Here is a 70,662-nt window from a genome sequence, read left to right as displayed (position 1 = left end):
GAATGTTCTAGTACTTGAGTAATTGAGTTTGCTTTAAGTCACATCGTCCATTAATGCAAGTCTTTTACAAATCTACTTTTTTTTTGGGTCTTATTCTTTCTTTTTATACTCTTAGGTCGCGCTACAGTGCAACCTCCTCGTGACCGCAGTAGATGATTGCTTGACGTGGCAATTAAAAAAAAAAAATGCAAGGAAACAGAATCGACATCGATATTCCTTGAACGCCTCAGCTAAAATGAGCGAGCCAACATTCCAAAACCCTTTCACCCTCCCATCTCGCCCTTTCACCCTACAGTCGCCGTGTCCTTCCTCGTTGTCCCTGTGGCCTTGCTCGCTGTCCCCGTGGCCATCCCATCGAAGAACACCGTCACGAGTGGTTTAGTCACCGACCACCAGTTCCCTCCTCCACGAGATCAGGCACGCAGCACAGATCTTCTACCCTCCTCCCCAAGAGCCTTCCGTCACGGCAGTAGAGCTTCCCTCCTCCACAAGTGCGTTCCGTCGCCGAACATTGGCTCCCTCTTCACCAAAAACTCTTCATTTTTGGTTTGTTTATGGTAACATCCACCAATTTCTCCCTTTCGATGCTACAGATCTTCTCTTCACAAATAGACGCTTCTCTTCACAGATATGCTAAATTTATGTTTTTTCACTTCTTAGGGCTTTCGGTTTGTTCAAAATATTTGAGTCTAGAATTAGCTTGTGACTGTGACTTGTAGTATTTTTTGTGAGATTTCTATGTTCTTTTCATTTGTAGGTATTGAATTGCATCCATAGGGTTTCTAATAAGAAATATGCATCGTCCATTTCCATTCATACCATTCAAACGATTTCTGAGTTCCTTAAGTATATTGATTGGTCCTTATCATAATTTACATTCGGAAAAAATATTGAGAGTTACCTATGATTATTGTAACCGAATGGGCATGTTTATCGTTATTCTTGTGGGAATTTGTAAACAATCTGGGTTATAAATTTTTTTCTTCGTATGATTAAGCTTATTTGCTGAAGTTCATCAATTGGAGTCGTCCGAGTCATTGGTTCTTCTGCATTATTATTGTGAGTTTAGCTAGTTATTATTACCAAATGGGCCATTGTATTTCTGTAAGTAATTTTTGCTATCAAAAGAAAAATAAAAGAAACGGCTTAGGCAAACTTGACTGAGTGAATACTTATATTTTTTGAGATTTCAAAGAACCAAAATTCATATCTTTTTAGTGACTTCTATATTCCTTAAGGTGTCTATGAAGCTATGTTGATTTAATTCAATAGGATTTGACACATCTAAATCATCTTTTGATTCTATGTATGTGACTTAAAGTGCCTGAGCAGGTTGTAAATTCTACTTTCTTGGGTTACTTCCTAAAGGCTTTTTTTTTTTCAATACTCTACTCCTTTGGACTACTTGTATAGACTTTAAGGTGTTGAAATTACATGATTATCTTTTATCTTATCCTCATTCTAGTTATGGTATCTCTCTTGTATACGACCTGTCTACTTGTAATATGCAATTTGAGGTTTTTAATGATTGTGGTTACTTATCAATCAAGAAAAAATCCAGGTCGACTTCATTTACCTTAATTCTTTATTTTATTTTATTTTTTTATGTTTCCAAGAACTGTTGTTATACCTATTTACTTCATAAGGTCTTATGGATGCAGTCAATTATCTCATCTCTTTGTATATGAGCAGTAATGTCTGAGTCACATAGTGGAAATAGTTATCTATCCAAAGGAAAGTCAATAATTGAGTACCCAATTTGTTACTGTGGAATTAAAGTTTGTCAAAGAACTGAACATACGAAAGAAAATGATGGGCGGCGGTTTTTTGGATGTCAAAACTATATGGTGAAATTTTCTCTTCTCGCCCTCTCATCTCATTCTCGTTTGATAGTCTTTTGGCAATATGCTGGAATTTCAGGGTCATCCCAGCAGAAGTATCCACAAGACTTTCCAAACTGCAAAAACCAATTCTCAGTTAAATTATGGCAAACTTTTCAATACTCTACTCTTTTGGACTACTTGTATAGACTTTAAGGTGCTGAAGTTACATGATTATCTTTTATCTTATCCTCATTCTAGTTGTGGTATCTCTCTTGTATACGACCTGTTCTACTTGGAATATGCAGTTTGAGGTTTTTAATGATTGTGGTTACTTATCAATCAGGAAAAAATCTAAGTTGACTTCATTTATCTTAATTTTTTTTTTTTCTGTTTCCAAGAGCTGTTGTTATGCCTATTTACTTCATAAGGTCTTATGGATGCAGTCAATTATCTCATCTCTTTGTATATGAACAGTAATGTCTGAGTCACATAGTAGAAATAGTGATCTGTCCAAAGGAAAGTCAGTAATTGAGTACCCAATTTGTTACTGTGGAATTAAATATTGTCAAAGAACTGTGCATACGGAGGAAAATGATGGGCGGTGGTCTTTTGGATGTCAAAACTATATGGTGAAATTTTCTCCTATTGCCCTCGTATCTCATTCTCGTTGATAGTCTTATTTGTCATAATTTAACTGAGAATTGGTTTTTGCAGTTTGGAAAGTCTTGTGGATACTTCTGCTGGGATGACCCTGAAATTCTAGCATATTGCCAAAAGACTATCAAACGATTATAACACTCAATTGATAAATAAAAAGTTGAAGTTGAAAAGATTCAAGCATAAAGGAATATCCAAACCTTGAATCATCAACTAGAAATAGAGGCCGAGAGGCGTAAGAGGCAACTAGAGAAGGCTACCTACGTTCTAATAATTTCATTGTCATATTTATTCTTTTTTTGGGTTACTTATATCCAATTGTGGTTGGTTGAAAAGAAAATGTTAATATAGTTTTAGAAGTTAGCAACTAAGAAAGTCTATGTACCTTTGTGAAAACTGTTTGTGGCAATGTAACTATTTGTGGCAGCTGTTTGTATTTTTTGGCAGCACTTTATACCTTTGTGAAAACTGTTTGTATTTGTAGAGACCTTGAATATTCTCAAGGTATGTAGAAGCTTTGTGTACTTTGGTGTAACTCTTTGTATACATATTTACCCAACATCATGTATCTTTTAGAAGGACTCAGGTTCAACCTCTTTGTATACATAAAAATGCATAACAGTTTCTTACAAAAATGCATCAAGATCAACCTCTTACAAAATGCAAGCTGAAAAATTTCAGTTTCTTAGATTAATACAACCTGATCAAGATCAACCCCCCAACTGAAAACTTTCACTTACTTAACAAAATACAAGCTGAAAAATTACAAGTTGCTTTGATTAATACAACCTGATCAAGATCAACCCCCAAACTGAAAACTTTCACTTACTTAACAAAATACAAGCTGAAAAGTTGAAAGTTGCTTAGATTAATACAACTTGCTCAAGATCAACCCCCCAACTGAAAACTTTCACTTAACAAAATACAAGTTGAAAAATTGCAAGTTGCTTAGATTAATACAATCTGATCAAGATCAACCCCCCAACTAAAAATTTTCACTTACTTAACAAATACATGCTGAAAAATTTTAGTTTCTTAGATTAATACAACCAGCTCAAGATCAACCCCCAACTGAAAACTTTCACTTAACAAAATGCATGCTGAAAAATTTCAATTTCTTACATACATGCAACCTGATCAAGATCAACTTATATCCAACTGAAAACTTTCAGTTACTTACAAAAATACAACCTGAAAAATTTCAGTTTCTTAGAATAATACAACCTGATCAAAAAAACTTATATCCAACTAAAAACTTTCTGTTACTTACAAAAATACAAGCTAAAAAATTTCAGTTTTTTAGAATAATACAACCTGATCAAAATAACTTATATCCAACTGAAAACTTTCAGTTACTTACAAAAATACAAGCTAAAAATTTTCAGTTTCTTAGAATAATACAACTTGATCAAAAAAACTTATATCCAACTGAAAACTTTCAATTACTTACAAAAATACAAGCTGAAAAATTTCAGTTTCTTAGAATAATACAACAAGATCAAAAAAACTTATATCCAACTAAAAACTTTCAGTTACTTACAAAAATACAAGTTGAATAATTTCAGTTTGTTACAAAAAGAGATCACCATCATGGCTGCCACCATCTAGGCTCGTATAGATCATCCTGATCCGATAGATTCAATCGCCGAAATTGCACTTCTACTGAAGGTGGAGGAGCAGTCGAGAGAGTACAAAAAAATTATGGCGCATGTGTCCAAACTTGACTTCCTTGATCATATAGATAAGATACCTTGAAAAATTATCAAATATCAATTTTAAGATTCTATACATAAAGGAAAGAAAAGAATACAAATAAAAATAAACAACACTTGACTTTTTAAGTAGACCTGGGTTTGTGAAATCACTTCATTTTGTTGGTATGACACACTATACACAGGTCTATCTTCTTTTCATAACTGACTACTCCTCTATGCATACCAACATAAAGAGAACCATAATCTATTAATATGGTACTTAATACCAACAAAGTTAATGGTATCATACAAACAACCACTGAAGACTTAACATATGGAAATTCTAACTCGACTCAAACAACTATATGATTTTGAACTTCTAAAAATACTAATATTTTCTTTTTAAGTGTTGTACATATGTTCAAAAAATAATGGTGAAATATACAACCTCAGTTGTGGGCAATCTCCTTCTGGTACTCGATTTCTTGATAGTCTTCTCAACGGGGTGCGTTTTTCTCTTACTTGGTGGTCTCCCTTTACTCCGAACCACCAATGGACTAAGAACTTTGCCTCTCGTGCCATCCATGGGCATAGCTGGACCAGGTGTGGAAGTAGATTTATGAGTCATCATCCGGGTACTCTTGCTTTAATTGTTCTGGCTAACCAATCAATTTCACACAGTTTCTCTCTGTCTTTGTGGCATTGGAACACAATGAATAGAAGCAATTTTGGATCCGATCAAACATTTTTCTCACAGGGTTGCTTGTCCCCTCATAACTACTTTTTACATTCAAATAATCTCTCTTTATATCCTTCATCCAACGAGCCAAAATGTATTTAGTGGTATTTTAGTCTTGCCTAACTGTACCAGAATACGAAGAGCATATCTGCATAATATTCTCCTAAACTCAAACAATTTGCAACTGCATGTAATATTTAGGGGATCTTTTTCATCTACACTTACATTGTAGTTTACATGTTTAATGAATCCATCACTAACTTCAATCTCATCTGCGACAACGTATGTATATTTTGCACCATTGCCCCCTAAATACGAGTGACTTAAATATAAAAACCTTTATAATTCTTCTTGGACTTCCTTAAACTTGGCAATTGCGTATGTTTTTTGAAATTGCTTCTCGATAAGATAGCGGGGGACGCAAGGAATCTCAGTGTTAAATGAACTGAAGTCAACAATTGCTTCATTCTCTGCCTTCCTCATAAGGGCCGAATCATACTGCTCAACAAATTGTTTCAATGTGGTCCTAGAGTGAATGTAGTCATAAAAAAATGCATTCATGCATTCACTATGTTATGTAGTTGATATTCCAGTCCAAAACGTGTTTTTAACATACGCCGGCACCCAAAACCGCCTATCAAGATAAAGAGATCCCAACCAAGCATTATCGCGTAGATCATAGGTGTCAAGCATTTCGCACCATCGTTTTTCAAACTCATTCTCACTTAACGAGTCATACACACATTTGTGTAGACTACTCTTGATCTCATCATATCGAGAATGTGACTCAAATTTCTCTAGAAACTTGTTCATGATATGCCACAAACAAAAGCGATGCCTAGACGATGGGAACACCCTCACAATTGCAAGTTGCATCGTCTTATCTTGGTCGGTAATGATTGCATTTGGTGGTTGGTCATTTATACATTTTAACTATGACTCAAACAACCACTTAAAAGTATGTGCATCCTCATTAGATATTAATCCACACCCGAATAGGATTGACTGATCATGATGGTTGACACCCACAAATGGTGCAAAAGGCATTTCATACGCATTGGTAAGGTATGTTGTATCAAAAGTGATCACATCTTTAAATGATTGATACGCAGCTCTACTTTGGGCATCTTCCTAAAAGACATTCTTTAACCTCATGTCAGCGCTCACATTGATCACATAATAAAAGTCAAGATTTTTTTTTTTTTGCATATCCTGGAAGTAGTTCATTAGAGCTTCAACGCCTTCTTGAAACATCTAAAGTGTCTCGATTTCCCCGGACTACATACATGTGTGTGATCCAATATGACACTGGACAAGGTGTATTCGCCGTCCTCATTCAAAATTGAATTAACTTTTGCTTTGCACCCTACCCTCTCTGTTTGTCTTGGCCTGAGGACATTGGAAGCCCGACTCTTTGTTATGCCTTGCCACGCACATACTAATGTAAACCATCTAACCTTCCTGTCATCGCTTTGTCTAGAATTCTTTCTACGCACCCCAAACTCTTTTTGCTTAGCATACTTCATATAGTAAGACTGAACTTCTTCCTCACTAGAAAATATCATTCCAATCTTGGGTTCTTCAACACCATCATCAACCTCGGGTTCTTCGCCACCATCATCATTAATAGGACTATCATCAACCACTATTTTGTCATATTCATTATACGATAACTCTACTAAGGAAGCTATATCAACTCAACCTTGAAGAACCTACAAGTAGTATCCGATAATTGAATTAGAATATAATTTTATTTTACATTAAAAGATACAACAATGTTCAGGCATGCCATAAATTTCCTGTTAAAATGATTGTTAAATTTATAAATCCAACACACTAGCTAAAATGAAATTAAATAAAAACTGTATCTATTTCTTACATAAAGTTTCACCTTATAGACCAATGACAAACTATTTAAAATCTTAGTTTTAGAAGTCAGAACTAATCATAGCATTACTTGAACTTACAAACTATTTTTTTGAACTTACAAACTTAGTAACCATATGCCATTGAAGTTACACATTAAAAAAAAAAATATATTGTCGAACTGCACATGACAATTAGTCTTGAAACATAGATTGAGCTTCTATGATTGGATGTAGATAGAGTTACCTCTTTGACAGACGCTGAAATTGAATTATCTAGAGCATAAATAACCATGTTTTCCCATCTTCGATTCAAATGGTTTAACTTGGTAAGTGACTGAAAGTTGTGATTTATTGTAGTGGCTTTATATGTTTTGCAAAAGTTTTGAAATTTAAGCATGTAGTTATAAGCTGTTCCTAACTAAATCAAAAGTTTCTTAGTGCTGACATATATAAGCAATCTTATTCAGTCGTATGCTATAATCTGTTCATTAGCATGTATTAGATTAAGGCAAGACAAATTCAATGATCAAGGAGCTGGATGATCTAATAAATGTAAATGCCAAGAAAGAAAAAAGTTGGATTCGAAATCATCTTTACCTTGAGCCAGTGTGGGCGTCGAGCTTGTGGAGTCAATTAGTGGTGGAATTTTTGTGTGGACCTAGAAGTCACCGAAGATGGGGCTGAGTAAGGTGGTGGTTGCCGTCGTGATGATGGGTGCAGGGGCAGGTGGATGGATGGGTTTCTCGAGTCACATGGCGTCGTAGATGGATGGATCTGAATCTGTCGTGACTCCATAGATGGGGGGCCCAGTACGGTGGTGGTCGGAGTCGTTACGGTGGGGGCAGGTAGGGCAGAGCGGAGGCAATGGGGTCATTGTTTTCTGCACGAATAGCTGAAATGCTGGAAGGGAATCTTCAGATCCTTCTGTCAGCAGAGTCGTTACGATGGGGTGGGGTGGTCGGAGTCGTTATGGTGGTGGCCGGAGTGGTTACGGTGGGCCAGGTGGGGTAGATGGATGGACGAACGGATTGGTTCTCTTTATGCGGGAAGGGAATTTTGTCTGTCCCTTTCACTTCACATGCCACATCACATTACATGTGTATGCCACCTCAAGCGGTCATCCAAAGCGAGCAAAGGGAGGCGGCACAACAACATTTTCCTTATAATTTCTCTTTCAGGTGGGTTATTGCAGGATCTTAAGAAGGTCTTTCATGTATGTGTGATTGAAGTCCCCCTCAAGTCTCGTCAACTCCAACAGCATATCTCATCCTTTCCCTCTCTATATATAAATATACATAGCTAAGACTGATAACGCTAGCCATGGTAGAAACTAGTCTTATCATCTACAAGGCCTTTCTGTGCTTCTTCTTTGGCTTTGTAGTTCTCACCTACTCCGCCCCATAGACTACTCTTCACCAAAATTCTCCCTTCTAAACACTACAAGATGAGTTCGGAGAACAAGATCTGGAATCCAAATAAAGTCTAACCTATTGTTTGCTTCTCTTTTCTTCAATGTCATTGATAATTGCTTCTTTATCTTCGTGTTGGCAGAGAACATGATCTTGGAATCTGTCTAATACCACCATCAAACATGGAGCATCCTCTCTAAGACCACAAGGCATTCGGGGTCCCTTGTTTCTTTCTTTCTCTTTGAATCTAGAATTACCTCTTTCTTTCTCTTTGAATGAATTTGGTTTGGGATCCCTTCCCGAGTACAATACCCAAATGATAAATCATAGACAAAGAAGACAATGGGGAAAAAGGAAATTGGTTAATAACCCAATTCCGAACCCTTTTTTTGGAACGGTCATGGAAGATTTCGAATTCCAAAAATTGTTTTAGGATCGGTTTATTGAGGTTGGGTCGGGTCGAATTTTCAGTGAAAATTGGTTGCCGGTTATTTTGTTTACCCATGTAATAAACATCATATGCTCTCTATATCATCTTCACTACATCCTTCGCATCACCTTCTAAAATCATTATGTTGAAATCCAGTTTCAAATAAAAAGAAATAGCTATGAAAGCTCCATAAGATTCGACAATTTGTGGCGTATAATTGCCATCCTTTGGTATTTGCTTAAAAATTAATGATTAGTTTAGGTACTAGAATATTTTAAAAATATTTTATTATTATTAATCATTTTATCATTATTTTTTATTAATTATTATTATTTAATTTATTATTATTATTATTATTTATAGAATATTTAAGATTACTCACCTCCAAATACGGCTAAAATATTTGATAAATTGTGTTAAAAAAAAAGATAAATAACTAAAGCAAATTGAATATGTATTATTATCTATCTAAATTTGTCAAATAGTATTAAATATTAAAAATACCATACTCCATTCAGTGTTCACATGTCTATGTTCACGCGGCTCGGAAAACAGCCACATTGGCTCCTAAAGGGAACGTGCAGGTGGAGAAATACGTCATATCAATGAACAGAAGGCAAATCATGCGTTGGCCTTCGGTGGAAACAAAATCTTGGCTTGTTTGACCTGTCCACTTTGACCTTTGGAGCGGCTGCAGCAGCATTTGGTGTATGTATACTTTTTACTCCATCTAATTAAGAGATGGCACGTAAGAGTTTTTTAAAAAGTAAAATAGATTTGGTTCGATGAATTGAAATAGATTTTTGGCAGGCCTTTTCTTTCCAGATTTCTTTCTCCCTTGTCCTTAAGCCATTTCGCCGCATCCCCCGGCCGGGGGGGTTCGAGTATGTAGCATCTCCTTTGCAACTATTTTACCAGATCTTAGGTGGTAAAAATAAAAAAACACAGCTTTAAAAGCATCACTTTTACATTTTGATCTCTTTTTTTCTTTCAATCACTCATGATTGTATGGATGAACAATATGTGTATATATATTTTTTAATATCTGGAGTATGTTATGTTGGCTTAGTTACAGTAAATTAATACTGTACGTGACATTCAATTGTTGCAATCTTAAAAAAAAACATCAGTTTTTGGTGGTTAATTTATATATCCTCTAGGCTCTATTCTCTGCCATAAAACACCATTAGTTTTAGGCTGGACGGATTTGAGAAAGATTAATTTGTTTTTCCAATCCCTAAAAAGCAATAAATCAATAATCATATTGTGTTCCATAAACATTTAAAATTAACCAGCAAGACTGATCAAAATTAACCAACAATGTTAATTAGGGAGATGGGTTCCAAATCGACTTTCCTGTTGAGAAGAAGGTTGAGATCAACCCACATTTGACGATTTCTATTTCAAATAGTAAACAAGAAACAAAGACTAGGAATGGTTCGTCTTGAAAAGTCACTCCTATTTCATCTGTAGGTGACATTTGACTTGCGACCTGTTGAGAAGAGAATCTGCAGGTGAGAAAAGTCTATTTCATTTGCCGTTGCTTCCGTTGGATAGAAAGAGGGAGAGAGTGCAAGAGAGAGATTGTGGTGATGAGAGAGAGATTGAAAGGGAAATCGAGAATGAGAAAGAAATGCTCTCAGCGTGCACTCATGGTAAATTAAATTACGTCTCCCTTTTTTATTGGCCCGTGTAAATTAAAAGTTTACACCATTTCAATTCGAAGCTTTTCTATTTTTTGTAATTTTGCTATTTATTATCCTTACATATTAGAGAAGTGTTATATATATAAAAAGATTATATAAAAATAAATTTAAAAATTGATGTGATTTTATGTGATCTGTTAAATTTATTTTATAATAAAAATAAATTCATAATATGACATATTGCATCATCATACTGCATCAGTTCGTGAATTTATTTTTATATAATATTTTTGTAGCTAAAATATTTCTCTACATATTATACACCATATTTATTTTTATTTCTTTTAAACTAATTAAATTATTCTACTTATCATCCATATTCTATACGTTTAATAAGAAAAAAATGTGACGTATGGTGTGTAGGATTACAAATAGAATTCTTCTTTCTTTTCTTGTGCAGATTTTGTTATTTTAAAAAAATTTATATAAATAACTTATTTTCTTAATAGTAAATTCTACTCTTTTTAAAAGAAATATGTGAGATTTGTAAAGTTTAAAACTATATATAATATTACTAATTTGTTTGCTTTTTGATCTCTCACGAGATTTTCTTATGCAACGGTGGTATTATATTCTTTTAAAAATCTTTAGTTTCATATTAAATAGGGTCATTTTTGTTGCTTGTGCTTGAATTCTAAGATTAGAGCGGAAGACATATTTTAGTAAAATATCTTATACAATCAGAGCGAATAATCCGGAAAATTAAATATATGATTTACTTTATATATATATATATATATATCTATTTTTTCATCATCTTCAATAGTAAATTTAAGACAATAACTCTAAACAATTCAATCTTAAAATTATGTTATTTAGTAATTCTACGTATAATCGTAAATTGTATAACCACTGTATAATTATTTGAAAAAGAATATCGTTTATTATTAAAAAGTTAATTTTTTTTATATAAATCACATATTTTATTTACTTTTTTAAAAATAATTACGTGACAGTTACATAATTTATAATTATAAATATCTTTTCTTTTATATTGAATCAAATACTATGTCAAATGAATGGGCAAGAAACCAAGAGATGAATCAATGAGATAAATCGGAATTGTCTTTGATATCCTTTGGTACTTAAAATCAATGGAGATTTAGATTTAATTATAATAATCAATACATAGGTTTCATATGTTTACTCACCATTCGAACTTTTCTCTAATATTTAGAATTAGAAATCAGATTGAAACTAAGAACCAACTAGAGTTCGTCGTAATAAATGTAAAGATCGGTCTTTCTTTGGAGCGTTACCAGATATAAAGACGACATCGACGATCCCCACTACAATAATATCGTCGGTAAAAGTCAGAGTTTTAGTACGCTGAATTTTCAGCTCAACGTCACGGCATGCGGACCAAAGACACAGAATCCAAAACAAAACATAGCCACGAACGCGTTTCCAGTTCAAGGCTTCAATTCAAGCACCAAACTTTGGACCCTCTACGATGCTTCGACCGCTGTCTCTACTTCTATTGTTGTTGTTAAGCTCCGCTTTGATCGTACGGGTCAACTCGCACCAAGAATCGGGCGAGTGGAGCTGCGAGTCCGACTCGGAGAGCCGAATCGAGTCCGAGTTCCGGCCAGGCCTCATCACCCTCGACGGCCACGCCGACGATTGGAAGGACATTGATGGCTTCGAGTTCCCTCTCCTCCCCGCTCTCGACCCACATGAAGATCACGAATACAAAGGAGGAAAAATAACCGTTAAGGTACTTCCTTGATTCAAATCTTGATTTCAATTTCGTCGGGAATCATGGGTGGTTTATTATGAATTTTGCTCCTTTAATTCCTTTCTTTCTAATTTGATGTTATATGTTTGGTTATATTGCAGGCCTTGCATGATGGTCATGACGTTTTCTTTATGTTACAAGTAGATGGGGACTATGTGTACTCTAAAGGGTAAGTTTTGATTTTGAGAATGGAATGTTGTATTATGTTTGTGATTAGATTATAACTATTTTCTCGATCTTTTTAATCTTTTGGCAACATTTTATGTTCGCAACATAGCCTTTTACATTCACTCCTAGCAATTAGATATGAATCAATGTTCATACAATTCGTCCAGAAATGGTTAAAAAAAATAGGTTGCTGTTCTAATCTGATTTCTATTTTCTTCAAGCTTCCCCCCATCTTATTACATTGTATCATGGTGTTTAAAGTTTTTTGGAAGGCAAACAAACTATATGGGTTTAGATTCTTTCAGTCAATTTTGGTGTGCTGGCCATGAAATTCTATTTCACCCAGCTGTGCATTCTCCGATATGCTATATAAGTGGATATACTTTGTTGAAATGAATGCCTAATCAGCTTAAAGCCTAGACTCCTTGACATGAAAAGCTCCCGTTGAATTGTTTTGCTGTCCCTGATGCAGCAATAGCAAGAAATGTCCTTCTATCGCTCTTATGTTCCAAATTGGAGAAGGTGCCTCATACCATGATGTAAGTTAATCCATCTAATTTTTTCCCACTGAATTTTTTTGTAGTTTATCTTGCTTTTCATTTTGTCTACTTTATAATTCAAACTGAGAAGATCTGTGTTGTTAGATGGGTGGGTGTACCGAAGGGAAAGACACGTGCACCAACAAGACGTGCAAAGGGCATGAAGTTGATATTATGCACTTCTCAATTGGAAATGCTATTCCGGGACGGCTGTATGGTGGCAACCCAATAGACAACAGGGATGGATATGGTGGTGACAGGTAATGTAGTACAATCCTCACCTTTTGGCCTTGACTGCAATGTAGTACAATTCCACATTTGAGCATCCGTGTAGTACAAAGTCATGATAATTTAGTAAAATCCCCTTCTTAATATATTCTTTATTACTAGTCATCACTTTTTTTGTGAATAGGTTTGGTCATTTGGTTGATCTTTATGCTTGGACCCCACACTGTAGATATCTAGATGGAACTGGCCCTTCAGGTACGTTGGGCATTAATATTATTATTCAATTAGTTACTTCAAGGATTAATATAATATCCTGTTGCTATTTTTTTAATGAAAATTGAAATATATTGATGGGCTTAGAAGGAGAGCAATGAAATTTTTTGAGTAAAGGAAAGCAAAGAGCGATAAGGATCCAAAAGAAAAACCTACTAAAGTGGCATTGAACTTCTGGCTCTTTCATCAACACAATTCACCATCTGTGGTCTAGCTCATTGCGTACTTTGCACAACTTGGAACTCACCTAGAAGAGTTATTCAAATATTGGTTTATCTTTAGTTCTCTTGTTGAACAATGAATATCAGCAACGCCTTGACAATTAATTTTCATTAACGTATTAAGATATTATCTCAAAAACAATGTTCATCTTCTCTTATGCCTGCTAAAACAACTCAACATCCTCCTCCTTATCCTCTAAATTTTTGCTACTACGTTTTCTAACAGCTTTTATTCTTGTTCTTTTAGCCTTCTTATCTTTCTTTGACATCTTCAGTATTGAGAAAATCACCCATTATAGTGGCAATCACTTCTCTATTTACTTTTTCAAATTCTGGTGTTGCCATACCTTTGACTTTATTTCATTCTTTTTCTTTTGCCCCCAATTTTTGTAATCCTTTTTCCCCATCTACAACTCATCTCCTCTAAGGCTGAATTTCTCAAGACAATATTCATCTTCACCCACATCCTCTAATTTGTAACATTGGACTTACTTTTGGTTTCCACATCTAAAGTTCCTTTGTTGTATTGCTTTATTTCACCTTTGCTAATATTGGCTTCTGCATAAATATAAATCTATCCTAGCTTTGAATGCTAAATGCACCCTCAAATTGTAAGTTTGCCTAATGAATTATGCGAATATCATATATCTGATTATTTAGAACAGGAACAGTGCCACCCCTTGAGAGCAGACGGTAACTAGATCAGACAACAGTTGATGATAGGCACTTTGGGGTGTTTGAATGACACGTGTAGCAATATCTCCCAATTAACCCAAAAAAGGCATTTTAAGAATGCAACAATACATGGATTTTATTGGTCAAAGGAGAGCTGTCAAATATTAGTATCTTTTTAAGTTGACATGATGTTTCTATCCCCTTGACATATATGCTTATTATTTTTATTGAAGAACCTTGTGTTGCGTATAACATGAAATGAGTTCTGAGTTTTGATTTGCAGCTAAAAAATAAATATAAATAAATAAAAGAGGAAAGAAAAATGTCTTTTTGCCTCCTTGTTTATCTTTTTTAGTAATCCCTCCCAAAGACATGTAACAATTTGATGTTTAGATTGGGATACTTAAATTCTTTATTCTTTGTTATTTTTCTTTTTGATAAGTACGAAAATTTATTGATCCTCAAAATTAGGCATAGTCCAAGTACACAGGTGGTATACAAGAGAGAAATACCTAATTACGTCCTGCATGCAGAAAAAGAAGCATAAAAGTTATTGACATTAACCCCCTCTAATACAATAGCCTTAGCCCAAAGTAACAAAGACTGGAAAAAAAAAGTCTCTAATGCCCCCAATGAGCGTACTCTATTTTCAAAACATCTTCTATTCCTCTCATTCCATGTACACCACATGAGACATAGGGGCACCATCTTCCAAGCAGCTGCTACTTGACAATTTCCCCGTGTTTTCCACACCAACAGGCCAAAAGATCCGCCACCTTCTTATTCTTTGCTAGTTATGAATTTCGGTGAAGTTTCTTTGGAATTTTGTATACTGGATTATTGCAACTTCTTTCTTGGTTTGTGCTTTGTATTCACTAGTCTATGACAGAACATAGATGCAGAATTCTTGATGGATATTTTACTGTCAAGATCAGACAATTTATCATGCCATTGCTTTTCAAAAAAAGATTCTCCTTGTATCTGAAATTTTTATTTCTCCTTTGAGATGCATACCTCATCAAGGTTCTCCCAAAATTTCTCTTTGATTATTGTTTTATCTCTTCCCTTTTATGCCGATGGTCTTTTGACCAAATGGCATCTACTCTCCTCCTAAGTAAGAGATTGAGGGTGTGGTTGCAGGTTGATTCCTATTAAAGAGCATGAATTTCATATACCTAAAAGGAAACTATAATTTTCGCCTTATTCTTCCTTCTTCCTTCCCCTTCTCTAGGTTTTACTTGGTGTTTCTTTTTTGGTCCACAATAAAATTGTAGTGACCAAAGCATGAATGATTTTGTCTATTTTATTGTCAGGAAATGATACTAGTGCACAGAACGAATGGAAAGGTGCATGGTGGCACAGCAGCTTTTCTGTTCACTCAGGTAATTAACTATCTATTGTTAAGGGTTTGATATTTAAATATTAGTTGTACTCATAAGTAGTGTATTGTGATTATCAACTTACACAGAACTATCGCTTGGCCATGCCAGAGACCTAAAATGGCAAGTGTAAACATTTAGAAAATGGATACATAATGTTATGGAAGATCCATCTATTGAATTCTCAACATAAGCATCCATATAACTTAAACTGTTCTATTAATATGTTAACCTATTTTCTTAAAAAAAAAAAAAAAAAAAGAATCCACTGGTGCTTAGGTAGGTTTAAGACCCCTGAGCCTCCTGTGTGACTAAACTATAGTAATTTAAAATAGAAAAGATAAACAACTTCATTTTGTTCCTTATGAACATTTTGGTGAAAGGGTCCTTCCTTATGACTGTTTTGGCTTCTGCTACATCACCCTTTTCATGTGGTTGTTTGTTTTTTAAGTTTTTCCATATATTTTCCATATGTGGCCATATATTTCACCTTTATTTGTACTATCATCTTATAAATTACCTAATGTTGCACCATTTTAGGCTGAATATTAATATTTTAGTTGCCTATTACAGGTTTTGTGGAGGAAGATAGTCCATATGCATCAGGTGGTCAAAAAGGCACATATTATTTTGAATTCTCTAGGCCTCTGAGAACAATGGATCGTCTTCAACAGGTAATGTTATCTGCTTCATTGAGAAACGGTGTTTGCTTAAATATTTTAATTCTTAGTGTGTAATTTGCTTCACTGGTTCTTCAAATGTTAATTAACAGGGATAATGAAATGCTGACTAACCCCAAGGGGTTGACCCAAGTGGTGAAAGCCTTGGTCTTGGGGTATCAGTTCCTTCAAGGTCCAAGGTTCAACACCTCATGGGTGCAAACAATCATTAGGGGCCACACCCTCTGGTGAAAAGCCAGCAATTTAACCGGTTCTGTGTAGGGAAAATTCCATGGATGCGGTGAACAAAACCGGGATTTATTCTGTAGGGGCAAGTCCGAAGGGCCCTGCCTTGGAGAGGTTCCCTGACATAAAAAAAGAGAAAAAAGAAAGAAAGAAATGCAGACCAAGACTAAACACACTCAATCAATTGAAAATCATCCTTAAAAATGCGAACACAATTGCCTCCACTATTTGATTGCATAACTTTATGATATTAGTCAAATGAGCTTGATGGGCCGATGGCCATTTATGTTTGTTTCAAATAGGCCCTTTTTTAAAAAAAATCTAAATTTCACTATATTTGATAGAAGTTCTGTTATTTTACTTATAAAAAAAAACTATATTTGATAGAAGTTCATTTTTCAAATGGAAACCAGAGTACAACTTTAGGAAACTCTTTTCTGGATAATTTCTGTTTATTCTTTTGAAATTCTCTCAATTATTGTTATTATTATTATTATTTCTGTTGACTTTTTTAAACCCTTGTTCTCTTGTTTGAAGAGAATTCAACGTCTCACATGGATGACATTGATTCATTGACACCTTTGTGTTATCTATACATTCAATGTTACAAATTTACCATGTTGCAACAGAATCTTAGTTTGTTAATATTTTACCTGGTGCCTGCAGGATGCTCAGTTTACACTTGGTGGATCCAGTAAGATGTCAGTGGCATTCTGGTATCCACTTGATGGACAACCATGGCATGGTTCCGGGCACTATTCCATCAACTGTGATTGGGTTCCCTTAGATATCTCTTCCGGCATTTCGAAAATGTCTGTACGAGGTGGCTCCGGGAATGTTTCCAGTGCCTTTGCCCTTCTGTTATCAGTGGTATCCCTATGCGCGTCTGCTTTTGTGGGGTACCGGCTTTTCAAACCCAATCATGCACCCTTTACACCAATGGAGAATCTTTAGGATAGCAGTGTGATTGGAACTGTACCCTCCACTTAGATTGTACTTCTTAGTTAGTACTCTTGGTACTTCCACTTCCACTCACATTTTTAATTAAAAGGTGTTACTTTATTCTTACACACCTTTGTGGGTGTTGTCACTTTTTAATGTATGATTAATTTATTTAGGTCCTTATCTTAAATATGATGATGGCCTTTTGTTTAGCTCCATTTTTCTTTTTGCTTTTGGTGTTAATTAGAATCAACTTCATTACTGCAAAGTCTTGTGCTTTTATTGATGAGAAATGATGTCAAGAGCCATGCAATGTTTTTGAAAAAAAAAAGAGTAAATATGAGGTTACAAGAAAAAACTAATTATTTAATAGTAAAAATTATTTTTTTAATAATAGACTATTCTTTTTTAAAATAATTATATTGATTGGTTTTCGATTTAACATTTCTTTTAAGGTTCCCTTGTTATGTTATTGTCACCTTAGTGGGCTTTTCGGCCTTTTGGTTCCTAACTCGCTTGCTACCTATGGGTTGGACCAAGACATATTCCTTGATAGGATGGTTGAAAACTTACTGATGTACAAAAGCTGTGGTATGGACACTTGGATTAGAAGTGGCACTAAGTGTATTAATTTTATTTAAAAAAAAAAAGAGAGATTCAAAAGGAAAATGTCTTAGATTGCAATTTGCACTCTTATCTTATTTCTCTTCTAAAGTGATGATTTGGTATTATTTTTCAAATTTTGAAAATATCACGATAGTGCATAACGAAGAAAGTGAGATGAAAAAATGATGTATATCTTGACTCGTTACTCATTAGTATCTTTGCTAAGCATTACTCGTTAACATATTGGCACCCAAAAAATAAAATGAAATACTAGTATAAAAGATTGAATCGTAATTGGTTCCTACAAAATAATAGAAATAATTTATAAATCCATACCTAATATTCTTGGTGAGTGAGTTTGGAATATACTGCTTAAAAAAAGACTCTATTGCGGCGATCTTTGTCGCTCAGTATTCAAAGGCTTCGAGCCTTGGCCTCAGGAAAATAATTAGTAACGGCGCTGATAACTTCGTTACAAAAACCTTATGACGACAAATTGGACCGGCTAAAAAACGAATTTTACGAGTTAAGTTAGAAATTTAAATAAAATATTATTTTTTATATTATTATTATTTTAAAATTTGAGAAAGTGAAATTATTTATTATATCTTAGAATATTAGATGACTGGCATTTGGAGAGCGAACGACGTCAGTTCCATTTTGGTGAGCGATTTTCCGAAGGGATCGAATAGGAACTCCAAGGATACCCAAACTTCGGACTTCGGAGAGAGACTCTCAGAATCTCAGGTACTTTCCTGTAATTCTCAGCGTTTTCCGAGAGAAGTTTCCCTTTTTGTCTGGTTTTCTCCTGGTTGTCACCTGATATTACTAAATCGGTTTACATCTGCGGAGTTTAGGTTTAACTTGTATGCATGTGTTTGAATTTTGCAAGATCTTAGTTTTAAACCACTCGTCAAATTTATTTTAACTATATGATTGGATTTAAATGAAGTTCGAACTTTGATTCAAGCTGGCAAGCTTTCGCTTTTTAGCCATGAGGAAGCTCTTGATTAATTGATTTTTGGAAGTTCTTGGTGGTTGGTTTACATTTGGTGATTCATTTTAATTTGAATCATAAAACGTTGAAGGCTTTGAATCTCCGATCCACACAGCTGAAGGCGCTCTCTGTAAGCTATACACCAAAGAACTGAGTTCCATTCGTTTCAAATCCACGAGAACAAGTTCTAGAGTTTAAGGAACGGAATTCGATTATAATTGAAGCAGACCTGGCGTTTTTCATGTTCTGGTCTATAATATCGTCCATGGACAAGCTTTTTAATAAGTAATTTATGCGTAGCTTGTCTCGTGATGAATTGCTATTTTATGTTCTTTTTAGTGTCTTAATTGGCCTCGGTAACCGAGTATGATCCTTCTATTTGAACGTTTAGGTTTTGTGCCTATTGTGGAATTGGTTACGCTTTGAAGCCCGAATCCTGAACCTTAATGGCGAGGATCAAACCTCAAGCTCTGCTACAACAAAGCAAAAAGAAGAAGGGGCCTACTCGAATAAGTGTCACTACCATCATATTGTGCAATTTGGTTGTTGTGTTGATCGTGTTTTTCCTGTTTTCTACATACAGGCACTGGAGTCAAAGGTTTGTGTGGTTTATCGATTGTGCTTATACTCACATAGATTTTTTCATGATAAAGGGGGATTCTTTGTTAGAAAATGATGTTTAGTTTTTTTTAACCTGTAAAAAGATTATATCCAGGCACAATATGGAACCTGTAGGAATGTATGAAAATATTTGGAAATATTAAGGAAAATTCTATATGGGCCAGGGTTTGAAAAGTAATGCTGGGATGCATGATGAAAAAGGGGTAAATTTTGAGATATGGACCTACCAAGTTGATTGAACAAGGAACTTTCTGATCGTTATGTTGATTTAACTTTGTGGTCAAGTTGAGTGAAATCTTATCAGTGTTTACAATGCCCGGAGTTTTATTAATCATATAATTAATCTTAATTTCAGAATTTTATGTTTGACATGCGTGAATATTTCACATGATTTATGGATCATTGACATTATCTCTGATTTAAATTATGGCTTTTGAATAATATAAATTATATAGGATATTCTCACTAATATTTTTTTATAAGGGATATTCTCACTAATATAATTAATGAAGAAGTCCGGAATTGGAAGTTAGCAAATGATTCAGAAGTTTTTGTTTCAGTGAGTTCTGTTTTGTCTGTGTATATCATTGCAAATATTTGAGATATCTGTTGGATAGTAACCTTTACTTGCTGACTTGTATATAGGTCAAGATTCCAAACAGATAATCAGTTCTCAGCTTCTGAGGTATGTCTTATCGACGAGCCTTTTATTAATTCTATAATGGCATTGACAGTTCTTTTTTTTTTTGATCGGTAATCAAGAAGTTTTATTAATCATAAATGGCAAATCCCAAGTACACAGGGCATATACTTGAAAGATACCTATCTAGTTACAACCGAAACAAGAAAGTCATGGACATTTAGTCCATTACATACAATGGCTCCCACCCAAGAAAACAGAGTTATGAAGAAAAAAATTTTCAGCTCCCCCAATGTTCTCTCATGGTCTTCAAAACTTCTATCATTTCTCTCTTGCCATATGCACCAACACATGCATATGGGTACCATTTTCCATATTGCTGCCACCCTTGAATCTCCTCGAAGTCCTCTCCAGCAGGCTAGAAAATCCACCAATCTACGGGGCATGACCCATGCTACTCCAAGACCCGTAAAGAAATCTGCCCACATGGTCCTAGCCACCTCACAATGTAGAAACAGATGATCAACTGATTCCCCATCTTTCTTGCACATACAACACCAATCCATTACCATTACCCAACATCTTCTTAGGTTATCTGTAGTGAGAATTTTACCTAGTGCTGCAGTCCACACAAAGAATGCTGCTTTTGAAGGAGCTTTCGTCTGCCAAATGCTTTTCCAAGGGAAATTGAGCATGCCTGGGCTGGATAAAACTTTGTGAAACGATCTGACCGTAAATTTACCTTTCTTTGAGGGACTCCACAATATCCTATCTATGGAGCCCTCTGTCATGCGTGTTGAATATAGTGTTGCATATAATTCAGTGATAACCTCCAACTCCCAATCTTGTGCTGCCCTAGAAAATTCCACATTCCAATGAGGGACGCCATTAGAGAAAACCAGCAAGTCCGCTACCGCTGCATCCTTAACTCGTGCTAGCTCAAATATGGCGGGGAAGTTGTCTTTGAGGCTCCGTTCACCACACCATTTGTCATGCCAGAATCTAACTCTCGATCCATCCCCCACTACAATATGAGTATGTCTCCTGAAGGTCTCCCAACCGTTTGTTCTTCCACAAACCCACCCCATGTGGTCCACGAACCTCATTTGAACACCAACCACCCCATGCCTCCCCAACACGTTCTTGACAGTTCTTGAGTTATTTTCTTTCTGAATTCTAGTTATTATGGATTAGAAATGTAACTGGCTAAATTGTAGATGTTGCTTAAAGTGCCTGATTTATCTGGTATTTTTATGTGCATCCATTTGTTATAGGATTTCAATGCTAAGAACAAGCTCAAGCATTTATAATAACTTTTTATACATAGAATAAAATAATGCCTCTGTTTCTGAATCTGTTCTTTAATTTGCTGTAGGATGGGAACGCCTTTATGGATGCAAAAAAAGCTGATGTCCCTGGATATGCTGTAGGTTCTCCATTTTGTCTCTGAAATCTACCCTTTGATATGTTGTTGCAATTTAGATATGACCGACAAGAAGCCATTGCTTTATCAAAAGTCAAATATTGCATTGGTTAACTTCTGAATAAAAAAGGCAAATATTTTCATTCATAACATAAGTTGTATTTTTTTTTTTTTCCCCAATAGGTTTTGAATACCTCAAAAGGGTTTGTAACTGTGGAACTTTTCAAGGAAAGTTCTCCTGAAGTTGTTGATGAGTTCATTGACTTATGGTGAGTAATCAATTCACCACTGCACAAGCTTGGGTTGCTACATTTTTCATAAATCTCCTTTCACATCCTCTGTTCGTATCATTAACTAGCACATTAGTCAGACATTATGCATATGCACAATATCATTAAAGTAGGCAGAAGTGCTATCATAGTCATTACGCAATAATGATGGTTGTGGAGGTCTCTTCCCTATTTCTGGTTTTTTGGGTGGGTCTTTGAGATGAAAATGAGAGTGGTGTATGGATAGAAAACTATCACCATAGAATAATACTGAAAAGTCATTGAGTTATTGGAAGTTCCATGTATCAAACAGTTCATCAGAACCATGTACGTGGTAGTTGAAAGCTGTTAGTTGGATCGATTACCAATGAATTGGGTTCACATAGGGTTCAAATGGAGGCACTATGGTACAATCTGGGAGAAACATCTATGATAATTTCCTAGACATAATTATTAAATAATCTTTTCATGTCAAATTTGTAAGTGTCTAAAATGTTGTTAACATAATCTTCTCGTACAGAAAGTGTTTTATCTTGCTTATGCTTCATGCACATGTATGCTATGCTACCTCCAGCAGGCATTTGCTGAGGCATGATACATGTTCATGACAAGTTTTACTGAATCTGAACGAAATTGGTTTTGCAGTCAAAAAGGGCACTTCAAGGGGGTGCTTTTTAACCGTGTTATAAAACACTATGTCATTCAAGCAGGGACTGCTCAAGGGTTAGGAGCTACTGAAGATTGGACTCTGAGGGGAAAGCATTACAATCAGCTCGACATGAGGTTGACAGCTATTTGTGAGAAGAAAAAAGAAAGGATTTGATGCTTTTATACTATGTCGTATTTTGGCCACATCTGATATGTGATGATTGTAATGTTTATAAACAGTTTGAATTTGAAACATGAGGCATTCATGCTTGGAACTTCCAAGGGTAAGCGCAATGACAAAGGATTTGAGCTTTTCATCACAACTGCACCGATCCCAAATTTAAACGAGCAACTTATTGTATTTGGGCAGGTCGTCAAGGGAGAGGAAGTTGTTCAGGTAACAAACAACTTTGGTTTCTTCTAATAGTTAGTGTCTTGTTTGTTCTGTAGTTAGTTAGATGCTAGTGATTAGCATTGCCAATTAGGACTTCTTCTAGACGTGAGTTAAGAACATATTTTGATACCTTAATATATATATATATATATAGATATACTGACCTTTTGGACATACTACACTATTGCCACACTACACTGCACCATCTGGTCCATGTTTTCAGACGTGGCATGGATGAATGCTGTTTGACTTGGTAATTTTCTTCATGGTAATATTGCAGAAGTGCCTTCAGTAGCTGTGTCACTTCATATTCTATTTAAAGTCTTTGTTCTTGAAATTGTAAAGATCATGAGCCATCTCATTTATCGTTTTTACTTATTTCCATTGGCACCCACAGTTCTTACGGTTACAATTATAATAACTTTCGGTTGCTTCACACATTGTTGTACCCAGGAAATTGAGGAGGTGGATACAGATGAAAACTATCGACCTAAATCTTCTATCGGCATCATCAATGTGAGTCTGAGACAGAAAATATGAAAAAAGTTTCCCTACTCATTAAAGAGCATTTAGCTCTGCTCCCTGAAGGAATTCTCCACTCCGGGTCATCACTGAAGATTTAAACCATGATGCTGCTCTTTAAAAGTAACTTGCTTTGAAGGGTTGATAGATATACACTATTCAGCTCTGTATTAGAAGTTGGGTGTAATTTTTTTACTCGGGTGAATGAGATTAGAGTAGCTTTCTGTGATTTTCAGAATGATGTATAGCGGAGTGTTTCTCCTTGTTTGTTTGTTTGTTTTTATTTTAAAGAAATTTGTCTTATTTTTGGGATTGGTGATTTGATTATACTTGTATTTTTTTTAAAGTTAAATCATACTTGTATTTTTTTAAGACCCTTTGTAAGAAAGATTTGTTTAGTTGGCTGGCAGAAACTGAACAGCTTAGCAATATTCTCAATGTAGAGTAGCTCTTCATTGAAGTATAGGAAATCAAAGATAATGAATGATACTCTCTTCCATTTACATTTTTCTGTGGTCCAAATATCTGCGATGGAAGCACATTGCTGCTATGCTTCTACCGGTGGAACCAGAAGCCTGGAACTGGAACTTATTATATATACAAGCAGAGACACATTATTATAGTTATTGTTACAAAAATGTGGATAATGAATTGAAGAGCAGACGGTTTTGGCTTGAGATTTCCTATAATTCTAGGACCCAAACATTTTCTACAACTCTCTTTTCTTTATATTTTTTACAATTTGAATAGACATATTATGTGGATCTCATTATATTCTGTATAACTCATTTTATTCAATACAGATGCCAACATAAAATATAATAAGATTTAGTTGCTGCATCTATTTCTTGAAGTGGGAGGTATTTCGGGTAGAAAATTGTAAGAAATCCTTATTCAGTTTCAAAACCCAAGTCTGGGAACCATCAAGGTCGTAATCCAGTTAGTATGAGTTAGTATTTCATGGTTTTGAAGTCAAAGAGTTTAAGTTGAGACAGTATGAGTTAGTATTTCATGATTTTGAAGTCAAAGAGTTTAAGTTGAGACATAAGTTAAAATTATTTGTAATAGTAAAATCTGATTTTTGAGTCATGAGATAAGCTTTGGAATAGCTCTATACTTAAAAATTGCAGTGGTGACGAGCTTGTCCTTGGGGCATTAGCTATGACTCGAGCTTGATATTTAACAATGAAGAGTAACTCCTATAGTTACGTTCAAGGAATGTTACTATGCTGATAGCTTCCCCCTCCACTTTTTTTATTGAGGAAAAAGAAAAAAACCAAGTCCGGGAGAAAGATGGAGCAAGATTTATAATCGCACGTGCTCAAATTTTGAACCCATCTTTCAAAGTTGGACTGGGCCTATCATTGTTTTAACCCTGGAAATACGGGGTTTTTTTAAAGGAAAGAAATGCCGGGTTCTGGTTAATTACTTGACCCAATAAATAAATAAATGGGTCCTTCTATATATTTGTTAATCTTGTTCGCCGTTCTCTTGGTTCATTAACTTGAGTTCTAGGTCTACACTATTGCAACAGACGGAGAGGGCAAAGGTGGGGAAGAGAGAGAAGTAGCAGATGATGATGGGAAAAAGTTCATATGCAACTCCCGCTTCTGCTTTTCGTCTTCATGGAACGGTTAGCGTTACTAAAACTACTACTTTTCTTGCTGATCTGAGGGTTTTATTTCATGTTCGAACTTGTTTTGCTACTCGTACTTGGTCCATTTTTACTTGTGGGAGTAGTTTCGATTCGGGAATCTCAAACCAACTCTCCAGATTCGTGAGAATCCAGTGCAGTAATTATTGTGGCTTGAGTAATGTTGAGAATGCCTTTGCCCCGTCGATGGCAGATCTCAGTTGTTTGCTAGCCCGATTGCAAGAATGAAGTGTTATTCGACCGTGATTGCTCTGTATAATCTTCAAAATCATTATAATTTCTTTCAGCATTAATTGCTTCTGCCATCTTAATGTTGGAAGATGTTTAATGATAATAAATTATGTAAAATGGATGAAATTGAAGTCATAGAAGAAGAAAATAGGGAATTGGATCTGTAGTAAGTTGACAAGAGATTACTATCTATAATTATTCGTCATGAGAGAAATATTTTAGCTACAAAAAAATTCTAAATAAACCCATAAACTGATATGATACGTTAAATTATAAAATTATTTTTATTAAGAGAAATACTCTAGCCATAAAGAGATTACACAAAGGTAATCTCACAAATTGAAGTGGCTTGATGTGGTTCGTCAAATTATAAAATTATTTTTATTGTAAATTAGATGTAATGGATCAGATAAAGTCACGTTAGTTTGTGAAATTATTTTTGTATAATTTCTTTATAGATGTAGCAGTACTCTTTATTAATAAGCAAATTTAACGTTACATATAAAGTCATGTCAATTTGTGGGTTTACTTTTATGAAATCTATTTGTAGCTATAATACTTTTCTTGTCATCAACGTGGTCTCATCATTATGATTGGTGTTTCTTGCGTAAGAAAATGGGGAATTCGTGGATCATCTTTTGTTATATTGTGAGGTGACTCGGTTATTTGTGGAATGAGATCTTTAACTGGATTTATGTGGTTTGGGTAATACCTGGAAGAGTTATGGATATTCTTAGGTACTGGAAAGGTGTTAGGGGAAATGTTTACACTGATTCCCCTTTGCATTATGTGGATGGAAAGAAATAAGAGGCGTTTTGAAGACCTTGAGCGTTCCTTGGACGAGTTGAAGACATTCTTTTATAATATGGTATTTTCTTGGGCTTCGGTCGGTAGTTGTAATGGTACCCTTTTTGTGATTTGTTTGTATCCTTCACTAATGCTTAGTAGAACTTGGCCATTTTCTGTGTATTCTTCTTGGGTACTTGGCTTCTGCCTATTCCTATCAATAAAGATTTACTTTGACTTGTAAAAGAAAATGAATCAGAGGTCTTGTAGAGAAGAAACGGTACATGAAGCAATTGAGCAGCTGAATAATATAATACAATGGTTCAATCACAGTTGATAGTGGCAGCAAGGCATCATGGGCAATGAAAACTCAGCAAATAATGGCTCTATGGCCATGTTTGTCAACTTATTTCATTTGGTTTTTATTTTTATTTTTTTGGTATTTTCAAACATAATTCTATAAATGTATGCTTGTGACATCAATTTCCATTTCATTAGAGACAAGGTGACTTGTTGCTATCCTAATAAGGCTGTTCTTCGATTAGTGTGTACATCGTTCATGCTTGTAAGCACGTAATTTGGATTTGTTAAGAAAGATCTTACTTTTTCTAATATATTGAAATTACTTTTTTGATTTATTGATGATGTAGAGTATTTTTTAAGATTGTTTTCAGAGATGAGATAAGTTGAATAAAATATTATTAAAATATATTATTTTTATATTGATATTTGAAAAAGTTGTATTAAGATTTGAAAAAGTTGAATTGTTTATTTTATTTTGTATGGAAATTTGAAAAAGTTGTAATGATTGAGATAAGATGAGATGAGATGAGATGAGAATTTTATGAAAACAAACTAGGCAAATTGTTTAAATCCATACATCATCAACGGATCTGCCTTTATTTTGGGTACCAGATGCTAACTGTTTTTACGCAAAAACTTATATAGTATTTTATCACATGTTTTAAGTAAATAAAAACATCTGAAGTTGTAACTTGTTCCCACTTTGAATGGATGTTTTGGACAAGGTTAATTTATCTTTCTCGTTGATGTTTCTTCTTGCTTGGTGCCTGGTGGTTACTAGTATTAAGTTGAATATTATTGTTTAACCTGGAGTTTTGGTCAATGGTGACAGACATTAGAAAGAGAAGTGTCACAAAGAATTCTCACAAAATATTATTCACAAATTTTGGCTGGCGTTGTCGTCCCGGGTGGCGTCATTATCGTTATAATCGATATTGTCAAGGTGGGCATCCTTGTAGTTGTTGCGGGGGTGAGAGGAGGCAAGGACGTAGAGTCACTGAGGTAGTTGAGAGCGCTTGAAGACTTGAAGTTGTAGGTGGTTTAGCAGCAGATGCCAAAGCTTTCGAACCCAAACTTTTGTTTGGACATGGTTTGTTTATAAATTTGTACAGCTCGAGCTCTGCTATTAGAGGAGGTCGGTTTATTTAGGTTATTGCGGTGTACGATGGAAGCCGACACTACAAAAGTGAGATTGGGGAAATCCCCACGCAGAGGTGGTGTTGAACGGGTGGTTTGTTTTTAGATCCCCTTTTTTGTTGCGTCCGACAAATAAACGATAGAAAATTTACATTTAACCATTATCAGAAGATGGCAATTCTTGTTCATGGATTGTGTTTGTGTCTTGTTAAGTTATAAATATTTGAGTATATGGATCAATTTGAACTTAGCCTATTTAATTAAATAGGTCAAGACTTTAAAATCTTAATACGAGTCATTTAAATAATGCGTGACATGATACGATATATTTAAATTTTAAGAGATGCTAAATGTAGTTAAAAAAAATTTATAAAAAATATATTTCTCCACATGTTAGTCATAGATATATTAAAAATTATGAAATTTGAAATTCAAAATTTAAATTTCAAAAGAAAATTAACAAAATAAGTCTTATAAGTAAAAATGTAATTATATGTTGCACTACTTTTAATCAAATGAGTTATTCAGAATATGACTCATTTCAACTCACTATATAAATAGTTCACACAGCTACAGTTAGATTTATAATAAAATATTTTATAATTAATATCTAAATAAATAATAAATAAGAAATTTAATATCTAAAAAATAAAATTGAATTGGATGTTAACCAAAAAAAAGTTTAATAGTTAGAGATATTATGTAGCCGGATCCTAATATTAATATTATGTTTCAAAAATAACAAATACATATAAAACTAAACATTTATAATATTGGAAAATATTATTTATTTTGGTCATATGGGTTGATTTTAGGTCAACTTTCAATTGATTAGTTTATTAATCGTATTTTATTTAGTCACCCATTTTAACTTTAACCCACTTATATCAAATTGAAACCCACTTATTATATATCATGTTTATGTTAAATTTACATGTCGTATTATATATTAACATCCTTTTGGAATCCAATTTAATCAAAGCATAATGCCAGATATAAACTTCAAATTTAGGGTGTTCATCAATTGGGCAAGGTCTTTGAAAAAAAAAATGTGAAATACACATTGATCTTATTTTTTCTAAAATGGCTTACATGCACAAATTATTTAGGCACTGTTTGGATAGTGAGCTGAGATTAAATGAATTGAAATAAAAGTTGAATAAAATATTATTGAAATATAATTTTTTAATATTATTATTGTTTTGATATTTGAAACATTTGAATTGTTTATTATATTTTGTGTAAAAATTTGATAAAATTATAATGATAATATAATATGAAATACTTATTGTATCTAACCGAGCCTTACTCTTTTCCCTTGACAAAATTTAAACACTATTAGGATGATAGAATGCTATGTAGAAACATTTGAATCTAGCTTTTATTAAGATGACAATATGACATATAGTTGAAATTGGATCAATTTGCATTTTTTTAATAAAATATACTGTATTCATTAGTAACTTATATTATAACTTTGACTTGAAACATACATTACAAATTAATTATAACATTAATAACTCCCTAGTATGGAGAAAAAAAAAAAAAACTCTCATGTACACAATTGTGATTTATATGGTCTAGTCTATGTTACAAACCTCTACAGACCACCGTCTGAGAGACAACACAATTATGTCTAATACAGAGTTAACAAACCCTATACTTTGTCTAAAACGGAGTAGATGACACACTCTATAAGCAAAAATAAAAAAGATTGTGTTTTTTTTTTTTTTTCTAAAACAAAAGACATAATAGAAATTGAAGATACATGAGGAAAAATGAATTACATCTTAGAAAGATATAGATCCACATTTTCAACATTGGAGAAAAAAAATTACAAATAAAGTGACTGTGATGGCTCACTACCTTGGGAGTATAGTGGTCAGTCAAGTCTAAAGTAACCAGTGGTCTTGGGCCCATAAAAGTCGCGTGTGGCGGTAGAAGAGCACATTTAGTGGTGGCATGAGGATTTCACGTGCCCACTTTGGACTGTGATTCTGGCTCAAGTGAAGTTCCATTTGGCGAAATTTTTCACCCGTCTGAAAGATTAGCGTCTTGGGTAACCTGCAGTAGGGTGTGTGATGGTCATCGGAGGTCAGAGAGTAACAGATTGGCCTTCCGCCATACTTAGCCTTAAAAAATAACCAAAATTAAAGAAAAATGAAATAAAAAAACTACAAAAGAGGGAGGAGGGAGGAGGAGCCTTCTTCCATTGCACATGTTTTGATTTGGTGGTGGTTTTTAAGGAGAATGAGGAGTCTCTCTAATTAGGGTCGGCTTTCAGTTGCCTTTCTCAATTTGAGGAAACTTATATGTTAGTAGTCTCTATCAGATTTTCGATCAACTTGTATTAAACCATCATGCATGCTAACAAGTCAAATGTTGATCGAAGAAAGTACTTCTGTATATACCCAAGAATTCAGGTTTGATTGATAAATACATTTTTACTATAAAATAAAAAAATAAGGTTTTTAACATAAACTTTTATTTAAGATATTTTTAGCATAAACGCAGTATAAATATTTTATCCCGTGAAATTATAGACTTTTATAATACTTTCAAATCACACAAATTAAATAATTTGTCAACTTTTTATTAATGGGAGGCAACCTTTGTGAACTGATCTTATACACAAGTAGGGAATAAATAATAATAATAATAATAATACAAAGCCATTTTTCTATTAAAATATCAAAACCATATCCCATGCCCTCGTACTTTTTTTTTTTAAACAAAAAAATATACATAGAAAGAGAAAGTTCAAATTTGCGATATGTATTATGTAGTGTATAATCGTATAATGTTTGATGTTATAAAGAAAATAAATCACACATGGGATATATACATTTAATTTTTAATTTCTCATCTCATCCTTAATACCCAAAGAGGTTAAGCCACTTCAAAGAATCCCAATTAAGAATTTTGCACTTAAACCAGACATGCTAATAAGTTTGACCAAAGAGATTATTATGTAGTGTGATGATACTCACACAACACTTTTCATAATTATGTTTTAAAATAAATGTATTTTTATAAAATAATATTATTTTTATAATGTATTTTAATTATAAAAATTTCACTCATTTTTAAACATAATTGTATAAAATCTTGTGATACTTTTTTAATCAAAAGTAATTTGAAAAAATGTTCATTTTTTTATGACGATAAATTTTGGAGACTGCATCTATTAAAATTTGGAAAAATCTAATTATAAATATAATTGTACATCAATATAATGTGATTGGTTAAAAAGTAAATTTTATTAAAAATAATACTAATTTAAAATTTAAATATAAAATAATTAATATTAACATATAAATTAATATACGATTGTGCTTATGTGTACCATATCTCTTAAAATTTAGACTTGAATATAGCATCTAATCAAGTGAATAAGGCTCGGATTGGTTACATAAAATCAAAAAACTCATCTCATCTAATATCAATTCATCATTATAACTTTTTCAAATCTCCATACAAAATATAATAAACAATTTTACTTTTTCTTATTCCAATATAAAATTAATATTACAAAATTATATTATAATAATATTTTATTTATTATTATTTAAAATATCTCATCTCATTCTATTTTATCTGTATAATTAAACAGAGCTAGGTAAACTTTTGACTTTTCTTTAAGAGTAATGCTACATTAAGTCATTTTTGCGCACTCTTTGCGCACTCCATTGATATGATTGGCTGAATTAATTTTTTTTTAATACACAACCAATCATATCACTAGAGTACATAAAGGAGTCCGTAAAAATAACTGCACATAGAATTTTCCTTTCTTTAATGGGAAGCGCGCAATCTCAACAAGGTGATGTCATGCACAAGTATGAGATAAATAAAAGAGAATAAAAGTCATTTTTTCTTTTAAAATACCGAAACAGAACCTCTTTCCCTCAAATCAAAATTTAATATATATATATATATATAGAGCGAGTTTGAATTTGTTATAAATAGTGTATAATATTTGATATGAAAATTGTTATAAATATAAAGAAATTGTATAAAATAAATCTCTAAATTGATGTGACTTCATAAAATTCATTAGATCTGTTTTGTAATAAAAATAATTTTACAATCTGACGTACCACATCAAGCCACATTAGTTTGTGAGTTCACTTGTATGTAATCTCTTTGTAACTAAAATATTTTCCATTTGATATTATTTAAAAAATAATAATATATAGAACAAATTTCATTGATGGTTTGGAAGTAAGATCAGAATTTTGAATTCGAAATAAAAGTTTAAAATATTATTTTTTTAATATTATAATTATTTTAAAATTTGGAAAAGTTAAATTGAAATTTAAAAAAGTTAAATTATTTATTATATTTTACGTGAAAATTTGATAAAGTTGTAATGATGAGATGAGATGAAATAAGATGAGAATTTTGTATCTCATCTTACTTCCACTTAATTAATTAGAATATTAGCCTACAGAATATTTGAATTTTAAAAAATAAAAGCACATAGAAATATACCAATGATAGTAGAATTCGAATAAAAGTGTTGGTTCTATATATCTGTCGTCAAGAATTGACTAGTGTGGGACATAAGCTTAGCCAGAATTTATTGACAAAAAGTACTCCATTATCCACATTAGTGGTTGGTGTTACCCATTGAAGCTAGCTCATCTGTATTAGTATTGCAATAATATCAATGACTTTTAAGAATTTAGTCAATGGGTGGGATTGGATTTGGAGTACACTTCAAAATCAAATGATACTGCTTGCCTCCAAGATTCACGGTCACGCCTCCAGCCACGTCCTCTCCTTCCATCATGCACTCCCCATCTTTCTTTCTCAAACATCTTAATTTGTGTAAAAGTTAGGTTTCATAACCAATTAAATTAGCTTCATCTGTCTAACATCGATGATGTTGTGGGGACGTCATTTGTTTGATGTTGTTGTGATATATATCCCATTAATTATCTTGGTTTGGTTATAATAGTGAATAGTCTAACCCTAGCTGATTGAGGTATATATGACCATCAAAAAATATTTTAGTCACAAAAGAATTACATAAAAAAAACTCACAAACTAATATAATTTGAAGTAGTGTATCAATTGTATAGTTACTTTTATTATAAAGTAGATCTAACGGATTTTATGAAATTACGTCAGTATATGAGTTTACTTTGTATAATTTTTTTGTGTCTGCAGCAGTTCTCTATATATATATGTTTGTAATCAAGCCAAGAGTTGAATGTGTCACTATTTTTTATTATATCCTCATTTACATGCTATTTAGTATTTATCTACTATGTTGACTATCTTAGTATTGAAATTTGGGTAAATACTTCCTTGGATTTATGTTTGAATTATATATAGAGTTTAGAATCTAAGAGATAGATACAAAAAATGAATTCTATAATATTATTATCTTCAATTTTTAATTTAGTATGTTCTTAATCAGAATCTACGGTTCAAATATAAATTTTAATTTTAATTTTTTTTAATGACAGGAAAACCACTCCATGACAGCTCTTAGGACTCATCCATGAAATCTAAACTCTCGGAGAGTTAAAAAAATTATTTTTTATTAGTAAAATCCATTTTTTATAAAAGAATTTATATGAAAGTTGTGAATTTAAGATTTATACACAGTATCTCCACTCCTGCGTGCATAACTGAAGGGCATGTCTCTGTTTTATCAGAAAATATATAATTATAAGTATAATTATGTATTAATATATATATTAATTTAATGTAATTAATTAAAAAATAAATTTTATTAAAAATAATATTAATTTAAATTTTAAATATAAAAAAATCAGTATTAACATGCGCGGTACTAATACGTGCAATTGACCGTTATGCTGTTTTTATTTTTCCGTTAACGGCGCACGTTAGACGCAATAAAAGCCAGTGCGCTTACCTGCAGTTCCCCACACATCGAAACAAAAAACCATTTCCTAAAAACTCACAAAAAAAGGCGAAAAAAAAGGCTTCTCGAGCACAAAACAGAGTGAACCCAACGGCATCTCCACCAACAGTCACAGAAACCCCCCCCCCCCCCTTCTCTCTCTCGACGGGCTCCAGCTTTAGAAATCAGCCTCTCCGATTGCCCTCAGTAATGGCATGTTCGACTCCGAGTCCACCTCCCCGAGTTCGGATTTTCACGATATATCTGCCGTTGGATCCTACTTCGTTTGGGGCTAGAGGTTGTTTCAGCTCCTAATGTTGGTTTGGAGTTCAGGTGTATGTGTTATGCTCCTTTTTTAGAGTGATCTCGCCGTTGCTTTCATCGAGTCTCACTGTCACAGATCCAAAGCGCCAAGTGGTAATCAACAGCGTCGGTGATGTCGGTTGTCGTGGTTTTTATTGCCAACGGTAATTTTCATTCTTTTGTGGTTTGATTTCAATTCCATTGGACCGTTTCTTAGTGCTCCGTATGGTTGCTGATAAAATGTGGAAAAATAAAGAGGGTCGGGAAAAAAGTAAAGAACATGTTACATATTGAATCGTATGCATAGCTTTGCAAAACCGAAAGGAATTTTAGTTTTTGCATCTCTTGCGCACTGTTGTTAGTCTTGTGGAATTGTTAAACTCTTAGTCCAGCCAAATGCTAGGATTCGGTTCCATTTTTTTAAGATTCTCAATTTTGTTTTCTTAGCGTGTATTCGCTACTAAAAAGTGCCTTTTGTTATGTGAGCTCATTATATGCTACTCGCAACATGAAAGTACAAACATCTATGGTTGGTGGTGTTTCGGCTTAGTTGAATTCTTGCTGAGGAAGCAAACACTACGAAAAAGTGGGGAAATTGGCACTTGAAACTTATTCAATTTTATTTAATTTTCATTGGAAATCTAGAGCACTTTGCTTGGTATATTGACAGGAATTTTGAATTCGTTGAGCAAGTTGGTGTTGTGGCTTGCTGAGTTATGATTTATACTGACAGAAATTTAAACGAGTCATCTCTTGTCATATTGTTGTTTGGAAATAGTTTCTCAGCCAATAGTTGAATTAGATTTGCCATATTTTAAAGAATCCAATATATAGTGTTTTGCTTTCTTTTGGGTTCCTGCATTCTGTCAGCTACCAAATGGAGCAAAGTGCACACAATGTTGGACTTTGTTTTTTATTCTGTGGTGTGCTGTTTTTATATTTATGGGAGCAAACTGTTTCACCAATTCAAAATAAAATTGATGTATTGCATACCTGCTGGGTTCTTGAATTGTTGACATGTATCAAATAGAAAGCTCATGTTATTTTGATAGCTGCAATGGTTTCTTCTTTTCAGTAGATTGAGTGTTTATACTGAACAAACATTGCAGGAGTACTGGAAAAGCTTCGATGTTTCTTGCTCAAACCGTTGATTGTGTTATTTTATGTGATATGCATCACAGATGCTGATGTATCCAATAATCTTGAAGCCCCTTCAGTATCTCCAACTAGTGGACCTTGGTCTGCACCTGCTGTTCCTGATCTGCGTCTACTAGCTGATCTTCCTCTGTTCCATAAACCCCAACGCAAGCATTTTTCTCCACATGGTGCACCAAAAATTGCACTATCACTAGCTCATTCTCCTTTTTATGGCCCACTGGTAACTTCCAGTCACCACTCGACTAGTTCACATCTGTCAAAACCATTGATGAAGAGTGCATTAGCACAACCTATTGATAGTTTGAAGAATATTGCCCCAACAGAGCCCGATACTGGTGCACCTCTGTCCAGTTTAGCTCAGCCACCTCTATCTCCTCGTATCTCTGGTAAGTTTTATTTGGACTAAACTGTTTTCTAATTTTCTTACTCCTTCCTCTTTATTGATTATTTTAAATTTGTAGGCAACTCTTCCATGGAAAGATTGATCCTTGAACAGTTTTTTTTTTTTTTCTTTTTAAATACAAGTTTCGTAATTGACTCATACGAAGTTTCATTGTTTTGCTTTTATTAAATGTGTGGTTACCTCATTTATATTAATGCGCACGATAAATTTTCATTTTGCCAGATTGTTGTGCAGAAGATATGGTATTGAAGCGAGGGACTCAAGGGTGTGACTGTGTGTATCCGATAAAGCTAGACCTTCTCCTTTTAAATGTCTCTCAAAACTCTAACTGGAATCCGTTTCTAGATGAATTAGCTTCCCAACTTCATGTTTCCCAGATTGAGCTGATCAACTTTTACATACTCAGCTTATCAAGGTTAAATATTTCAATGGATATAGTTCCACGTACTGGAATCAGTTTCTCTGCCAGTGAGGCATCTGCAATAAACTCTTCCCTTGCCATGCATAAGGTTCGTCTAGACCCTACATTAGTTGGTGATTATGAGCTTCTCAATTTCACCTGGTTTCAGCCTCCTCCGCCTTCACCAGGTAATCAGGCAGGCTGTCTATTGGATTTATAAGATGTTTTGTTACTTTGGGAATTTGGAATATATATTGCACGTATCCATGGCTACTGGTTTCTGTTACTCAAAATTTTGGCTCTGCAATAATTTTCTATATTGATCCTACAACCAGATTAAAGAAAAACATTTTTTTCATAACAATTGCTGCTGCCTGGTTGACTAGTTAAACTTCTTAAAAAATAGGATTTTATCTTGATTCTGACTCATTGTTCCACTTCTTTCAAAACCAAACTTGGAATACTTGCTGATTTTTAAAGAACAAAACCCAGAGGGGTAGCTTAGTTGGTCTAGCTTTGGGTTTGCTCCCTAATGGTCACTAGTTTGAGTCCCCTTATGGCCACTTGAGGTTTACCTAACCATTAACTTCAAGGCCCCGTGGGATTAGTCGAGGTGCGAACAAGCTGGCCTAGACACTCACGGATATATAGATATAAAAATAAAATAAAATAAAATTAAAGAACAATTTTTTCTTCTTGCATACATTTTTAATATGCATTTCGTTAATCTTTTCCTTTTCAAAAATTACAACTGGCTGCTCAAATTAGAGACCCTTAGAAAGTTAGAATTTTCATAAACTGCAAGACGTTTCCCTCCTAGGCAATGTGAGATCCCCATTAACCACCTCCCATATTTAATATGGTGTATTACAATACCTTCTTTGGCTCCAATATTATGTAGATGCTTGTTCTATGGAAGTTTACTTTGTTCTCTGAACACTGACATGGCCATGCATCTGATATACAGCTCCTATTGTTACTCCATCACCTGTGGAATCTCCACCATATCTGTCGCCAACTGCTACATCACCCGGTGGTTCAAGCAGAGACACACATTCAAATTTAATTTTTATACTTGGTATCAGTGCTTGCGTGCTGTTCATTGGCATAATATCTGTGCTTATACTTTGTTGTTGCACATTCCACCGAGGGAAGGCCAAAGCATCTCTCGTAGAAACTGGTATTTATATCAAATTCTGAGTTCATGTCTCTCACTGTCGTTTTTGCTTCTTGTTAATAATCTCTATGATAACCATCTAATAACTTGCTAGTGGTGGAAACCATTATGCATCAGCTTTTGGTAATGCCTTTAAAGTTTGCAGTGGTGTGGGTATGATTGAAAATAACTTTGTCCTCGATAATTGTTAACTGCTACATTTGGACAGTATTATTAAAAATATAACCGAGCTTCCACAATCTTTTACTATTTATCATTATTTTATATTGGTCTATTATTTTAGTTAGGGGACATTTGAATTGTTCTTAAACTTTCTTTGGGATTGAAAAAATATTTTCTGGGTGAGAGATTTAAGGCCTATTTTTGGCATTATGCTCGGCTTTAATACAAGTATGGTGGAAAGGAAGATTTGAGAAAGTGTTCACAGTAGGATCTTCTGAAGAATAATCTCGATTTTTTTAATATGGTGCATATGGTGAGAAAGAAACAATCAGTGCTTCAAAGACAGTGCAACGACAACATATAAAGTCAGCTTTCTTTTAGTACACTGTATTATTGGATGGTTGCTCACTTAAGTTTTTCTAGCATTACCTTCTAGAATTTTCTATAAATGGCCAAAAATGCAATATCCAAGTACACAGGGAATATACATGAAATACACCTAACTACAAAAAGGTTCAAGTTATCTTGGTTTGCCAAAGGTAGCCTTCCAGTTTAAGTTTTTCCCCACGTTGTGAATATGTTAATACCTTGTTGTGATAGAAAGAAACAATCAGTGCTTCAAAGACAGTGCAACGACAACATATAAAGTCAGCTTTCTTTTAGTACACTGTATTATTGGATGGTTGCTCACTTAAGTTTTTCTAGCATTACCTTCTAGAATTTTCTATAAATGGCCAAAAATGCAATATCCAAGTACACAGGGAATATACATGAAATACACCTAACTACAAAAAGGTTCAAGTTATCTTGGTTTGCCAAAGGTAGCCTTCCAGTTTAAGTTTTTCCCCACGTTGTGAATATGTTAATACCTTGTTGTGATTGAAGTGTAGCTTTAGGAGCATATTTCAATTTGCTGCATTTAAGATATGATTAGCGTAGATGACTTTATGGAACGTAACAACACCGGACATCTCAGATTAAAACAACTTTATTGCTGAAGAAAAAGACTTTGGCTGATATTGCACGGCTGTTCTCAATGGATTGAGTATTCATGACTTTCTTGCATCAATTGCTAACCGATGCTTGGGTGTTCTCTTGTATACGACCCTGTGTACATGGGCTATGCCTGTTGCAGTCAATAAAATTTCTTGTTTAACTATCAAAAAAAGATATTGCATGGCTGTTATGTTTTCATGAAACCTTTAGTTTAACTCTTCTTTTTCAATCGATGGTTTTCTTTTCAGCTCCCTCAGAAAAGCCGAGGACTGTGGGTGCAGTTCCTGCAGTAGGATCCCTTCCCCACCCAACCAGCACTCGGTTTCTGGCATATGAAGAACTTAAAGAAGCTACAAACAACTTTGAATCTGCAAGTGTACTTGGAGAAGGTGGATTTGGTAGAGTTTTCAAGGGTGTTTTAAGTGATGGTACAGCTGTAGCAATTAAGAGGCTTACTGGTGGAGGGCAACAAGGGGATAAAGAGTTTCTGGTAGAGGTTGAGATGCTTAGTAGGCTGCATCACCGTAATCTTGTGAAACTTGTGGGTTACTACAGCAGTCGTGACTCTTCCCAAAACCTACTTTGCTATGAGCTCATTCCAAATGGAAGCTTGGAGGCATGGCTCCATGGTAATCTGTTTTCTTGAGTCACGTTCTACTAGAATCTTGAGTTTGATGTTTCTCTTTTTACTGGAGTTTCTTTGAGTAGAAACTTAAAAAGAAAGAAGTCTTTCCATGTGTAAGGTAGATCTCATACACAATTGATAATGACTCAATTTGCCTCAGGTCCACTGGGAGTAAATTGTCCTTTGGATTGGGACACTAGAATGAAGATTGCACTTGATGCTGCACGAGGCCTTGCATACCTGCACGAGGACTCACAGCCCTGTGTCATCCACAGGGATTTCAAGGCATCCAATATATTGCTTGAGAACAATTTTCATGCTAAAGTCGCTGATTTTGGCCTTGCTAAACAAGCTCCTGAAGGCAGAGCAAATTACCTCTCCACACGAGTGATGGGCACATTTGGGTTGGTCTTATTCTCTTATCATTAGTTTTATTGTTTCTGTAAATTGAAAATCGGTGTTAAGATGGAATGAAATTAATTTACAGGTATGTAGCTCCCGAGTATGCCATGACTGGACATTTACTTGTTAAAAGTGATGTCTACAGCTATGGGGTTGTACTACTTGAATTGCTGACAGGAAGGAAACCAGTGGATATGTCACAGCCATCTGGGCAGGAAAATCTTGTCAGTTGGGTTAGTCTTATTTTCAGATCTATCCCTTGTTCTTTTCATTCGTCTTTCAATAATCATTCTTTGTGGTGCCATAGGTTTTGCATTTTGGCCTTTTATGCTGATCAGATCGGTAATTATGTGTTATAGAATTATTAATCTGGACAGAGGGTAAGACTACTTGTATTGCTTTCAGGCCAGACCAATTCTGAGAGACAAGGATAGGCTGGAAGAGCTTGCTGATTCGAGGCTTGGGGCAAAATACCCAAAGGAAGATTTTATACGGGTTTGCACAATTGCGGCAGCTTGTGTTGCTCCCGAGGCAAGCCAGCGGCCTACGATGGGTGAAGTGGTACAGTCACTTAAAATGGTGCAGCGGGTCACAGAATATCAAGATTCCACGCCAACGACTTCCAACAACCGGCCAAACCTAAGGCAGTCACCTACAAATTTAGAGTCTGATGCGACATCTTCAATGTTCTCTTCCGGTCCTTACTCTGGCTTCAGTGCTTTTGAGAATGACAACATCTCAAGGACAGCAGTTTTTTTCTCTGAAGATCTTCATGAAGGACGATGATGACTTTTTAACGTAAGTTAACCGGAAGTCTTCTTCATTCCTTGTAAAGCTGGAGGGGGAAAGAAATATGGAGCTTATCATATATGCCATATGCTTTGGTGGGAACAGGTGCTTTTGTCATCCTTTGTGGAGAACCACTGTTCATTTTCCTCGTAGGCCGCGGTTCTCCTCATGGATCAATTTTTGTAAATATGCCTTTGTAGCTTTCTTCATCCTCTTGGCTTTGTATTTTATTAATCTTGTCGTTTTTCGTCTATTTCTATCGTTATAAATTTTGAGTTTGAAGTGAATAGTGTCTAAAATCATAAAACCGTCTCATGTCGTTTGATTTTATTATTAAATTAAGAAAAAAAAAAAAAAACGACATGCATTGTCCCTCCACCTCCAACGTTCATTATCACCAGATCGATCAATTTTCATTATGTTCTTGCTCACCATGAAGTGATGGTATCGAATGCCATAACGATGGATTTAAGGTTGAAGTCGGAAAAACATGATTTTTCAAATGTTGTTTGCTCTTAAAAAAATGAGTATTTAATCATCCTAGTATGTTAAACTATATTTTGGTACAAGTCCTAGAAAGGTTGGAGCAAAAGTGTTATATCTACAAAATTTTTTTATAAAAATAAAGTTAGAAACTGACGTAATTTTATGTGATACGTTAGATCTACTTTATAATAAATATAACTTTATAATTTAATGTACTATTTCAAGTTACATCAATTTATGAGTTTATTTTTATAAAATATTTTTTTACTTTAAGCATTTATCTTTAGATTATAAATGAGTAAATGACTTGAGAAATATTAGTCAAAACATCATATCTAAGTTACTAAATTATTTGATAATTATTCTTAATGTAGGGATAAAATATCTCCGATTTAATACATAATTATAATGAACACTATTATTTTTCATCTCAAATCATTCTAACCATGTCCCTTACATGTCACGTTTTAGGCATTTTGTAACTCAATTACATATGCATAAAGTCACTCAAGATGTAACATATTAGTCAATATGGATGAAAAATGATAAAACCTAAAGATAGAAGTTCTCTGAGTTTTTAGGTCCCGTTTCGATACAGAAACGATTTCATCTCGTCTCATCAAATTATTATAATTTTTTCAAATTCATATATAAATATAATAAACAATTCAATTTTTTAAAATTTTAAAATAATAATAATAATAATAATAATAATAATAAAATATTATAATAATATTTAATTTAATTTTTAATTTTCATCTAAAACCATATCATTTAATCTCATTATTCAAACTACACCTTAATCAAACTCTAGGATCTAAAATAGAATATATATATATATATATATATGAAGCATCTCTCATAAGATTTATTCAGTATTTAATACTATTTGTAAAATTTATTCAAACAATTATAAGTTCTGCGAGATTATTTATATTTATCTCTCGAATTAAAATTCTAGAAAATTCAAATCAATAACATTTTTTAATTATAAATCGACCTGAACAAAATAAATGTTAAGGTAGTGTATCATCCTATTAAAATACTGCCACGTGGAAATAAACAGGGGAAAGTAACTAACGTAAGCTGGGGAGTGCTCACCCTCCTTAACCTGCGCACAAACTTGCAGCATATGCACAACCGTGCGTGTAGAAAGAGGAGGGAAAATAAAAAGGAAAGGAAAGCCAAAGGGAGAGATAGAGAGAGAAAGGGAAAGATTTTAGAGAGAGAGAGATAGAGAGACGGGTTACCGAGTGGGATCGCCGAGTTGGGGCGTGTGTGACCGACCCAAAAACAAAAAAACACAGGGGGGGAGTTTTGGGTTTGGGCGTGGAATTAGCAAAAAAATGGTGAACAAGAAGTTTATTAGTCTTCTACCTCTACCTCTACCTCTTCTCTCTCTCCTGTTCCCATCATCATGCTTTACCCAAACTTCTCTTGCCCTAAAACGCTCTCCTCCTTTTCTATCCTCGCCGATACCAAACACCGCCATTTTTTCTCACACCCAACCTCATAGAATAATATTGACAATAATTCTCGTATATCTCCCTCTCTCTCCCGGGCTAGTACTATCTCTTCGCGCTGCTGTTCTGTTTCTCTTCTGGGTTTGTTCTTTTCTTTGGGTTTCTTCTCTGTCGCGGTTTTCGATTTCGTGGTCGAAGACGAAGAAGGTAGTGCATAAATCTCTCTCAATTTCTCTGGATCCTGTGATGCTCTTCCATGTGGCCTTTTTAAAAAAAATGTTTATTTAGTGCATTCTCGTGGTTCTGGATAGGTGTAATTTGGTGGGTTCCTGCTTGTTTATGGTGATTGATGAATGCTTCTGCGTGTATGTGTGTGTGGGGGGTTATAATCTTTTCTGGGTTTTGTTCGAAGGTTTTGTATGTGTTAAATAATTTGGGTTTGCTTTTGATTCAACTATTTTGGTTGTTCGGGTTTATTAGGCTGTATATGTATCATCTGGAATTCTTTAATTCTTCTGGGTAATAAAGTTTAGGTTAATTTTGACTTATGGGCTTTTTTGGTTCCTCAAATTTTTTATTTTCGGATTTGTTCTGTCCTGTTTCGGGGCAGTTTAGCGCAATCTCACGTGATTTGATTTCACTGCATTCTAGTGCTTTTCAATCTGTTGTTCTTTGGTATGGTTGTATCTACTCCAACTCCCGTTATCTAAATTTCGCTGAAGTTCTGTTTTCCCCCCTCTTCTTTTTCAACGGTTGGATCCGTTAGATATGAAAGCTGTTTTTCTTTTTTTTTTGGAAGTTTGGATTTTCTCTTGTCCACATTGCCGAGCTTTATTGATTGTCCTCCCGTTTTCAAAAACTCTAGTTTCCCTTTTTCTTTGCCCATTCTGGGATACGGCTTGTATGACTTACTGATTTCCTTTTAATTATTCTACTGGAGCTAATGTTTTGAATGCTTCACATACTCTCACTTCCCTTCTCATTCTTATCCAGTGGAGACTTTGTTAGAAATTGTTAATATAAATCCTGATATTACTTTTTTTAATATCTATGTTGTAGCATTGTCAAAGTTGCTGGATATTGTCATTACTTTTATTTTCCATCCATCGTCTTTAAAGTAGTGGCGCCACAAGAAGTGTGCAATAACAGCGTTTCCTTCTATGGAAGAGTTTGGAAATACTCGGTTCAATGGTATTGGCAATCCTGTAAGGAAGAAAAGGACTCAAACTTCTCGCCGACCCCGGCCTGAGTCACAGCCACTGGCTGAAGGTCATGATAATTCACCCTTGTCTTCAACACCACCTTCAGACGATGCAAGCAAGTTTTCTAGTGATGAGAATGCCAGTGGAGATACTACTTCTAGGAGGAAAGAGTTCAATCTCAATCAATGTGTGTCCAGGGTTCCTTCTGGTGCTGGAGCTGAAAGTGAAAACTTCTATGAGAAGAATAAAAGAGATGGAGAATTCAATGCATTTTACAATAATGAGCCTGGCCGAAGCGGATTTAATAACAGACGTAGTAGTGAAGGAGTACTTGCCCCCGCTAACTGGAAAAGCACGAGCAAGTTGAAAGGTGGGTTTGATTCGGAGTCAAGAAGTGTGGATACATTTGGTGGAAGGAATGGTGAAAGTATGAGTTCAGGGAAGGCGGGAGTCGTAATAGATGGATCTACTAATGAGAATAAGGTTAAGATGGTTAAACTTAGGGTTGGTGGTGTGACACGCACAATTCAAGCCAACACCACTTCTAGTGCAGTAGGGGGTGGGTCTTCTACAAATAGTTTTCGATCCTCCGATGCCTCAAGATTGCGGCAGAAGCAGAATCTTCAGGTACGATTGTTGTGTCTTGCAAGCTTGAGTTAACAAATAGTGGCAGCCTTGTCTCATTTATAGTATAGTTTCTCTTTCCATGTATTGAACCATCTTATTAAGGTTAAATGATGCACTCAGATAAAAAAGGAAGTTTTTATACGGTACTAATTGGTTTTTAAAGCATTCCATGACAGGGATCAAAATTTTGTATTTATGTTAAACATTATTTTGCTGTGGAATAATCTCGTGGCTTAAATTTTGCTGCTTACTAATGTGGATTTATTTAGTTTAATTTTCATAATTTTAAACCTTGTATGGAAAAATAGCTTTTATGCCATATTTGTGTATCAACATATTAATTACTCTTATGCTCAATTAACATATAGAATCCAGCATAGTCATTTTCTTCAAAATTGTTTTTATTGCAGGGAAATTCAGATCATAACTATCCCCTCCAAGGAATTCCGTGGAAGGATTTCCCAAGAGGTGGTTTCAGTCTTGGGAAGGACGGGCCCTTGATGGGGAAGGTGTCTGGAAAGACCGCATCTGGTAAGCAAGCAGAAGAATTAGAACCAGTTCGTAAGAGCAAGCGAGTCCCTAAGAGGCGTGTACTTGATGGGGAATTTGGTGATGATGATGAGGATGACGAGATTCGGTACCTGGAGAAGCTTAAAACTTCAAAGTTTAACAAAGGGTCCAAAGAAGATGACGAAGAATCAGCTAAGAAGCATCGGAAACTTTCTGGGGTATCTAATGTGCAAAATGGTGGGTCATCAAGGTCAGGAAAAGATGGTAAGAGGTCCAGATTGGATAGAGCATCTGAGGAAACAGATTTTGAAGAGGATTCAGTGTCAGATGGCGAACTTGAAGGTAAGAAAAAGAAGCAAATGAAGGAGTCGGTTGATTCCTTTGGGGATAATAAGAGGGAAATGACTCTCACAACACGACAACGGGCCCTTCAGTCAAGCAAAGATGCGGCACCTGGTACAAGCTTTATTGAGTTTCCAAACGGATTGCCACCTGCCCCACCGCGAAGTGAGCATTTGTCTGACTTGCTTTCTAACATCCTGAACTTCTTGAAGTCTCTAGTAGGGTTATTATCTTGTAAATTTCCATCTTTATTGTGGTTTTGATTTTGTTAATCCCAGAGCAAAAGGAGAAACTTTCAGAACTAGAGCAGCAACTAAAGAAAGCTGAGGCTGCTCAGAGACGTAGGATGCAGGTCGAGAAGGCTGCTCGAGAATCTGAGGTTGGCTTTTGTTTCACTGTATCTCAGTGCTCTCTTCCTTATTTGTATTTAATATAGAAGATGATCGAAACAATTAAGTTTGGATTGTATTTTTTAGGCCGAGGCTATTAGGAAAATTCTTGGTCAAGATTCTAGCCGTAAAAAGCGGGAAGATAAATTGAAGAAGCGTAACGAAGAATTGGCACAGGTACTGGAAAATGTTAGATGAACTCTATCTCTGGCTTTGGGACTAACAAAGCTATTTTGTTAATTTTGTTTAAATTATACTTCTACAGGAGAGGGCTGCTAATGCTATGACGCTTGCATCTAACACCGTCAGATTGGTAATGCGCCCTACTGGAACTGTAGTTACCTTCTCCGAGGATATGGGTCTCCCAAGCATATTCAACTCCAAACCTTGCAGGTTTTATCAATATCCTCCTCCATTACACATCTGAAATTTACACATGCTAATTCATAATTTCGCACCACCACCCTTATAACTAAGCATTTCAAATTAGATCAAGGTTGCTTTATGGATGGACTGAAAATTATCTGGTCTTAAATTTCAGTTATCCTCCGCCACGCGAAAACTGTGCGGGACCATCCTGTACTAACCCATACAAGTATCGAGATTCCAAGTCTAAGCTTCCTCTTTGCAGTCTCCAGTGCTACAAGGCAATCCAGGAAAAGATGCTGGCTGAAACTACCTGCTAATGTTGCAAATATTGCCAATAGCCCCCCGTGCATGCAGCAGGGAACTCGTGCAATTATGTTTCGGTATATCTTGTACTCGGAGATTGGTGAAAGATCATATTTTTGAGCTTATTGTAGAGAGAAATTCAAAGAACAGGTTTTTTTTTTTTCTTTTTTTTTTTTTTTTAAATGTGCTGTAATTGTGCAGCTGTATTATTCCAAAAAACAAAAATCCCAAATTTTAGAAGTGATTCTATCTGTCATCATTTCATTTGGATTTGTCTTCTGCAGGTACTTGGTGACACTATCAAACGTTTCAAAAGAAGATCCTTGGAACTAATACTTTTTCATTTATAGGAGTGAAGAAAAAATAATTAGTGTTATAAAATTAAAAGAGAAATTATATAACAAGATAGAGAGAATATTGCAAGAAAAAGAGTTGTTCTTCAATGCAAAATTTGATTATATACAAGTGAATGATACTCATATATATAGGAGTACAAAGGATTAGTTATGGTTCAATGATCTTAATTGTAGGTTAAAGATAAGTCTTAATTGATGGCTTCAATGGTCTTTATTAATGGTTATGTATGGCCATACAAATAAATTCATACATAACACTTTCCTTTTGGATGACTACATATAAAGAATATGCCTCGTTAAAATCTTACAAAAAAAAAATCTAGTGGAAAAAAATCAATGGCAAAGAAAAAAGAATACAATATTCATGTATATCGCCAAGTGTTTTAAAATTGTCTCATTAAAACCTTGCAAATGAAAACCCAGTAGGATAAAACTTTAGTGAAGGAAAAAGAGTACAATCAGCACAAGTTTTTAAGACATTATTGATCCTCCTGAAAAGTGCATGATAATAGGTCTTCAAGTTTCCGCATTCCAATGTTCTACACAATTTTCTTAAATGTTGCAGTTGGTAATGCTTTTGTGAATAAATCTGCCAAATTATCACTTGATCGTATCTGTTTGATGTTAATTTCATTTTTCTCCTGAAGTTCATGGGTATAAAAGAATTTAGGTGAAATATGCTTGGTTCTATCACCTTTGATATATCCTCCTCTAATTTGAGTAATATAAGCAGTATTATCTTCGTATGAAATTGTTGGACTATCATTAATCACTAGAAAACCACACTTTTCTTGAATATGTTGGATCACTGATCTTAGTCAAATGCATTCTCGACTTACCTCATGAATTGCAATGATCTCTGAGTGATTTGAAGATATAACAGATAGTATTTGTTTGATAGATTTCCATGATATAACAGAATTTCCATAAGTAAATACATATCCAGTTTGAGATCTACTTCTGTGTGGATCTGAAAGATAACCTGCATCCGCATATCTAACTAATTGTGGACTTGAACCATGTTGATAAAATAATTCCATATCAACTGTACCTCGGAGGTATCGAAGGACATGTTTAATGCCATTCCAATATTTTCGAGTTGGTGCGAAACTATATCTTGCAAGTAAATTAACTGAAAATGTAATATCAGGCCGAGCGCAATTTGCAAGATACATTAGGGTTCCAATTGCACTGAGATAAGGTATTTCAGGACCAAGAATTTCTTCATTGTCTTCACAAGAACGAAATGGATCCTTCTGCACATCAAGTGACCGAACAACCATTGGAGTACTAAGGGGATGAGCTTTGTCCATGTAAAAGTGTTTCAAGACTTTCTCTGTATAATTTGACTGATGAATGATAATTCCATTTTTCAAATGCTCGAGCTGCAGGCCGAGACAAAATTTTGCTTTGCCAAGATCCTTCATTTCAAATTCATTCTTTAAATATGTAGCGGTTTTTCTGATCTCTTCAGGAGTTCCAACAATATTTAGATTATCAACATAAACCGCAATAATAACAAATTCGAAATCTGATTTCTTAATAAAAACACATAGGCCTATTGGATTATTCTCAAATCCTTCTTTCAATAGATATTCGCTAAGGCGTTTATACCACATGCTTCCGAATTGTTTTAACCCATATAAAGATCTTTGAAACTTAATAGAATACATATTTATGGATGTATTCAGATTAAAAGCTTTAGGCATTTTATATGCTTCAGGGATTTTCATATATATGTCATGATCTAATGATCCATATAAATATGCAGTGACCACATCCATCAACTGAATATCCAATTTTTTTGTAACTACCAAACTAATCAAAACTCTGAATGTGATTACATCCATAACATGAGAGTATGTTTCCTCATAATCAATCCCCGGTTTTTGCAGAAAACTTTGTGTAACAAGTCGTGCTTTATATCGTATAATTTTATTGCTCTCATTACACTTACGTATAAATACTCATTTATATCTAATAGGCATTACACCCTTTGGTGTTTGTACAATTGGTCCAAAGACTTCTCACTTTGTTAGAGAGTTTAATTTAGGTTCAATAGCTGATTTTCATTTTAGCCAGTCATTTCTACGTCGACATTTTTCGACAGTTCTTAACTCAATTTTTTCATTACTTCTGGTAATGTCAAGGGCCATTTTATATGAAAATATGTTGTCGACAATAGTTTTATTTCTATTCAAAATTTCTCCAGTACTCATGAAATATATCAAGATCTCGTTATTTTCAGGTATCCGTCCCTCTTCAAGAGAAGACATTTCATTAAATACCTCTTCAGGAGGTTTTTTTTTTTTTCCAGGAGATTTAGTCTCTTCAAGAGCGTCAATTACTCTTATGGCCTGTGTTGTGGTTATGGACTCTTCAGGAGTACCAAATTCATTTTGTATTTTTCTCTTCCAAAGAATTTTGTTCTTAGCACCAATAGGCCGTCCACGCTTCAGACGTATCTTAGACTCACTTATTGCTGTTTTGGCAACTTGTCCTTCAGGGACTGCAATCCTTGCTAGAACATTAACAGCAGGAATATATGATTTTATCACATCTTTAGTGTCAGTAAATACATCCGGTAATTGGTTTGTAACACTTTGCAAATGAATAATGTTTTGAACCTTTAGTTTACATTCTTTTGTACAAGGATCAAATTGGGAAAGAGTTTTATTTTCTCAAGTAATTTCCTGTCGTGCTTCAGGCACAGACTTCTCATTACCCAATGTTGAAAAAATAGATTCGTCAAAATGACAATCCTCAAAACGTGCCTTAAACATATCCCCTGTAAGAGGCTCAAGGTATCTAATAATAGATGGAGAATCAAACCCAACATATATCCCAAGTCTACGTTAAGGGCACATCTTTGTACGTTGTAAAGGTGCAATTAGAACATATACCGTACATCCAAAAATACGAAGATGAGAAATATTTGGTTGCTGATCAAATGCAAGCTGTAATGGTGAATATTTGTGATATGCTGATAGCCTAACTCGAATCAATAATGCTGCATGAAGTATAGCATGCCCCCAGACAGAAATAGGAAGTTTTGATTTCATGAGTAAATGTTTAGCGATTAGCTGAAGCCTTTTAATTAATGATTCAGCTAAATCATTTTGAGTGTGTGTGTGTGGGCAACTGGATGTTCAATATCTATTCCTATTGATATGCAATAGTTATCAAAAGCTTGAGATGTAAATTCACCTGCATTATCCAATTGAATAGTTTTAATTGGATAGTCAGGAAATTGTGTTTGTAGTTTAATTATTTGGGCAAGAAGTTTAGCAAATGTAATATTTCTAGTAAAAAGTAGACAAACATGTGACCATCGACTTAATGCATCAATTAAAACTATAAAGTATCTGAACGGTCCACTTGATGGTTGAATAGGTTCACATATATCCTCATGAATTCTTTGTAAAAATGATGGAGATTCAAAAACAACTTTTGAGATAGATGGTTTGATAATCAATTTACCTTGAGAACATGCAGAGCATGGATATTCATTGGGTAAAATAATCTTCTGATTTTTTAAGGGATGCCCATACGAATTATCAATTATTCGTCTCATCATTATTGGTCTCGGATGTCCAAGACGATCATGCCAAGCCATAAATACTTTGGGGTCAATGCACTTCTGGTGCATTATCGCATGTGATTCGATTGTTCTCATTTCTGTATAATACAATCCAGATGAGAGAGCAGACAATTTTTCTAATACGAGTTTCAGGTTCGAAATTATTTTTAGTAATGAGAAGATGCTCTTTTATTGTCTTCGTTGGTGGTTTCAATATGACAACCATTGCGACGTATATCTTTAAAACTCAATAAATTTCTTCTGGATCGTGAAGAAAATAGAGCATCATCAATACAAAATTTAGTGCCATTAGACAACACAATATAAGCTCTTCCGGAGCCTTCAATTATATTCGATGAACCAGATATGATATGAACGTAGATTTTACTCAATGTTAGATTTTGAAAATATTTTTTATCCTTAAGAATTGTGTGAGTCGTAGCACTGTTAGCCAGACATACATCTCTATTATTCATCTCAGAGATAAAAAGTTCATCAGTAAGACTCATGATTCTACAAAATATATAAAACTTTTATTACTACAAAACATTGCAAAATATAAAAAAAAAAATTACAATAAGATAAAGAAAATACATTAATTAAAAAGGAACACTTCGATCACCAATCAAATGATCAACTCTACCACTAGAATTTTCAAAAAAATAGAAACATCAAGACTTGTAATATCTTCTCCATCTATAGAAACTAAAGCATCTGATGGTTCAGCAAAATTTGTTTCAAACTTTTTTGTTTTTTCCTTTTTAGAAGTTTGGTATAAGTCAACTAAGTGCTTAGCTGTACGACAAGTATGAGACCAATGTCCAGTCATACCACATCTATGGCATCCATCTTCATCTTTCTTTAAAAATTTGTTTTGAGGACATTTACGCTTATTTGAATTGAATCACTTCTGGTGGTACGGTGTATATCTATTATTATCCTTTTTTGTGTGACCGCTTTTAGGACCTCAATTTCTATAATTTTTCCTACCACGTCCACGCTATCAGTTTCTTTGAAAAGATGCACCATTCGCTTTTGGGAATAGTGTAAATCTAGTACCATTCACTTCAGGGAATGATATACAACCAGTAGAACGTGACTAGTGATTTCTTAACAAAAGTTCATTATTTTGCTCAGCTAATAGAAGACAAGATATAAATTCAGAATATTTTTTGAACTTTCACTCTCGATACTGCTGCTGCAGGAGCACATTCGATGCATGAAAAGTAGTATATGTCTTCTCTAACAAGTCATCATCAGTGACTTTTCACCACATAATTTCAATAGTGAGCTAATTTTAAAGAGTGCAGAGTTATACTCGCTAACACTCTTGAAATCTTGCAACCTCAGGTGCATCCAATCATGACGAGCTTTTGGGAGGATTACAGTTTTCTGGTACTCATATCTCTCCCTTAAATCATTCCATAAAATAAGTGGATCTTTCACCGTTAGATACTCAGTTTTTAATTCTTCATGAAGATGGTGCCGAAAGAAAATCATTGCCTTAGCACGGTCCTGTCGGGACCCTTGATTTCCTTCATTAATTGTATCACCTAGGTTCATCGCATCTAAATGGATCTCAGCATCAAGGATCCAAGATAAATAATTTTTTCCAGAAATGTCAAGAGTAACGAATTCCAATTTTATAAGATTTGACATTTTTTAGAGTAGAAGACTACTAGTTTCAAAATCTTCAGAATTTTCGTGCTGATAACGTGTTATAAAACTAAAAGAGAAATAATATAATAAGATAGAGAGAATATTGTAATAGAAAGAGTTGTTCTTTAATGCAAAACTTGATTATATACAAGTGAATGATATCCATATATATAGGAGTACAAAAGAGTAGCTATGACTCAATGGTCTTAATTGTAAGCTAAAAATAGGTCTTAATTGATGACTTCAATAGTCTTAATTGATAGCTTCAATGATCTTCATTAATGACTATGTATGTCCATACAAATAAGTTCATACATAACAACTAGAATTTTTTTGTTTTTTGTTTTTGATTTTCTCACTCACTATCAATTGTTATATTAATTAATTGATTGCAAGATTGATATACAAAAAAAATGAAAAAGTGTTGCGCGTAATATATTATTTATTATAAGATCGATTATTTTTATAAAAATAAAAATTTTAAACATTAATTTATAAATTTATTTTTATAATATCTCTTGATTAAATTCTTTCTCTTATTGCATATAATGAGTCTAATTTTTTATATATAAAAGCTGATGCTCAAGTTTTGATGCTATATCATATTTGATTTATTTATAATTATAATATTTTCCTTGAAATAAATATATATCAAAAAGAGGGCAAAAGAGTAAATTAATGGGCAGAGAGATAATTTGAGGATGTTTCCCCGTGAGGCTTGAACACTCTCCTCCTTTTACAAGTTACAAACTCGAAACACTATGCGTACAAGTGAGTGACTGAGCGAGGGATATAGCATGTGTAGTTCGCCGCCGAACGCTTTGTCATTTTAGGCGGATAAGACTTGCTAGTTGCTAACGATTTGCCTCCAGACGACATTGCCTTAGCCCACGCTTCTCTGAAAGCAAACATCGATCGCTAGTTGCCAGAAAAGCTCTCAAAATACCTCCCCCCTTTCTCCTTCTATTTGGATTTTGTAATAGCCCAATAGTTAAGGTAAGAGACAATGGCCCACACATGCGTTTCAACAGCCTCTGCCTCCTCTCTCAGATTCAACTCCCAAATCTTCTTCCCTAATGCTACCTCTGCCTCTCGCTCCGACCTTCTGAAGATCTCTCTCCCCACTGACCCCTTTCGTTCCAGGTACTCGTTCTGCACCCTTGTTTTCCGTGCGGTTTTTCCTTTTTCCTTTTCTTTTGGTTGATGAGATGATGTTTGAAAATAAAATTAAAGAAAGTTACTGATAAAATTTTTTCCTTCTTGTTCTTCTTCTTTTAAATGAAATTTAAGGTAATTTTGTTATTTTCCGTGAAATTATTTTCATTTGTTGCTAAAAATTCTCATTCTTAGGATTTTTAAATATAACTGTGAACCTCGAGGAAATTATTAGTCAGCATTAAATTGGGAGCTTTTTACCTTTTTAGTTTCTTATCTAATTTTTGTATCTTTTTTCTGTCTATTTAAGCCTTAGGTTCTGTTTGCTTCTTGCGAGTAGTTTCACTCAAAGAAGAAGACCTAGATAGGATCTTGAATTACTTGCTTGTACTTAGAGCTGAGGTGACGGCTGAATCGATTGTATTAACGCGGTAGAGTTTTTTAATTGGATTGGATAAGGATTTTCATTGCTTGGACAGTAGAAGGGCCACAGTTGGCTATAATTTCTGATTGGCTTCTGACAAAAACTCGGAAAAAAAGAAAAAAAGAAGTAATGAGTGCAAACAATTTCTAGGGGCTATCGGACTGGGGCAATTTCCCTTGAATTATCCGAGGTACACTTGCAGAAAACCCCTTGTCGAGGGCCTGTACACCCCTGAGATTAGTTGGGACTTTGTTCTCGGACACCTGGTGCCAATCAAAAAAGGAAAAATATATTCATTGATTGGTTTTCTTATTCCTTTGTGGCCAGAACAAAGCTCTAAATAAAAGGATTATGTTTGTTGTTTCTATTGGTTCATTTCTTTAGTGGTTAAAAATATTATTTTGTTTTTCTATGGTTTTCAGGAAATTAAGGAAGTTAGTTGGTAATGAAAAGAGCCTACAGAATTCTCCTGTGAAGGCTGTGTATTCTGGTGAGGCTTGGCCGCCAAGGAGTTCTCAGCTGGGGATTTGGTCCATAAGGTCGTTTTTGTCTACAGATTTATGTACGATTATAAAATTTGTATCTATGTTAGGAATTCCCCCAATAAGTTGTTGTTCTTTCGTTTTCTATTTTGACTCATAGAAAATCTCCAAATATGATATTTAGGGATGACTTGCAAGTCCCATCATCTCCGTACTTCCCTGCATATGCGCAAGGCCAAGGGCCTCCCCCAATGGTGCAGGAGCGATTCCAGAGTGTTATTAGCCAGCTTTTTCAGCATGTAAGGGAGTAGGTTTGGGCTTTTGTGTTGGTTACTTTGGGTTGTGTATTTAAGTGCTTGTTATTCTCTATCAACTTTTGATATTCATCTTCCTCTTTTTAGGTATCTCTCTTGTATACAACATGTGTTCTTGGACTACACATTTTGAACTTTTTAATGAAATTTTATTACTTATGAAATAAACTTTTGATATTTTGTTTAATTAAACTGGTAGAGAATAATTCGCTGTGGTGGAGCTGTTGATGATGACATGGCAAACATAATAGTTGCTCAACTTCTGTATCTTGATGCCGTTGATCCTAACAAGGCTCTCTCTCTCTCTCTCTCTCTCTCTCTCTCTCTCTCTCTCTCTCAATTTTCTATGAGTCTAGTATAATTGTGGAAGTGTTTAATTGGGTTAGTAAAGTTTCTGGTGTGATTAACAGGATATTGTCATGTATGTAAATTCTCCTGGAGGATCAGTTACCGCTGGTAATATATGTCTTAAAAAATTGTGCATATTTCACAGCACTGTTGGTTTGTTCAATTGAGCTTGTGGGTTGGCATTGCCTTATTGTCTGACTTGCTTTAAATTGACTTAGGTATGGCAATATTCGACACAATGAGGCATATCCGTCCTGATGTTTCCACTGTTTGTGTTGGACTGGCAGCTAGGTACAAGATTCAGCACTGCATCACACTCTCTCTCTCCCTCTCTCTCTTCCTCTCACTCAAATTTCTTGGCCATGCGTAACTTCTATAGAAGTTCCACAGATGAACTTAAATAGAATAAAGGCATTTTTATGAGTAAGAAACTTTTTCTGATTAACACACACACACACACACACACAGAGTCTGTGCTTTTCCTTCTGGGCACTTGTCTTTCTTTTTTTTTTTCTCGGTTTTCTTGTTCTTTTTTTAATATTGTTGCTGGTTTGGACTTGAGGTAATACTTGGCATTTTCCAATTATGAAGCTTTTCTTTTGTGGAAGCCGTATATAGGTGAATCAGCATGTATGATATAAGATTTTCTGTTGTAGAGACTGGAGATATGGAGCAGTGTGTTTGTTAAGATCCCATCTTTTTATGAAAACATGTATTCATTTGATGACAAGTCCTTGCTGCAATCTCAGTGATAGGTCTTTTCTAATTTGATGGTTAGATTGAGTTGTCTAGCATTAGTTCTTATAATTATCGATAAAGAGAATCACTGGTGTTTGAAATGCCATTTGCCAATCTTGATAGCTGTGGAATAAGAATTAAGGTTCTGTTATGATATGCTAGAAGAAGATCCTCCAAATATGTACTTCGTAATACATTTGCGTATGTTGCAAGACTATGGGATTGAACGACATTGGAGAGGGTGATGAAGGCCCTTTTCTATGCTTGCTGTTGGTTATTTCCTGTTATAGATCCCCTTTAGTTTATGCTAAAATGACTTCATGTTTCTACCCTGATCCTCACCCCCTTTCCCCTCACCCACTTTTTCATTTAAGTTCCAGAAGGAGGTGTTCCTCTTTATGTATTTTGGCATCGTTTGGATGTTGAGATGAGATGAAAAATTTGTGAATAATAGTGAAATGATTTGTGAATAGTAGTGAAATGGTTTGAGTTAAAATGTTTTATGGGGTTTTGGCAAAAGAGAGAAAAAGTTGAATAAAAATATTGTTATAATATAATTTTTGTTTTGGGATTTGAAAAAGTTGTATTAGTTTTTATGTTTTAAATGATGTTTGAATGTTGAGATGAGATGAGATGTCATGTCAACATCCAAACAAGCCCTTAACTTCAATGATAAAAAAAAAAATACGCTTCTTAATGAGAAAACATTTTACTTTTCTTGTCTGCCAAACCAAAATGTTTATCATTAGTGATCAGTGTTTCTTTGTTTTTCCACATGCAGTATGGGAGCTTTCTTGCTTAGTGCTGGGACTAGAGGTAAATTATTCCTTTGACTTGTATTTTAGCGTATTTGGAAGTTATGTTTCTTGGATTTTCTAAACATTGGACCCTTTTCTCCCTCATTTCTGAAGGAAAAAGGTACAGTTTGCCAAACTCAAGGATAATGATCCATCAGCCTCTTGGTGGAGCTCAAGGTGGGCAAACCGACATAGATATTCAGGTGTGCTTGTTTTCTTAACCTTCTGTCTATGGAGTATGGCTAGACCTCCTACCCCCCCCGGCGTGTGGGGGCAAAAACAAAAAAAAAATCAGTAGCATCTTTATGCCTAACATCTCAGAGTGTTAGCGTGTTATAATGTCTGTATTATTTGAGGTAATTGAGACTTTACGCATTCTGTCAAACTTCCAACAATAGTTTGACCCTTATCCACCATTTGGTGGGCATAGAGATTTCTTCTTTCCTCGAACTTTCAATTATCAACTCAATTAGATGTTTTAGAACAAATTAGGCAGGATTGTCTCTTTGGTTCTTGCGAGAGCTCAAATGATAAAGAATTGGAAGGAATGGAGATCCGTGTCACAAAATTAATGCCCAGGACTGTCTATTTAGTTATCATGTTTACCTATCCTTGTGCATTTTTATAAACAAAACCCTAATAAGAGACATGGTTCTCAGGCAAACGAAATGCTACATCATAAAGCTAATCTTAATGGGTACCTCTCCTACCACACTGGTCAAAGTCTGGAGCAGATTAATCAGGATACTGACCGTGACTTCTTCATGAGTGCAAAAGAAGCCAAGGAATATGGGCTTATAGATGGTGTCATCATGAATCCTCTCAAAGCTCTCCAGCCACTGGCAACTACAGCAGAGACTAAAGACGAGTCTGGTGTGTGACCTCTTGATTGACCCGTGCAGTGGATGACATGGCATATGGATGAGTGAAATGGGGAAATAGACATTATCTCAGTGTGTCTGAGTTCTTATAAGTTCGCAATACTTGATTATTTGTGGTGTAGCACAGAATTAAGAACCCCGAAATTTTGCTGTTGGTTGCACCCTGAACTGAAACTTTGACAAATAGATCGAATTCTAGATATGCAGTTTGCCTTTGAGAATCTAATCTCTGTGATAGTGATTTATTGTTACTTCTTTATAATGGATCTTTTCACTGTGCATATACTTCTCATATAGCTTAGAAGCTAAACATGATTATCCTCTCTCTCTCTCTCTCTCTCTCTCTCTCTCTCTCTCTCTTGCAAGCACACGCGCATTTTCTACAGGTTACAATCTCGTCAGATAAAATTTTTGGTGGTGTATGATTATATTTCGGATTCATTTCTTGATTTGAAGGAATAATCTTTGGCCATGGTTTGACATTCCATGTTAATTTAAGTATTCAATTGAGCTTTCTGGTGCATATATATGAAATGTGCCCTCTATAAATTTTCCGTTGGCAACTGGCCGTCGTGCCCGCTTATTTTTCCAGGTATCGAACTTGGCCATTCAACCTGCCTCTCTTTTAGAATTTTCCATTGGCAACTGGCCGTCGTGCCCGCTTATTTTTCCAAGTATCAAACTTAGCCATTCAACCTGCCTCTCTTTTTGAACTGAGGGACAGTCTCCCTAAACGCTAGTCTTTGCCCATTTGCAGCCTGCAATGGTTGGTATCTTTTATATGCGGAGAAAAAGAAACACTGCACCCTCAAATTGTTAAAGATGCATTTTACACTCTAAATTATCAAAACTGATTCATTACAGCCTCAAATTACACACAAATGGGCACATTGTACCCTTTATTAAGATTTGATGGTCAAGATCGTATTACATTATTCTATTGATCAAGATTGTGTAATGTCATGTTGAAGACCTAACCATTGATCCAAAGCCCTAGGACTGTTGGATATTAATTTGGTTAAACCTTTAATTTTTAAGATCATAATATTCTATTACGCTTATGAATCTGATGTCTATGGCGACCCACTTTATTGACACTGACCCAATGGTAGTCATTTTTGTTTTGGTAGTTTCATTCATCTATAAATATTTAATGACTTAACACTATGCCCATATATAGTACCAAAATATTTTAATCTAAGTTATAGGTCGTCTTTTATGTGATTTGAACTCGTGACATAATTCTTATTTTGATACCAATTGTTAAAAACTTAACTATTGATCCAAAAGCCCTAGAATATTTGGATACTAATTTGATTAAACTTTTAACTTTCATGATCATAAAATGTCATCTATTTCTCTTTAATCTCATTAGCCATAAACATCAGAGTGCAAAGTATTAGTTTTTAGCAGTTTGAAAGTGTAATATGTTAGTTTTGATAATTGGTGTACAAAATATAAATTTTTTATTGTTGTAGGGGTAGAATAGAGTACTTCTCATCCTACTAATGTTTTACGCACGTGTCTAAGAAATCAAACTAAAGATATTTTTATATTGACAAAATAGCTCGTTTTTGGATTCTTATGTCAAGTGTTCTGTGCCGATACACTTTAAAGAAATAAAAGGGGGTAGCTGTGATTTTGGCACCATGTGGAGGGGAATAATCTGTAAACTGCCAAAACACCTAGAAACAGAAATTGACATCTTCGACTACGAGTAGTATAATGAAATTCTCTCTTCAAAAATGGACCAATCCAAGAAAAACTAGGGAAAAAGGGTACACTAGGGAAAAGGGTACCCTTTTTTTCCTCAAAGACAAACAAGCGGATAGATCAAACGTGGCAGAATATGGGGAAATGGAAATGGTAGTAAGTCCTGTTTGAGGAAAGTTTTTCCCGCTACGAAACTATGGTGAGGAAGAAGGTGGAGAGGCAACAATAGTGTTTACATCTTGCACGTCAGAATTTGCACTGGACAAAACATATTTGGAGAGATTGGAGCTCCAATCATGGCTTTGGGAGGGTAGGGCAGGGCTTGTATTTGTTGGATGAGGGCGTTGATTAGCCAATCCCCGTGACTCATAGCATAGGGATCGGTGATGGCTTTGTGAAGTGAGATGAGCACCCACTCGCAAGCCTCGTGTCATCTATCAATTCAGCTCACGGAAAATGATATACTAATAACCCAGTTACAATAAAAAAAAAATTATTTTTATGTGTACTTTGAACAGTTGTATGGTCAATAATTTTGAATTAAAGTTAAAAAAATAATTTTTTAATATGAAATTGTAGAGCAGTTGCATCATTTCATCTCACGCTCACGTGGTACCGGGTGAAAAGATAACGCCTATCCACTTTGCTCGTGCTAAGTGGATATAACTTTCTCTCACTTTGTGACTCCATGAGAGAGAGAGAGAGAGAGAGAGAGAGAGAGAATTTCACTATCAGTGGGTATATCATATATATCAACGATTCAACATAACTACATATTCCAAGGCTGCAAAGACTAAGAACACTTGGATCAAGAAGGGACAGCAGGAATCCTTTCATCGGAGAAATTGCTCCTCATGAAACTTATGAATGATGAATATGTGGGGAGTTCTTCAAGCTCATCAAAGAAATCATTTTCCTCTGAGATCGCTGTGGAGAAAGTCATGAGCTGTGAATAACACAAGGGCTCTTCATCCAAGAGGAGACCCATTGTCTCATGGGATCTTTCTAGGTGCACTGTGAAAGGATCCTCTCCTTGGTTAGCGATAATATCCTGGGAACTGTTTATGGGGGATTGTATGTATTGGAAATGATTCTCAGCTGGATCCTTTTCTCTGGTGGTCATAGTGAGTTTTTCTTCCTCTTGCTGTTCCTGTTTTGGGGGTACTGGGAGATCTTCAGCGGGAATGTTTTGGGGTTCTTTTGGTGGTTGGATCAGGTTGGTGTCAGAGAGATTTGGACCTGGATGGTTATGGCTAGAGGTGTAGGTGATGATGAGCATTGAAGCATCCGATCTGCATCTCTCTACTTGTTTTTTGGCTGAACAACCCTTTGATGCGCTGCACCTATAATAACCCCTGTAAAAAAGTTGCAGGTAAAAAGGTTTGAGAATTAAGCTAGCTGGGGGAGAAATGAAGAAGAAAAGTCTTCTGGGTCATTTTTGGTAAAAATTTAAGGTCATAAAAGAAAAGAAGTAACATGAGCCAAGAATGTTAATGATCTTCTCTCTTTGAGATCTGAAGTTGTTGAATTGAAAGAAAAAAGAAAGTGGCAGTGAGTGCATCAGGCTAAAGTAGTAATGCAAACCTTGGATAAGGAGATCCTTTAATAGGTTTCTGCCCATATTTTCTCCAAGACCAAAAATCAGAAGGCGGCCCTTCATTCTTTAGTTTCCCAACATTTGCTTCAATCTTCACTGTAACAACATTCTTCTGAACAACCTTTCTGCAACAGTACACAAACAAATATTAGAAAATGCCAAATAAAATTAGGCATAAAGTGTAAAACAAATCACCTGAAAAACCAAGCCATAGAAAAAAAACATCTCCCAAACCGGAGTAACCTAACACAATCTTCGCTTTAAGTTACTGCAACTGACCTTCTTTTGGATGCAGCCTCCTGAGTTTCAGGTTTGAGTTCTTTTGGAATCTCCTTGTCCGGGTTTAGTGAGAGAGAACCATCCATGACTGCATGTTGCTTCCCTTTCTCCATCGTCTTATTTTTATGAAGCCAATAATCATAGGACACAGAGAAGGAGTTGTTACAGATCAAGTTGCAGAAGTAACAAAGCAGCCAAAGAGATGAAGATCAGAGCTGTATTGATTAGAAAGGAGGAGAGAAAGCGTAAGGAGGACAGGCAAGAAATGTCAAGCCCAAGTTGCTTTCCTTCTGTTCCTTCATTTAATATAATAAAAGCTAGGAATCACTGTGTATATATCAACCCCCCACCCCAACCCCACCAAAAATATAATAAACCATCCGTACACCACTAGTCTGGTACAACTTGTGTATGCAAAGAGATATTTCCATGATACAACATGCTGGTCCCATATCCATTTATTTGTCTGCATGGCACTGTTGTGGGGCCCTACACTACTTCGATTCACAATTTACAGTTGCCACCTGGCTGTAATCATGGCCAGGGTGCCAAGACAGAACTGCCTCAACCAAATATAATGCATACACGCGTGGTAGCTTCCAAAATACAGCAGTAAGAGAACCATTTTACCCACGTGGAGATTTTACAAACATAAACATGTAAATTGGGATAGTTTTAAATGATATGGTATAGTGTAAAATAAGTTATATTAATTTATAAATTTATTTTTTTAACTGTAATTAGCGGTGAGTATCGGTTAGTCTAGACAGAAAAAATTGATCGGATTTGATCATGTCCCAATTCTAAAAAATGTAGATTGAAATCATTAGGTCTAGTTTCAAAATTTATAAATTTTGGATCAGATCAAACTGAACTCTTATATCTATTTTTAATAATTTAATATATTATTTTTATATTGTAATTATATAAGTTAATAATGTAATTTTTATATAATTTATTATTATTAACCATATAAAATATTTTTTTAATGAGTTAATTACATAATTTATATTAATAATTTACTTAATTTTAATTTAATAATTTAAATAAATTTTTTTATTAATTTATCAAAAATTTTATGTACAGTCACTTTTATATATTCTTTTTTATACTCTATTAATGTGATTAATTGCGTCATTTTTTTAATATAAAATAATTATTTTGATTAATTATATTAATTGAGTACGTAAAAAATACACTAAAATTATTTTATATAGCATAACTTTTAATTTATTTGAAAAAAAAATAATTAAATCGGACAGAACAGACCGATATCTACCGGTCCGGGGAAATGGACCGACGGACCGGACCACCAACACCACTAACTGTAACATTTCGCATAAATTGCAATTGCACCATAGTTACCGGATTTGGTGGGGTGAGTATATCGAAGGGACACATTTAAGCTACTTTTTATTGTTGTGGTGAACTCCACGTGAAAAGATCGATAGTAGTGCAGATGAGATAAGCTGGTTGGAATCTTTTCTGAATATTCGTTGGCCAGGACACAAATCCAATTGTCCTCAAGTTCGCTTGGGTGCACTTGGCGGTGATGAAAGCAACCCTCTCACGGACAGACAGTGAGGGAGAATATTGCCAAAGATATAATGGGCTATTAAACAGTTGGGCTGTTTGTCAGTTATTACACCATGGGCTTTTTTGCTAAAATGGAAGCAGCCAACGGCCCAATCGATCTAACCAAGTTTTGAATAAGCTGTTTACATGTTAGTGCACTCTATTGGTTAAAAATTGGACTTTTCTATTAAAAAATAAATTTTTATGTGATATATATATATTTTTCAAAAAGAATACGTAATACTTGCATATCTGATTGTAAATATCATTTATCTAATTTCCTAATAATGCTAAGCTACACAAATAAACAAACGTGAGTGAAGTGTGAACAACTGATTTGTTTACATAATTATTTGCTCTTCTGTACTACTAACAAAAAATGTTTGATTGGCATTTCAATTGAATTCCTTCTTGATCCTATTTAGGAACATAATTATTTTTAGATATTTTTAAACTACTCCACTATTATTCATAAACTACTCATTACTATTCATAAACTATTAATTACTATTTCATTACTATTTATAAACTATTTTATTGTTATTTATAGATCATCTGAGATATTATTCTAGTATCATAGTGGGTTTACGCCAAAATTAGATATAATTTCTTGACCTAAACATTATCCATGATTTGGAAAGATAGAAGTTTTGTAGATTCAATAACATTATCTTTGGTTGTTAAAAGTGATTTCACCTCATCTCAAACTAAATCAATAGGATTTACTATTTTTTTAACTTTCTATAAAAACGTTAAATCTATCTCAACTTATTTCGTACATTCAAACGTATATCTCAACTTATTTATATTTAAATACATCTCAATAGAATCTACAAAATCGTACTACTTACAAATAATCAACTTAGCATCTAAATACAGCCTAAATGTTACTCGTGGGCAACGTAAATATCAACATTAAATATAGTGGAATCTCATTTTTATATCTATATTTTTCTCAAAATTATTGGAAATATTTGGAAAAAAAAATTATAAAGAATTCTAATCGGCCTATGGTAAATTTCCAAGAGCTTTCTTTAGTTTGATGATGTGTGCGGGATCGATTTTTTGGAGAGGTTTTGTCGAGCCTAATCGCGGAAACACCGACATATGTATTTTAGGCTGACAATGGGTGGTTGGAAACAAACGCTCCCTCCCTCCCACCTTTGAAGTTTGAACTTCTTTTGATAAGAGTAGTGACCGAAGAACACTTATCACAGTTGAAAATGTTAGGATTTAACGGAGAAAGTGACATGCTTCTAGAGGGCTTGCTATTTAAATACTCAATAATTAACAGAGTTTTCATTTAATTTATTTATCCTTTTTAAACTTAAGTTTTTTTAATTTTTATTTAAATTAAAACAATGCTAGTAATGAGTTGGTGTGAATGACATGTCATCTATACTGTTAACGTATTATGATTTGATTTATAAAAAGATTTAATTTTAATTTTTTTATTAAAAATTAAATCATGACATATCAATATTGTGGAAGGCGTGTCCTTCACTTGTAAATATAATTATATATATATATATATATATATTATAATGCTTTGTGAGTTAAAATAATTAAAACCATCAGCAGGGCAGGTAGCTAAAAGAATGACGACATTAAAGAGTCGAGCATCTTGGGCAGGTCTTATTCTACAACTTGCCCAATAAAAAACAAAAGAAACAAAAAATTATTTAAAAAAAAAAAAAATCAAATACATGAACCCCCGACCCATAGAGTTATAACGAAATGGGGTTCAATGATTACGACCCAAGGCTGCAATTATCCTTAAAAAAAATAAAAATAAAATAAAAGTGCTGCAATTATCCCACCTAACAAAAGAAGCTGACATCTTTCACATTGATCCATACATGTCACAAACTTCATGGAAAGCAAGTGCTCGATACAACAACTCCCTAGGACATTGACTATGACAAATTGCAACTAGTCAAACTATTCCACCGTGGATACTATGTTTATTTATTATTTTCATGTGAAATAAATTTTAGATATATTTAGTCGTGTACCGACACCGACTACTATTTCTTCTACGAACTTACATATTATTAAAAAATTATGGTCTTTTTACTATAGTCTTTTCACTATTTTAGAGTAATATTACGTTCAGTTATAAGTTTCGTGTTGTGATTTTTAAAAAAAATAAGGTCTATTATTAGGAGTGTAATCGATCCGATTTGATCCGATTTTGGATAAAATTTAAGAACGAACCGGTATGTATCGATTTTATATTTTTAAAAATCGATTACTCACCGGTTACCCCCTAAATCGGTATGTCTGGTTTTACCGGTTTCGATTTGGTTTTTCGGTTTTAATATATTAAGTATATTAGTATTATTAATATATTTTTCAAAAGATATGTATTGAGAATTTATTAGGTAATAAAATGTATTTAATGTATATATATTTTATATTTAAAACATATGATCAAATAAATATTCGTGTTTAAGATTAAAATGTTATGTTATAAATTATAATATATTATTTCATACATAATTATATATTATATATAAAATATATTATATATAATATTAAAAATTAAAAAAATATATATAATATGTGAACCGGTCCGATTTGGTGTTGGAAAATATAAAACCAATTCCAGATTGGATTTGACCAGTTTTTAAAATGAAAGAACTGATTTCAAACCGAACCGTTCAAAAACTGAACCAAACCAACCGGTCTGGGCCGATTTTCTGATTTATTGGTTTATTCTTACACCCTATCAACTATTAAAAAGTAAATTTTTTTAATGTGATATTTATTCATTTTTTTCCAGAATAATTACACAGGACTTGAATATTTAAGATTACAACTATGATTTCTCAAAGTTATAAAAACAAAGTGCATGGCACATATATAATAGAGGACATTGATAAGCAAAAAATCTAAAACGTTTAAGTCAATGGGTTTGGACCTAATTGCGTGATGTTATGTTAACTAACTCTTATGAGAATTTTCATTCAATATGGTATTTATTATTTTGGGTTCGGACCTAATTAATGCCTCATGTTATATTAACTAACTCTTGCGAAAATTTTCAATGTTTGGTCCAAATTGTACGTGTCTCATGTTAAATTAACTAACTCCTATGAAATCATGTTTTCAATGTGGGATTTTAATTATGTTTAACTCACACGTGTGCGAAGTCTAAGTGGATGAAAATTCAATGTCAAAATATGAGTTGTCGGCTTCCATATCTATAATTACAAATATTTAAAATATTAATTTGGCAAAAAAGATATAAGAACTCCTAATTTACGGCTTGGAAGTTAAACTTGCACTCTAAAGTAGACATTTAATAGTGCTAATTGCTAGGAATTTTAAGTTTTGATTTTTTGGTCAGAGAGCTTAAATAAGTACATCAAAGTAAAGAAGAATTCCGTGCAGTCGGCTGTACGGAATGAATAAAAAAAAATTATAAAAAAATTATTTTATATTCAGGGAGACCTACATGAATTATAAAAAGTTATAAAAATAATTTTTTTTTTTTCATATAGATCCCGTATTAATTTTTTTTTACAGCCGACTGCACGCCGACTGCATTTCCCGACTGCACAAATCATTTCTGTTATATATATATAGAGAGAGAGAGACCTTAATGTTACATGTTTCTTTTCTGCTAAGCAAATAGGCAGTTTGAGTTAATCATTTGTTGTTTTAGGGGAAACATGGTTTGGCTGAATTGGCACCAGAAGGCTGGGCAGCAGCTCCTGAATCTTGCCTCTCTAAGAGAACCCTTCCACATCCTTACAATCACCCTCCTCAGCCTTTTGCTTCCCCTCTCATTTCTCCTCCTATCCAGGTTAACTTGTGCTCACTGCTATCTTCTAAGCCTTGAGTACTCTAATCCTTCGTCACAGATTTCTTCTTTTCTCTTATCTTTTGTCCTATATACCAACCCAAGTGTTCTCTACCTTCTTGTTTCCATTGTAAGCATAGCCACCCTGATCCACGGCTTGACAGGAAAGGTTATCTTTTTAAGTGAGTCTCCAGGGCCTGTTCTACGTCCCCATTTGTATATAGCATGGATCTTTGTATGTACATTACAAGTCTTCGTTGGCTTGGGCATTGAAGGAACCATAGCAGGAGGAATTGATGGCTCCATTATTAGCATGGAGAGAAGCTTATTTGGCAAAGCAGTTTTTTTCCTGGGGTTGCATGAAACGATGCTTCATTGGTCTCGGGCGGCAGTGAGGCCGGTGGTGGATGATACCATTTTCGGGGTTGCCAGGGAGGAAAGGTGGGCTGAAAGGGTGGCCATGGCCGCGAGCTTTGGTACTTTATGGTGGTGGAAGTTGAGGAATGAGGTTGGGGCTATGGTGGTTGTGGGTGAGTTTAAGAGGGAGCTGTTGATGAGTAGAGGGGTGGCTGACTTTGTTGCTTGGTGGCTCTATTACCTGACTGTAACAATTGGGATGATCAGGGTTGTGAAGGGTTTTATGTGGATTGGCATGCTTTTGATACGTAGAAGGGAGACAGGGAACTCAGCTGACTCTAATGAGGATGAAGACAAAGTTTGAATTTGACACTTTCTGTCATTTTGAATTCTTTTTAGTATTCTTGTTATTGTTCTCTCATCAGAGACACCCAATGTTGTATTCACTTTGGAAAAAAGTAAACTGGACTCCATAAACAACCTCAGAAGTAAATAGAGGATCCTAGTCTTTGTTGACATTTGTAACATACCCATCAACATTCATTTGAACAACGCTCTGGCTCGAGACGAGAACACCTTGTCTCATGAAAAAAATGGTACAACATAATAGAGGATGAAAAAAAAAATAAAGGAAAATAGTTATTCTTTGTGGGAAGAAAACCTGGATAAAACCATAGTCAATGGTATAAGTTATAACTGCCAAACAGTCGAGTTTAATTTGCAGCTTTAACATTTGTCGATTGTTCCTGCTCTCCTCATCCCCAAGCACCATCCACCAAACAGGGAAAAACAGAGCATCCAATGCAGATAGTATAGATTAGGAATAAATGGGGAAAAAGAAGAAGAAGAAGCTGACTTCGTCCAATGGGTCAACATTCATTTACATATCTACCATTCATCCATGCCATCAACCATGCACTAAAAGTTATTCTGAAAGGACCAGCAATGAGCCTGATGCCTGTCTTCCAAAATCACATTTTGAAGATCAACCTCTTCACTGGTTGAGTGCCTTGTTCGGCATTCTGTGATGAATCTGTGGTCCTTTGGGATTTAATTATTTTTAACTCACTCGTGTGTAATTAACATGTTTTAGAAGCTTCGAATACCTTCAAAATAAAAGAAGAAAACAAATTCAGGATGTCATGGCTTCGTCAATTATGTTCTAATCGTAGAGCACAGCTCGAGATGATGATGCCTGCATTGGATTAAAGTGAATCGGGATGGTGAACAATATTACAGATTCGGGATCTCTTTTAAATTGATATCATAATCATAATCATCTCTAAGGGAGAAGAGGCATGCCTCTCAGACGAGTCAGAACTGTCATTTAAATTATGTTTAGGCTCTCCCTGTTACCGACCGCACAGCTTGGTTGCAAATCTTCCATACAGATATAAGCACGTCTCTTAGTTTTTTGGTCAGATTCTTTAAATCGGTACATCAAGGCAAGCAAGAATCACATATCTTAGCGTTAGCGTCAACCAAGGACGTGGTAACCACCTATATTCTTTTTCTGCAAACCGTAGTTGTTTTACTCAAATATATATACCTCGATGTTCATGTTCCTTTCTCTGCTAAGAAAATAGGCATTTTGAGTTCATTATTTGTCACTTAAATTAGGGGAAATATGGTTTGGCTGGATTGGCATCAGAAGTCTATGCAGCTCTTGAATCTTGCCTCTCTAAGAGAACCCTTCCACATCCTTACAATTATCCTCCTCGGCCTTTTGCTTCCACTCTCATTTCTCCTCCTTTCCAGGTTCTCTAGTGCTCACTATATCCTAAGTCTTGACTCTACTCCTTCATCACACCTTTCTTCTTTTCTCTTATCTTTCTTCCTATATACCAACCCAAGTCTACTCTACCTTATTGTTTCCATTGTAAGCATAGCCACTTTTGTCTACGGCTTCACAGGAAAGGTTGCCTTTCAAAGCGAGTCTTCGGGGCCTCTTTTACTTCCCCGTTTGTACACTGCATGGATCTTCGTCTGTACATTAGAAGTCTGCGTTGGTTTGGGCATCGAAGGGAGCATAGCAGCAGGAACTGATGGTTCCATTAATAATATTGGTATGGAGAGAAACTTACGGAGCAAAGTCATTTTTTTCCTGGGGTTGCATGAAACGATGCTCCATTGGTCTAGGGTGGTGGTGAGGCCGGTGATGGATGACGCCTTTTTTGGGGTTGCTAAGGAGGAAAGATGGTTTGGAAGGGTGGCCATGGCATGGAGCTTTGGCGCTCTATGGTGGTGGAAGCTGAGGGATGAGGTTGAGTCTCTTGTGGTTGAGGTTGATCAGTTTAAGGGAGAACTGTTGATGGGTAGAGCAGTGGCTGACTTTGTTTCTCGGTGCCTATATTACATGACTCTGACAATTGGGATTATCAAGGTTGTGAAGGGTTTTATGTGGATTGGCTTGTTTTTATTATGTAGAAGAGTGACAGGGAACTCACCTGACTCTAATGGGGATGATGATAAAGTCTGAATTTTAATTCTTTTTTTACTCTAGTTTATCATTCTCTATCAGAGAAATCTAATATTGCGTTCATTTTGTATTCATTTCACGTGTTGTATGCTCTACACAGGTAATGATATGTATACTTTTTCTACAACTCAATTTTAGGGAGAGGGGGGGCGGGAGGGACAAAGCATCCCTGCAGAGAAGGGGGGGCGGGGAGGGGACAAGGCATCCCATCATACAGATCGTATATCTTAGTAATAAATGGGGGAAAAGAAAGAATTTGATTTCAACCTACAGAATACGTTCAAGTTTATACATGCCACAATTCATCCATGCCACTAGTCTCGTACAAACTCGCTTTAAAAGTTTTCTTTATTAAAAGAACCACAATGACAATAGCTTGCAGAAGAACAAGTCAACATGAAGAGTTCAACTGTAAATTCAAAAGTTTAAAACAAACCTCTTATTTGCAAAATCAATTATTTAGGCATGTAATCTATTTTGAATTAAAATCATACTATGTATTGGCTGCTTAGTAAAGAGTTGTTATTCTGTAATAGAATGAGTTCTTCTGAACTCTATTTAAATCCTTTGTAATTCACAAATGAAATCAATCAAGAAATTCCAAAACAGAGCACCTTTCTACATGTTATCAGTAAGCCATTAAAAGACCAACGTCTGATCCTCCTTTTTCCATATTCAAAATCTGATGGCCTCCTCTTCCTCATCTACCTTTCATACCACAGCTGCCCCTCCCACTATTCCCTCTCTCTCAAATTTACCTCTTGCCATCGGTGTCAAGCTAAACCATTCTAATTATCCTGTTTGGGAAGCTCAGGCCCTACCATATTTCTGTGGTCAAGCTGTCTTGGCAAAGGTCGAGGTGGTGGTAGTAGCTATCATGGCAAAGGTTGAGGTGGCCATTCCAACAACCGTGATCAGGGAGCATATAACTCTCTTATTTGACAGGTATGCCTCAAACTGGGTCATAACGCGCTTAAATGCTATCATCATTTTGATCTCTCTTACCAGGATCAGTCCCAAAATTGACAACCTCAAGCTCTCACTGTTGTGAAACATCAACATGCTGATAATGAGTGGCATCTCGACACAGGAGCCACCCATCATCTAACAAATGATTTGAACAACATCCGTCTTCGGAATGAGGACTGTGATGGCCAAGATCATGTTCAAGTGGCAAATGGTGGAGGTTTGAAATTTGCCCAAAGTGGCATTTCCACTATATCTTCCCCATCCAAATCCTTTGTTCTTAACCAAATACTACTTGTTCCTAATATTAAAAAAAAAAATTCTTTCAGTTCAACTTTTTTGTCTTGATAATAACGTTTTCTTTGAGTTTCATGCTTCTTTCTTTCTTGTAAAGGACTACTTGGGGATCGTCCTGCATCTGGGACCACTTAGTAACGGCCTTTACAATTTCTCAGCGTAGCTTGCTCGTCTTCAGCCGCAAGCTCTTTCTAATGTTCGAGTCTCTACTAATGTGTGGAATCGGCGCCTTGGCCATGCTTCCTTTCCTGTTATTAATAAGGCAGTTTCATTTCCCATTACAAATAAATAAAGCTCTATTTGTTCTCAATGTCAAATGGCCAAGAGCCATGCTTTGCCTTTTCAAAATTCGCATAATTTTGTTTGAGTTTTGCTACATACAAGCACAGTTGCACACTAATCTGTGTACCAATATTGATTTATTCATACTTAAAATTTAAATTAACACTGTTTTCAATAAAATCTACTTTTTGACCAATTACATCACATTGGTGCACAGATTAGTGCACAATTGTGCTTGCAACTATATTTTTCCATTCTGTTTTGAAACCATTAGAATTATTATATTCGGATTAGGGGTGGGCAGCGGGGCCCCGGAACCCGCTGCCCCGCCCCGTTCGCCCCGCCCCCGCATAGGGCGGGCGGGGCGCCCCGCACCGTTAGGGCCGGGGCGGGGGGCCCCGGCCCGTATCCCAACCCCCAGCGGAGGCGGGGGACGGAAACGGACCCCCCCGGTCCGTGTTTCCCCCGCCCCGCATCTATATATATATAATATAAATATATAATATATTATATATATTATATATATATAAGTTATATAAGAGAAACGGCGCCGTTTCAATTAGTGGGTTAATAATATAACCCACTAATTGAAACGGCGCCGTTTTGTCCACCACAAAACGGCGCCGTTTCTCTAAATACCCTAACCCATAACCCAACCCCCCCCTGATCCCCTGATTCCCCTCCCCTCCCCTCCCCTCGGGCCCTCCCCTCCCCTCCCGAGTCCCTTCACGGCTTCACCCCCTTCGGCGTTCCATTCGGTGTTCCCTCCTCCCACCGGCAACCAGTCCGGCCGCCGCACGTATTCCATCATCCCTCTCTCTCGCACGACGCACGAGGCCGGACGCAAGCCGCACGCCGCACGGTAACATTTCTCCTCCCCTTTTGATTTTCTCCGTTTGGTTATTATTTTTTATTTTTTATTTAGTTTTGATCGGAGATTGGAGGTAGGATGGGGTTGAATCGGAG

General features: G+C 34.9%; 8 protein-coding genes across 10 annotated transcripts; 7 read left to right on the top strand and 1 right to left on the bottom strand.

The window, feature by feature from the left end:
- Positions 1-11,643: 11,643 nt before the first annotated feature.
- Positions 11,644-17,606, top strand: LOC122315242. The gene is made up of 8 exons (XM_043131058.1): positions 11,644-12,043; positions 12,166-12,233; positions 12,705-12,771; positions 12,877-13,031; positions 13,184-13,254; positions 15,482-15,550; positions 16,121-16,221; positions 17,119-17,606. Exons 1-8 carry the CDS (start codon positions 11,780-11,782, stop codon positions 17,404-17,406), a joined length of 1,083 nt encoding a protein of 360 aa, XP_042986992.1. The 5' UTR covers positions 11,644-11,779; the 3' UTR covers positions 17,407-17,606.
- A 984-nt stretch (positions 17,607-18,590) lies between these two features.
- On the top strand, positions 18,591-23,886 carry LOC122315241 (peptidyl-prolyl cis-trans isomerase CYP21-4-like). The gene is made up of 8 exons (XM_043131057.1): positions 18,591-18,747; positions 19,389-19,595; positions 20,264-20,303; positions 21,634-21,684; positions 21,865-21,950; positions 22,596-22,733; positions 22,839-22,995; positions 23,446-23,886. Exons 2-8 carry the CDS (start codon positions 19,444-19,446, stop codon positions 23,530-23,532), a joined length of 711 nt encoding a protein of 236 aa, XP_042986991.1. The 5' UTR covers positions 18,591-18,747; positions 19,389-19,443; the 3' UTR covers positions 23,533-23,886.
- A 9,655-nt stretch (positions 23,887-33,541) lies between these two features.
- LOC122316791 (receptor-like cytoplasmic kinase 185) lies at positions 33,542-40,205 on the top strand. Of its 2 annotated transcripts, none has more exons than XM_043133579.1 (8): positions 33,542-33,970; positions 34,988-35,350; positions 35,590-35,955; positions 36,735-36,947; positions 38,351-38,731; positions 38,888-39,131; positions 39,215-39,362; positions 39,535-40,205. In XM_043133579.1, the coding sequence occupies exons 1-8, from the start codon at positions 33,940-33,942 to the stop codon at positions 39,913-39,915; spliced, it is 2,127 nt and encodes a 708-aa protein (XP_042989513.1). In that variant the 5' UTR covers positions 33,542-33,939; the 3' UTR covers positions 39,916-40,205. The 2 variants fall into 2 exon arrangements, with proteins under 2 accessions (XP_042989513.1, XP_042989512.1); XM_043133578.1 differs by having other exon boundaries at positions 34,916-35,350.
- A 1,364-nt stretch (positions 40,206-41,569) lies between these two features.
- On the top strand, positions 41,570-45,873 carry LOC122317037. The gene is made up of 7 exons (XM_043133928.1): positions 41,570-42,074; positions 42,927-43,696; positions 44,107-44,713; positions 44,827-44,927; positions 45,025-45,114; positions 45,203-45,330; positions 45,479-45,873. Exons 2-7 carry the CDS (start codon positions 43,028-43,030, stop codon positions 45,621-45,623), a joined length of 1,740 nt encoding a protein of 579 aa, XP_042989862.1. The 5' UTR covers positions 41,570-42,074; positions 42,927-43,027; the 3' UTR covers positions 45,624-45,873.
- Positions 45,874-51,929: 6,056 nt separating this feature from the next.
- On the top strand, positions 51,930-56,624 carry LOC122316670 (ATP-dependent Clp protease proteolytic subunit 5, chloroplastic). Of its 2 annotated transcripts, XM_043133376.1 has the most exons (9): positions 51,931-52,347; positions 53,206-53,322; positions 53,450-53,564; positions 53,779-53,871; positions 53,990-54,035; positions 54,146-54,218; positions 55,447-55,481; positions 55,577-55,665; positions 56,122-56,624. In XM_043133376.1, the coding sequence occupies exons 1-9, from the start codon at positions 52,211-52,213 to the stop codon at positions 56,341-56,343; spliced, it is 927 nt and encodes a 308-aa protein (XP_042989310.1). In that variant the 5' UTR covers positions 51,931-52,210; the 3' UTR covers positions 56,344-56,624. The 2 variants fall into 2 exon arrangements, with proteins under 2 accessions (XP_042989311.1, XP_042989310.1); XM_043133377.1 differs by lacking the exon at positions 53,779-53,871 and having other exon boundaries at positions 51,930-52,347.
- Positions 56,625-58,779: 2,155 nt separating this feature from the next.
- Positions 58,780-60,247, bottom strand: LOC122315076 (probable WRKY transcription factor 65). Its single transcript, XM_043130801.1, has 3 exons — positions 59,933-60,247; positions 59,641-59,778; positions 58,780-59,411 (listed from the first exon to the last, which is right to left on the bottom strand). Exons 1-3 carry the CDS (start codon positions 60,043-60,045, stop codon positions 58,865-58,867), a joined length of 798 nt encoding a protein of 265 aa, XP_042986735.1. The 5' UTR covers positions 60,046-60,247; the 3' UTR covers positions 58,780-58,864.
- Positions 60,248-65,129: 4,882 nt separating this feature from the next.
- Positions 65,130-66,189, top strand: LOC122317524. The gene has a single exon (XM_043134651.1). It carries the CDS (start codon positions 65,185-65,187, stop codon positions 66,034-66,036), a length of 852 nt encoding a protein of 283 aa, XP_042990585.1. The 5' UTR covers positions 65,130-65,184; the 3' UTR covers positions 66,037-66,189.
- Positions 66,190-67,054: 865 nt separating this feature from the next.
- LOC122316327 lies at positions 67,055-68,151 on the top strand. The gene has a single exon (XM_043132856.1). The coding sequence runs from the start codon at positions 67,300-67,302 to the stop codon at positions 68,149-68,151; it is 852 nt and encodes a 283-aa protein (XP_042988790.1). The 5' UTR covers positions 67,055-67,299.
- Positions 68,152-70,662: the final 2,511 nt, after the last annotated feature.

Source organism: Carya illinoinensis, chromosome 7 (assembly GCF_018687715.1).
Source record: "Carya illinoinensis cultivar Pawnee chromosome 7, C.illinoinensisPawnee_v1, whole genome shotgun sequence".
Classification (NCBI taxonomy): Eukaryota; Viridiplantae; Streptophyta; class Magnoliopsida; order Fagales; family Juglandaceae; genus Carya; species Carya illinoinensis.
The sequence above is the reverse complement of the archived record's forward strand: the minus strand, read 5'-3'. Positions and strand labels throughout refer to the sequence as shown.

Bases quoted from the DNA above. Each gene is read 5' to 3' on its own strand.
- LOC122315242 (XM_043131058.1), top strand. From the start codon at position 11,780: ATGCTTCGACCGCTGTCTCTACTTCTATTGTTGTTGTTAAGCTCCGCT. The intron at 15,551-16,120 runs GTAATTAACTAT...TGCCTATTACAG, and splicing joins CAGCTTTTCTGTTCACTCAG to GTTTTGTGGAGGAAGATAGT. The intron at 16,222-17,118 runs GTAATGTTATCT...TGGTGCCTGCAG, and splicing joins CAATGGATCGTCTTCAACAG to GATGCTCAGTTTACACTTGG.
- LOC122315241 (XM_043131057.1), top strand. From the start codon at position 19,444: ATGGCGAGGATCAAACCTCAAGCTCTGCTACAACAAAGCAAAAAGAAG. The intron at 21,951-22,595 runs GTGAGTAATCAA...TTGGTTTTGCAG, and splicing joins GATGAGTTCATTGACTTATG to TCAAAAAGGGCACTTCAAGG. The intron at 22,996-23,445 runs GTAACAAACAAC...TGTTGTACCCAG, and splicing joins AGGGAGAGGAAGTTGTTCAG to GAAATTGAGGAGGTGGATAC.
- LOC122316791 (XM_043133578.1), top strand. From the start codon at position 33,940: ATGTCGGTTGTCGTGGTTTTTATTGCCAACG. The intron at 35,956-36,734 runs GTAATCAGGCAG...TCTGATATACAG, and splicing joins GCCTCCTCCGCCTTCACCAG to CTCCTATTGTTACTCCATCA. The intron at 39,363-39,534 runs GTTAGTCTTATT...TATTGCTTTCAG, and splicing joins AGGAAAATCTTGTCAGTTGG to GCCAGACCAATTCTGAGAGA.
- LOC122317037 (XM_043133928.1), top strand. From the start codon at position 43,028: ATGGAAGAGTTTGGAAATACTCGGTTCAATGGTATTGGCAATCCTGTA. The intron at 44,714-44,826 runs GTGAGCATTTGT...TGTTAATCCCAG, and splicing joins GCCACCTGCCCCACCGCGAA to AGCAAAAGGAGAAACTTTCA. The intron at 45,331-45,478 runs GTTTTATCAATA...CTTAAATTTCAG, and splicing joins TTCAACTCCAAACCTTGCAG to TTATCCTCCGCCACGCGAAA.
- LOC122316670 (XM_043133376.1), top strand. From the start codon at position 52,211: ATGGCCCACACATGCGTTTCAACAGCCTCTGCCTCCTCTCTCAGATTC. The intron at 52,348-53,205 runs GTACTCGTTCTG...TATGGTTTTCAG, and splicing joins ACTGACCCCTTTCGTTCCAG to GAAATTAAGGAAGTTAGTTG. The intron at 54,036-54,145 runs GTAATATATGTC...AAATTGACTTAG, and splicing joins TGGAGGATCAGTTACCGCTG to GTATGGCAATATTCGACACA.
- LOC122315076 (XM_043130801.1), bottom strand. From the start codon at position 60,045: ATGGAGAAAGGGAAGCAACATGCAGTCATGGATGGTTCTCTCTCACTA. The intron at 59,779-59,932 runs GTCAGTTGCAGT...GTACTGTTGCAG, and splicing joins GAGGCTGCATCCAAAAGAAG to AAAGGTTGTTCAGAAGAATG. The intron at 59,412-59,640 runs GTTTGCATTACT...ACTTTTTTACAG, and splicing joins AAAGGATCTCCTTATCCAAG to GGGTTATTATAGGTGCAGCG.
- LOC122317524 (XM_043134651.1), top strand. From the start codon at position 65,185: ATGGTTTGGCTGAATTGGCACCAGAAGGCTGGGCAGCAGCTCCTGAAT.
- LOC122316327 (XM_043132856.1), top strand. From the start codon at position 67,300: ATGGTTTGGCTGGATTGGCATCAGAAGTCTATGCAGCTCTTGAATCTT.